This window comes from Alnus glutinosa, chromosome 5, assembly GCF_958979055.1.
Source record: "Alnus glutinosa chromosome 5, dhAlnGlut1.1, whole genome shotgun sequence".
In the NCBI taxonomy this organism is placed as follows: domain Eukaryota; kingdom Viridiplantae; phylum Streptophyta; class Magnoliopsida; order Fagales; family Betulaceae; genus Alnus; species Alnus glutinosa.
Genome location: NC_084890.1, coordinates 14,458,770 through 14,530,858, shown reverse-complemented (window position 1 = coordinate 14,530,858; position 72,089 = coordinate 14,458,770). Strand labels below are relative to the sequence as shown.

The 72,089-nt window shown below is 35.4% G+C and overlaps 5 protein-coding genes, 1 long non-coding RNA gene and 1 pseudogene across 7 annotated transcripts in view; 4 read left to right on the top strand and 3 right to left on the bottom strand.

The window, feature by feature from the left end:
• LOC133868721 (uncharacterized) overlaps nucleotides 1-1,558 on the top strand; it is a 2,220-nt gene extending 662 nt beyond the window's left edge. Inside the window, exons 1-2 of the mRNA XM_062305702.1 lie at nucleotides 1-492; nucleotides 1,150-1,558. The exon at nucleotides 1-492 is cut by the window's left edge and continues 662 nt beyond it. Of these exons, the coding sequence (XP_062161686.1) occupies nucleotides 1-454 (454 nt within the window). The 3' untranslated portion in view covers nucleotides 455-492; nucleotides 1,150-1,558. The remainder of the gene's footprint in view (nucleotides 493-1,149) is intronic.
• Nucleotides 1,559-24,238: 22,680 nt separating this feature from the next.
• Nucleotides 24,239-29,011, bottom strand: LOC133869640 (cysteine-rich receptor-like protein kinase 44). 2 transcript variants are annotated; one of them, XM_062306689.1, is made up of 7 exons: nucleotides 28,096-29,011; nucleotides 27,636-27,755; nucleotides 27,407-27,552; nucleotides 26,039-26,249; nucleotides 25,356-25,593; nucleotides 24,789-24,939; nucleotides 24,239-24,675 (listed from the first exon to the last, which is right to left on the bottom strand). In XM_062306689.1, exons 1-7 carry the CDS (start codon nucleotides 28,913-28,915, stop codon nucleotides 24,343-24,345), a joined length of 2,019 nt encoding a protein of 672 aa, XP_062162673.1. In that variant the 5' UTR covers nucleotides 28,916-29,011; the 3' UTR covers nucleotides 24,239-24,342. The 2 variants fall into 2 exon arrangements, with proteins under 2 accessions (XP_062162673.1, XP_062162674.1); XM_062306690.1 differs by having other exon boundaries at nucleotides 27,407-27,540.
• A 2,804-nt stretch (nucleotides 29,012-31,815) lies between these two features.
• Nucleotides 31,816-38,335, bottom strand: LOC133869641 (peroxisomal 2,4-dienoyl-CoA reductase [(3E)-enoyl-CoA-producing]-like). The gene is made up of 5 exons (XM_062306692.1): nucleotides 38,043-38,335; nucleotides 35,637-35,796; nucleotides 34,704-34,879; nucleotides 34,412-34,631; nucleotides 31,816-32,115 (listed from the first exon to the last, which is right to left on the bottom strand). Exons 1-5 carry the CDS (start codon nucleotides 38,226-38,228, stop codon nucleotides 31,961-31,963), a joined length of 897 nt encoding a protein of 298 aa, XP_062162676.1. The 5' UTR covers nucleotides 38,229-38,335; the 3' UTR covers nucleotides 31,816-31,960.
• Nucleotides 38,336-39,695: 1,360 nt separating this feature from the next.
• On the top strand, nucleotides 39,696-42,574 carry LOC133869639 (receptor-like protein kinase FERONIA). The gene has a single exon (XM_062306688.1). The coding sequence runs from the start codon at nucleotides 39,751-39,753 to the stop codon at nucleotides 42,421-42,423; it is 2,673 nt and encodes an 890-aa protein (XP_062162672.1). The 5' UTR covers nucleotides 39,696-39,750; the 3' UTR covers nucleotides 42,424-42,574.
• A 4,835-nt stretch (nucleotides 42,575-47,409) lies between these two features.
• LOC133869009 (receptor-like protein kinase FERONIA) lies at nucleotides 47,410-47,862 on the top strand. The gene has a single exon (XM_062305992.1). It carries the CDS (start codon nucleotides 47,410-47,412, stop codon nucleotides 47,860-47,862), a length of 453 nt encoding a protein of 150 aa, XP_062161976.1.
• A 7,367-nt stretch (nucleotides 47,863-55,229) lies between these two features.
• LOC133869946 (uncharacterized) lies at nucleotides 55,230-56,192 on the top strand. The gene is made up of 2 exons (XR_009900585.1): nucleotides 55,230-55,320; nucleotides 55,658-56,192. It is a non-coding gene; the product is annotated as an uncharacterized LOC133869946 (long non-coding RNA).
• A 2,106-nt stretch (nucleotides 56,193-58,298) lies between these two features.
• LOC133869865 (probable receptor-like protein kinase At5g24010) lies at nucleotides 58,299-61,063 on the bottom strand (annotated as a pseudogene).
• Between the last annotated feature and the right edge of the window lie 11,026 nt (nucleotides 61,064-72,089).

The window sequence follows — 72,089 nt, the reverse complement described above, 5'->3', positions numbered from 1 at the left end:
GGTCATCTTCTTGCTCTTTCTTGTTGTTCATGTCTATATAACCGCGATGTGGCACTTGGCCAGCGTGGTGTCGGTGCTGGAACCGGTATACGGTTTCGCCGCCATGAAAAAGAGCTACGAGTTGCTCAAGGGAAAGATCCGTTACGCGGGGGTGCTTGTTTTCATATATTTGGCGATTTGTGTGATCATTGGGGGCGTGTTTAGCTCGGTGGTGGTGCACGGAGGGGGCAAGTATGGGGTTTTTGTGAGGATTGTGGTGGGTGGGTTCTTGGTTGGGGTGTTGGTGATCGTTAATTTGGTGGGGTTGTTGGTGCAGAGCGTGTTTTACTATGTTTGCAAGAGCTATCATCATCAGGGGATTGATAAGACCGCGTTGCATGATCATCTTGGCGGATATCTTGGGGAGTACGTGCCACTGAAGAGCAGCATTCAGATGGAGAATTTGGAAATCTGAGATGGGAGAGCTAAGCTGACATAGATGAGAATTTATGTGTAAGTTTATGAGATAGATGAAATTATGTGTAATTTTTTCTCTTTCTGTTCTTGTATGGAATGTGTAAAAATAAAAAATATTAAAAAAAAAAAAAAAAAACCTTTCGAGATGGGCATGTGCAAATTTACATTTAGTTAGTACCTTTATTTTTTTATTCCAACAATTATTTGAGCAAGTCCTAGCTTTTATTTGTTGTGGATTGCTCGGATTTTTACTGTGTTGTGATGGATCTTGGAAATATGTTCTGATATGATGGATCTTGGAAATATGTTCTGATGTATTTTGTACATGAGTAGCACTTATGCATCTGTTGTCATAGGCAGGAAAACTCAAATTAGATGCTTATGTTCTGTTGTATATGTTATTTAAATAAAGTTTGCTCTGTGATGAAGAGAGAAGGATTTGTTTATTGCATTACTATGACGGGCTCTGGCATTGCTCAAAACAAAGTGGATGGTTATAACTGTGGTTTAGTCCTTTTTTGTCTGTTCCTCTTGTTCTAAAATTGTTTTTGATGTTTATTACTTCTTCTGCTGTTCTTTACATGGAGTTAACTTTATTGTGGTTGTCTTGTTATGTTGCCTTCTTGGATCTGTTGCATGTTAAAAGTTTCTATAAGCAGAAGCTGGTTTTCTAATAGGTTTTATTCTTATCAGATAATACATTGATAGCTGGGATCTTTCAAATTCTGTTTATCACATTCCTCTTTGTCTACCAAGAAAAGGAGGGGGGGAGGGGGGTGGCTGTGGATGTGTTCAGATTCCCTGCTGATTGTTGCAGGAAATGCCCTTTTTTTATGGTGATATGTTGACTTAGCTGATTCTTACCTAGTTATATGCAGTCGGATGCATTTTCAGCCTCTGTGTTTACTTTTTTGTAGTTGGCATCTCATCAAAGGATGATCCTTGCGACTGTTTTTAATTTTTTTTCTTCTTTTTTTTTTTTTTTTTTTTTTTTTTTTCTACTGTTTAGGTATACCAATGGAAGTAAACGATCTGATGATTTTATTGATACAGTTAGCCGCAGGTGTATATTATGTTAATTTTGTGTTGTGCTTGTGGAATATATTTATGCTTTTCATTTGGGTCAGTTAACCTGGATATGGAGAAAGTCAATTTTGAAAACCATTAAGAGTCCGATCATTTACGGAGTGATAATATCCTAGACTGAGTTGGATCCAGGGCAAAACGTTATTGTGCCAAACAACCACTTGTTGGGTTCTTTGTTTGCTTGGGCTGTTTTGTGGGTCTTGGGTTTTTTTAGCTCTTGGTTCTTTGTTCTTATTTTCTTTCTTTTGTTTGGTGTCCTTGTGTATACTTCTAGTGTACTTTAGTGTTGAGAACGTGCCTTGAATCAACTCAAGTCGGTGGGTCCTTTTTTTTGTCCCTTTTCTTTTAGGTGTTGGAGAATCCTCCTACGAGTTGGATTTCTTGGAGTTGGTATGTTGTCTGACTACTTTTAGGAGAGGAATTACTTTTACAAGTTGGGCTTGTATTTTGTGGGCAACCGACCTTGTCCTGTTATAAAAGGAGTGTACAAAACAAGGGAAGCAGAACAAGAGCCACACGGTGAAGTGTGGGCTGCTGTGATTGTGTTAGGAGTGAGCAAAAATTGAGAGAAAAAAAAGAAAAGGTGAGAGCTCCATAAAAAAAAGAGGTTTTTTTCTTTTTCTTTTTTGTTATTATTCTCTTTTTGGGTTAAAGTGAGAATTAGGTGTATCGGAATGTTTGAGTGGTTTTCTCGCCTTGTTATTCTCTTGTACTTACCTTTTGATAGTGGATTTTCTCCGGGATTGCCTCCGCCAGTAGACGTACCTCATATTGAGGAAACCACTTAAATTTGGGGTCGTGTGTGATTAATTTCATTTTACTGTCTTCTTATTTTTTCGCATCTCACGGGTCTTGGGAAATAGGATTAATTTCCTAACATTTAGGGGTGCCTTACGCTTTTTATAAATTGCCTTGCTTATCTATAAAAAAAAACGGTTCATATCATTATTTCATTTCTAACGTTTAGTTTTAATGATTTCCTTGTATTGTTTTCTACTTCCTCTTAGATGCCTTTCTTGTATACTTCCTGTGTATTTTATTGCGCTTTGCGCTTTTTTAATGATATTTCTCTTACTTATCAAAAAAAAAAAAAAATCTTTTCATTTCTGTTTTCCTCTGTACATTGATACATACTAGTCACTCATGTTAGTTCCTACTAATGCTGATTGACTGGTGTATTTTTCTGAAATGGAAAGATTCACGCATTTGATAATAATATATCTGATGTTTGTGGAGTTGTTATTTTAATTGATATTTTAAGACCACCAGAAGGGTTTTCTCCTAGGGCTGGGCAAGACCCGTCCAAACCCGAGCTGCCAGGTCGGCTTGGGTCCAGTAACACATATTAGATTTCCGACTGGGTGAGGTTGTAAATCGGTAATCAATCCACAAAAAATAGGGGTAATATATATATAATTTTTTTTTTCCCTGAGAAATCAGAAACCCTAACCTAAAAGAATTTGCCCTTGCTCCCGCTGCCGATCCCATTGCACTCTCTCTCGTTTTTTGCCATTGTTGAATAGCCCAGCCACTGACGATCCATAGCCATTCATCGAGATAAGCTTTCCTCTCTCTATTTATTGTTTTTTCTACTATGTTGTGCACCTATCAGGCAGTGAAACTTTCTGATTTGTGAAAAATTTTCTCTGTATGTATTGTTGGCTGTGTTAGAGCCTGATTATGTTATTTTCCTTTTGGATATATTCAAGGAGATGGCAAGTTTGGGTCTATGCATGTGGTGGTGCTCTTTCTGTATCAGTATCACTATTATAAGTCACTCCCTCAATTTTCTTGTGGGTCTTTTATTATTAAATTTTGTTAGGTTCATTTGGTTGTCGGTAAAGCAAATTTCGTTTTGAATAATATTCAGTTTCTTATTCAAGACTTGAATATTTCTAGTTCCAGGAATTTATGACAGACTACCTGACCCCAAGCCCACCTGAAAATTCTGACACTGCCTGCTAATGACGGAATTCGGCTTGGGCTCTGTAACGGTATTTCCATTTCTGACCCCTTCAGGTTGGACTTCGGAAACAGTGGATTTCCGACCCAAAGGGGTCGGTTTCCACCCCTAGTTTTTCCATGGTCCTTTCTTTAGGATTTGGTTTTCCATTGTCCTAGGCTGCCATAGGACAATGTGATGTTTTTGTTTCTCATTGATTTATGGGTTGGATGAGCAGAAGTATTGTGAGAGGTTATAGTGGAAAAGACTGCATCTAGAATCCTGGGAGTTGCTCAATGGGTCTTACTAGGAATTACTTACACAAACATATGAGGTTGTTGGTTTAAATTTGCTTAATTGACATAAAAAAACAGAATGAGTATGTTGTTTTGTGACCACAACTTTATAATGTTTCTTTTCTATGTTACAGAGGTTGCCTATCTGCTACTGTTATCTGTTCTATTTGTTAAATGACATTTTTTAGTGTGAATTAGGTCAAATTGGAGAGGCCTGGGTATGTTTAATGTTAAGGGAATCTTCAAGAAGCCAAGGTCCTTTGTGCATGTGTTGATGAGTCAGAAAATCACTTGATTCTTAAAAGTCAAGCTGCTTACATGTTTATTGTGAAAGTCAGAATCTCCTTTCAGTCTACATGCTGACTGGTAAAATATGAGGTGAAACAGGATTAGTTGGCTGGCACATGGGGTTATGGTCCTTCCATTAAGTATCTTTACCACTATTCTTGAACCATCACTTTAATAGAGGATTTTATGTCCTTAGGAGAGTTTCATACTCCCTGTTAAATCTTAAGATCAAGCCTGCGTTTTTACTAAAAGAGTTGCCACAACTTTAGATTTGAGATTTTATGGTTGGTGCAAGGTCTCCATAATTGTTGTCTTTGTGTCTGCTTTGCATGTTATATATTTTCCTCTGCCAAAGAATTCTGACCCTTTATATTTGGTTTATTTATATGATTTTATTATATAAAGCCTAATCCTGGAATGGAAAAATAAAATTTTGCATTGGTTATCTTGGTTTTTGATTGTTAACACTTTTGTGGATGGAGAACATAAGAAGTCTTCCATGTTTGATAGGTTGAGTTAGTTTGTTCTGCATATAGTCTTGTATGAGATGAGCAAAATCCCCCTTTTATTGAATTTCATCAACCCTTAATTTAGATGTAGAAATTTTAATCTATGATTACAGGAGACATGAATAAGCCGCAGTATATACTGTTGCATCAATATTAATCCTAGTATGAGTTTCTTAAGATGCTAAAGATGTCTTACAATGCTATGACATTAATTTTAAGCCTGTGTGATACCTTGAGTATGTGTGTAAAAAGGAAAAAAAAGGCTGCAAAAAGTCATGGTGGGGAAGCTGTTAGAGTGTTAGGAGTCAAATTAAAACACCTTAGAATTAATGAAACTTCAAGGCTTTCAAGGGCAGGCAGGCAAGAGCATATATAAAATATTTGAATTTTACTGTTTCGATGACCCGGTCCTTATACATGGGTATTTACTTACTCTAGAGCCCACCCTTTAATTAAGCAGAATCATCCTTCATTTTTATAGGTTTTCATTCTTCACAAATTTTAATCTTCTTCTTTGTAAGGCTAATGCATGATCAAAACAATGGCCTGCAATGGCTTGCTCTTCTGCTTTTCGGTCTTAGTCATGCAATATATATATTTTTTTTATTAAGAGTGACTCGTGTCGTTATTTTATTGGCGATGATGTGGCACACTAACGAAATTATTCAAGTGTTTTGATGGAATTTGACTGTGAGGAGGGATTTTTATTTTTTTTTTGGCATATTTGAAGGACTTTTGAGTTTATTTTGATACTACAAAGAGCTAATTGTAAATTACGTAAACTGCCTTGACTGATTTTGTATATTTTTTTCTTTTAATTGAGATGAACTCTAGGTCTGATAAGCATTTATTAGAATTGTGAATCTTTAATAACTAATAATGAATGAATATTTGTTATTGTTTGAAATTGAGTAAGAAGAGAAAGGTGGCCAATATAATGACTTTTCTTTAATTCGACAATTAGCAAGGTTGTTTTTTAGGGATCAAGATCTCCTGCAATTTCTCTAAATTGTTATGATATCATAATGCTAACGTGACAGTCATAACCAATCCTTAAATCAATCTTTAAATCCATGTCAATATTGTAAGATAGTTGTGGAATAAAAATGCGGTATATATCATTAGCCTTCACGAATATAGGCGCCATCGCTTTCTTTCTGATATCTTTTTCACGGGCTTTATGCATGATGTGGAAGTATTTAAATGTTTTAGTTCCAATGAGTTGGTAATGAAGGGGTTAAAAAAATTAATTTAATTGCTCTGAGCATAAGCGGGGAACACTCAAATTAATTTAATTTAATTTTTGCGTTCATGAATTTAAAACTGCTTAATTGTTTTCCTGCAAAAGACTTTCCCAAGTGTTAAAGACATGAAGAATTAAATTATGTGATGCAAGGAGTTCTAGATGTTCATCATTTGAATTCTACAATTTCCTTGGGTAAAAGAATTTTAATATCTGAGATTTGTAAATGTTGCCAAAACATTCCCATCAGATGTTTGTGTTTATGATTTGTAGCATTTAGACCTACATTACCTCTGATTTTTGTAAGTTTATGACCTGAATTCTAAATTTAACCTTATTGGTTATGCTTGTAGATACCATGCTAATATATAACTTGTCAATTGTTATATGTTGCTTTTGAAACTATTCCATTCTATTTTCTTAGATTTTCAAATTATTAATGTTATTTAGTAGACTATTATTCAGCTGTTATACAATTTGATGACGTGACAGTAAAAAGTAGTTTTTAGATAAATACTTGTAGAAAAAAAAAAAAAATTAAGAACTGATTTTTACTGTTATGGCATCCGAATTGTATGACAGTCATATAGCAGTCTACTAAGTAGCATTACTCTTTTCAAATTAGCTACGTGTGTATATGTAAATTATAATGTTAATTCAGATTAACATGTCATCACTTACATATTCGGTTGTGAATGGATAATTTTTTTGAATCGTTACTTTTTTTTTTTTTTTTAGGGGGGGTGGGGGTTTTAATTTCTAAATCTCAGTTACTTTATAAATGTGTTCTAATGACTCTCTTCCATAAAATCAATTGATGCTTCAACATTGGAAAATCTTGAAATTTTGGACAAACCTTTTGAAGGAAAATACATTTTCCTTTACTTTTCTTTCCCTTTTTTTTCCCCATGTTGCCGTACACTGAGAATCTTATGTGCATGTCTCTTATTCTGGAAGGAAAATATGTCAATGGAACAACATTGGTGGTCGCTGGAGGACAATGGCTGAGCCAACCCCGCTATCTGCCCAAAGAGGCGGTGAAGCAGGTGTCTCGAGCGGTGGAAAGGAAATCCAGAGCTGCCCCAACTGGGGTTCCTAAGAGCAAGTTATAACAGTTCAATTTGATCATAAGTTTCAATATTAATTTCCTAAGAGCAGTGTCATTTCTTTCGGTTCAATTTGAACACTAAAATACTTTTTTTAATTTTTTTTCTTCTTCTAATTAACAATAAAATCATTTTGGTTGCACAAGAGAGAGAAAATCAACCCCTGCTCGGCAACATACAGCAGCTGGTTTTGGATAAATATGTGCTGTAAAATCACATGCACTAGTATATAAATCCCTTTATTTCACCTCCAAATGGTCTTTCCTATGGGTGGGACAAATACATTAATTTCCCAACTGTGCATGGATCTCCCAATTCAAGTTGAAGCCAATCAATCAACTGTTTTAAATTGTTGCCAAAGACAACCGTCCACAAGGACAACTACCTTTAATTTTCCACCCACTTGAGGCTTGAGAGACATCTGTCCAAGTGTACATGGTGATCTCCATCCATTTGAGAGGGTAATACCCAAATATCAGAGTAACTTCTATAAAAATCAGGTCCTTTGTGTCCGCAATAGGAAAGGGACACATCAGCATATTATACCAAATAACATACAGACGAAAACACAAGATCAAAAATCTCATTTTTCCCATTCAATCGGCAACAAGAATCCCCCTTGAGCCACTGCCCAGCCACCGTTGTCTTTCTAGGAAAATTGTTTGGATGTTGGTAAGCAACGATATGTGAGATTTGTCGCTAGCTTGAGAAATGGCGGTGGCTGGGCCATGCTCAGCGGAGGAGACGGTGGTGGCTAGGAAGTGGCTCATTGGGGTAATTGTTGTCAATTGAATGGGGAAATGAAAGTTTTAATCTTGTGTTTTTGTCTTTATGTTATTTGGTGTGATATGTTGATGTGTTCCTTTCTTATTAAAAAGACACAAAAAACTTTATTTATGCCAAGCCTTTATAAAAGTTAATCTCCCCAAATATATAAAATACTGAACAAACAAGAAAACAGAACAAATACCACAACTACCCAACTCTCCTCGGTAAATGAACTAATTAATTTATATATGAATAAGTAGTTGAGATTTGAAATTCATAATCAAGTTAAAATAATACGTCTTTATCATTTACAGAACGCTTAAACTACAAGCAAGCAAATCCAAGAAAGGAAAAAGGACTCAAATTATAACTCATAAACTCCACAATACTACATAACTTGTACAAATATTAACTTACTCACTGTAATTTTTCTGTATCTGAAAATACCCTGAGCTAGGTTCTTCTACTATTCATTCACACATTAAACTCACTGCAAAAAATTATTTAACGGATAAGCAAACGTGTCAATTGTTGAAACTTCCAGAGAGTTGATTGTCACTTTTTAAATATTTGAGGCTAGATCGAAAAATGAGTCCAACTACATAAAGATAAAGTGTATTTTCCTCAATAAAATATAGGATAAATTATTAAAAGTGACAACTCTTTTCTCACAACTAAATCAAAACGACTGTTTAGTATACAAGTATTTTTTTTGTTCTACATGAACTATTCCATCGTTTAGCCTGTCAATGAAGATTTTATTGATTATGCAGGAAAACACAAAAACTCATCTTGAATAATCATCGTTTAGCCTGTCAAATCAAATTGCAAGGACTCTCTACACAGAAACTTGTAGAGTCCTTGCAATTTGATTTGATTACCATTGAAGCTGCCACAAAAAATTTCTCGAAGAATAACAAGATATACTGGTGCATGCAGGTGGATTTGGTGAGGTTTACTAGGAACGAGATTATAATTATATAAGTATTCAATTTTTTATTTTTTATTTTTTATTTTTTTTAAGGATAAGTATTAATTTTATTATTTAAACAAATTTAATGTATGCAAAAAATAATGACGTGCGATTTTTTGAGGTTGTACTACACAACGATTAATTTTTTTCAATTTTAATTGTGATCGATCACATATGTTAAATATTATGAGGCCAGTGTGCACATAAAATGTACGCAAAAATAACATTTTTTACAAAAATATATAATAATTTGATATCGACTATATATTCAAAAGATGAATATATAAATTAAGTATAAAGTAAGAATATATATAACTATGCAATGACTGGAAAATATAGCTGATATATATATATATATATATATATATATATATATATATATAATAAAATTCTTAAATAATAATAAAAATCAAGAAACTGCACGAGGTGAATGCGTCGAAACAAAGATATACAAAATCATACAAAATGAGTTTAATTATTAAAAAAATGATGTACTCGATCAACTCAATGTAGGTGTAAACAATTGATAAGAGCAGAAATTATGACGAAGAGAAGTCATTACAGTTTGAAATTGTTTGGTTCTAAAGAAAGCAAAAGCACAAACTTATTATATATATAAACAAAATTAAGTTTATAAATGCACATGCAGAGGATTCCTTTTTAATTATTATTATTATTATTTAAAGAGTTTGATGGATGATACCTTAAATTCAATCGATTTTCAGTACGTAGTTGGAGGTTTTGTTAAGCTAATTAAGATTTTTGAGATGCAATCGATGATAGTTGATGGAAATCAGTGGCGCTATATATAGCTAGCTCACAGTAGAAAAATTAGACCATTTCAATATTTAAGAAATTAGGATCTAATTATCGTCTTTTAATTAAGTAGCCATAATAGAGACATACGAGTTGGTAATGCAAATTGCAAATATCTTGTAATGCCTGCCTTGCATTGATAGTTAATTACCTAATTTTTTTAAGAGATCACTTTTGAAGTCGTACAATTGAAATGTTTCACTCTAAGAAGATTTAACTTAATTTTATACATTTACTTTTGAAACTGATAACATCACATTTTGATTATCTTTATTAATATATATATATTAGGTGATATAACTTTTTAAAGATCTATATGTAGAAAACTTGATTCTTACTTATGGCAAGCCTAAAAGTGTTGCTGTAGCGACTCAGGGAAAAACATTAGTTACATTTGCACTATCATCCCAAAATGACTAATCAATTTAAAGCTTTCATATAAAATTCATTATAAAACTCAATTTCACCTATTAAGTAGGCAATGCGTGACTTAACACTCGTAACTATCTTTATAAACTACCTACTCTATGGAGACTACTTATCATCTTCATAATATGGAACTGGGGTGTTATAGTTGCTATTGTGTTTCCATACATATCTTTTAAGGTAAGAACTAAGATAAATTCCTTGTATGTTTTCCAACCTTTTCCTCCAAAGAGGGATGGCCAACCTCCCTTCACCATGCGAGGGGCGGTTGACCACCCCTCACCGAGGGGAGGCCCAATTCAATAGATGAGGGGCGATCGGCCTCCCCTAACAAATAAGGTGCAGTCGTTCGCCTCCTGTGACTCTGTGAGGAAAGGTCACCCCTCATCATGGTCCCCTTTTTTTTAAAATTTTTTTTTTTAGTTAATGATAAAATTATAGTTTTACAGTAATTCGAGCCAGTAATCATGTCACGTGTTAATTGGCAATTGGTTGTAAAATATTCACATATGCATTTAATGGTTCTGTTCAACAACTAACTGTAGGAACCATTTTGAACACATAGCTTCTTTTTTGTGCGTGTGTTCATATATATATATATATATATATATATATGGTTAGAACACCCTTGAACTAAATTAGTAATTTTACCCTTCTTTACTGCATTCGTATTCGTGCAAAAAAAAAAAAAAGAAAAAAAAGAAAGAAAGGATTTCACAAGGTTTTATGTATAAATAATTAGCTCAACAAGAGAATTGTCGATGGCTTTTAATTCACCAATTCGACCAATTGGGCTGAAGGATTTAATAACTTTGATTCTTTCAAAAGCTTTTGATGTTGGGACATATATATATCCTAGCCTTGAAGTGAATTGTTGTTACGATTTTTCATTATCAGGGTATGCTTCTAAATGGTCAAGAAATTGCTGTGAAGAGACTATCGCAAAACTCTAATTAAGGTATAAAGGCATTTAAGACTGAGGTTGTTCTAGTTCAACATCGAAACCTCGTGAGACTGTTGGGATTTTGCTTGAAAGGAAAGGTAAAGATACTCATCTACAAAAATTTGTGGCCAACAAAACTCGACTTATTTTTATACAGTATATTTTTTCTAAACATTTGTACGACTTCCTTGTGGTGTAGGAAATTTACTTTGTTATTGCTCAACATATGTTTCTATAAGAAGAAGATTTGTGGAATCTTTTAGAGATAGAGATTTCTTTCAACTATAAAATTGCCATATGTTTTTTGAGTACATATGAGAAATACCTACTTTTTTAATAGCATTAACAGAGTTGGAGAAATTTCTATTAAAAAAACATGTATTTCTCACATGCCAAGCGACTAATGGCATTTTGTAGACATCTTTGGAGGGAATTCTTCCAACCCAATTTGGAGAAAAAATCTATCAATCTTATAGACTATGGAGATTCATTCATTGTCTATACTTTCAACAAGTTTATCAATTATGTTTTTGGAACTTTGGAAGATGCAATTGAGAAAAAGATTGGATTTTCATTTTTGTATCTCTTTTTTATTTGTTTTAATTAATTACTTAATTAAGAATCTCTTGAATTTAATTCCTATATTCTAATTCAAATATTGATTTTGATGAATGAATAGATCATGAAAAACAAAGGCTATTGGATTGGGTGATGCGTTACAAAATTATTAGAGGAATTGCCGGAGGGATACTTGATCTTCATGAAGATTCTCATCTTAAAATCATATATCGTGATCTTATTGCAAGTAACATATTGTTAGATAAGAATATGAAGTCCGAAGATTTCAGACTTTGGCATATCAAAGACCTTTGATGCTGGCCAAACTCAAGGAAACACAAGTAGAGTCGTTGGAACATAGTAAGTTTTTAATTATACTATGAATTATCATTTCATGTTCGAAAAATTATTTTTCAAAAAAGCACCCCATTAATTACATGCGATTTGAAAAGCAATTTTTTGCGTTTTCAAATCGCAATATTTTAAAAAACGCAATTCCCAAACGATTTATTTTCTGCGATTTGGTTTAAAATCGTGCTTTTTGTTTACGAAATCGCAATCCCAAACACACCCTAAGTTTGAAGACATAAATCGCATAGATATTAAGTATATATATATATATAGGTATCAATGTGCCAAAGGGTGTAAATTTGGGCTAAGTGCATTTTCCCCAAACTTGAAATAAACTTCAGGAAAAGGGGCAATTTAGAGATCATGATTCGTCCCAAATAGTCATGTTCAAGTGATCGCGTGATATAATTTTGGTCGAAGTTGATGGAAAATACAGACATAGTGTATTCACCTTAATGGAGTGGTAGTTGGAAATGCCAAATGTCACTTTTTAAAGTTTTAAGATATGAGTATCAAAGAGGTGTAAATTTGGAAGGTTAGGTGTATTCTTCCTTAGTAATTGCATCAATTTTAACGTAACAGTCTCAGTTAACCTTTAAAATTTATTGTAAAAATAAAAAATAAAAAAATAAAGGATTGATTGGTACTACAACGTTAACCTTATTGACGTCGGACATAATAGTGATTATTCTGCAGGCTATTCAATAGGCAGTTTGCAAGAAAGAAAACAGAATAATTATCCCCAAAATAGAGACAAATTCTGAGAAAATATCAATAAACAATCGTCTGTTTAAAAACACCCACAAGCCGGGTTAATATAGCTAAAAATTGCCAAAAATAGCAAAACCCTAATAACCTTAATAAAACGAAATATAGAATAAAATAAGCCGGCTGCCAAAAATTTGTCCCAAATCGGGCTCATAATCACCTCCTAAACAGTAAACGGAAAATTACCATAAATGGAAAAAAAAAATCTAAAATTAGAGTTTTGGAAAGGAAAACAGCAGATTTTGGGGCATGAAATAGGTGCACCGAGCATAGCTCAGTGGCCACGACGTGCGCGCTGAAGAGAGCTTTCCAAATTGGGGTCATATGCACGAATCAGATACTTATAGCCAAAATTATGGCCAAAATACTGCAGCGCATTCGGAAATTGCTCCAATTAGGTCAGATCACGATTTCTTGCCAATCTTGCACTGATCCACCTGCTCCAGGTAATTCAGCACCATCAATGTGCAATCTGACAGCTCAGCATCGTCTGACTCGAATCCCCCTGCATCAGTCACCCCGGGTTGGAAAGAACTCATCCTTGAGTTCACAGTGATGTCATCGGAATCCGTAAAACAAGGGGTCAAGTGCTTCACATTAAAGACATCAGAAGTCTTCAAATGACTGGGGAGACGCAACCTGTAGGCGTTATCATTGATCTTCCGCTCCTTAAGTTTATTGTACTCGTCAATAGGAAACCGATCATGAGTTAAGACTGCCCAAACAAAATCACCCACATCAAAAAGTACCTGACGACAATGATAGTCTGCCCGAGCCTTGTATTTGGAATTGCTCTCCTGAATGGCCAGTTTCACCTGCTCATGGATGCCCTGAAGATGTTCAGCCAGCTCATCTGCCTTAGGATTCAAACGATCTGCATGTGGGACAGGAGCTAAGTCCAATACTCCGGATGGATTCTGACCATAGACAATCTCGAATGGGCTCATTCCTGTGGTCCTGCTCTTTGATCTGTTGTAGGCAAATTCGGCTTGAGGTAGGGCCAAATCCCACTGCTTCGGTTTAGTCCCTGCCAAACAGCGCAAAAGATTGGCCAAACTCCGGTTCACCACTTCTGTCTGACCATTCGTCTGGGGGTGGTAAACACTGCTAAAATTCAACATTGTCCCCAGTTTTCCCCATAGGCTCCTCCAAAAATTACTGATAAATTTGGTATCCCAATCTGAAGTGATGGATCGAAGAACACCATGGAGACGCACAATCTCCCTGAAGTAAAAATGGGCGATCTGGGCAACATCCATGGTCTTCTTGCAAGCTACAAAATGGGCCATCTTGGAAAACCTGTCAACCACAACTAAAATGGAATCACACGCCCGTTGGTTATGGGGCAATCCCAACACAAAGTCCATGCTGACATTGAGCCAAGGAGCTTCAGGAACCAGTAATGGGGTGTACATGCCTGCATTGGTGAGAACACCCTTGGACTTCTGACACACATTACAACACTCCACAAAGTGAGCCACATCACTGGTCAACTTGGGCCAGTAGTAATCAGAAGAGATAAGAGACAACGTTTTATCTTGCCCGAAGTGACCCTCATTATGAAGTTCACTAATAATCTGCTGCCTTAGTGAACAATTTGGGATGCACAATTGTAACCCACGAAACAGATAACCATTATGCTCCTGAATTATCTTCCCAAAGGAATGATCAACTACATACATATCAGTAAAAGTGTCAAACACTGCAACTTTAGTACTCATGGTGGTGAGGAGAAACGTACGATGGCTCAGGGCATCTGCGACATGGTTTAGACTTCCTGCTTGATGCCTTAGTGCAAAGGTGAACTCTTGTAAGTACGCCACCCACTTGGCATGTCGTCTGCTCAGCTTATGTTGACTGTAAGAATAAATTCCTTCTGTACTGGGTAGTGACGCCAATGCTTCAGGGACTGGACGATGGCATAGAACTCCAGGTCATAGGTGGAATAATTCTTCTTTGATCCCTATAGCTTCTCACTAAAAAAAGCTATGGGACGCCCCTCCTGATTGAGAACGCCACCAATGCCAACTCCCAATGCATCACAGTTTACTTCGAACACCTTCTCGAAATTAGGGAGTGCCAAAACAAGTGCCTCTGTCATCTTCTGCTTGACTAGTTGGAAACTAGTCTCTGCCTCCTTAGACCATTGGAACTCACATCCCTTGAGACACTTTGTGAGGGCAGCGATCAGGGTGCTGAAATTCCTGATGAATCGGCAGTAGAAAGACGCCAACCTATGGAAACTCCTGACATCGTGCAAGGTCTTTGGTTGGGGCCACTCTAAGACTGCATCTATCTTTGACTGATCTGCATGAACACCATCAGTAGATACAACAAAACCCAGAAAAGTTACAGAAGTAGTGAAGAAAGAACACTTCTTCTGATTGAAGAATAGGCGCTCCGTCCTCAACACACTGAAAACAGCTCGGAGGTGATCAAAATGTGATTCCCAAGTCGGGCTGTAGATGAGGATATCGTGGAAGTAAACCACAACGAATTTCCCCATAAAAGGCTGCAGAACCTGGTGCATGAACCTCATAAAAGTGCTAGGTGAGTTGGACAACCCAAAAGGCCTCACCATCCACTCGTACAAACCATGCTGCGTCTTGAACGCTGTTTTCCACTCATCTCCAGGCCTTATTCTGATCTGGTGGTAGCCGCTTTTAAGGTCAATTTTTGAGAAGACCTTAGAGCCGGACAACTGATCTAACATATCATCCAGGCGGGGAATTGGGAACCTATATTTTACTGTGATCCGGTTGATTGCTTTGCTATCAACACACATGCGCCACGAACCATCTTTCTTCGGTACTAGCAGGGCAAGAACTGCACATGGGCTCATGCTCTCACGGATGTAGCCTCACTCCAGCAACTCTACCACAACTCTTCCGCTTCCTTGGGCCTGAAGCGATAAGCTGGCCTATTAGGCAAAATCGACCTAGGAATCAGGTCAATCTGATGCTGGATATCTCGCATAGGTGGTAGCTCGGAAGGAAAATCTTCTGGCATTAGGTCAGAAAATTATGCTAGCAGCTGCTGGACCTCTGGTGGCAAATCTGGAGTCTCATCTACTGCACTATTCCCACAAGGCAGTAAAGCATAAGCTCTATCTTCACGCTCAACTTTGACTAAAAACCTAGGCATAGAAAGCAGGTTAGTATTATCGGCTACTGGGGTAGGATTGACTCCGTCCCGACGAGGTGCCAACACAATCTTCTTCCCTTTGATGCTAAGGGAATATGTATTTTTCCTGCAATCATGCACCACACTGCGATCATACTGCCAAGGTTTTGCCTAACAATATAAGACAAGCGTCCATAGATACTACATCACACCAAGCATTATCAAAATACTTCTTGCCAATAGAAAAGAATACTAGGCATCGTCTATCTACTTTTACCTCACTCCCCTTGTCGAGCCACGACAACTTGTATGGCTTGGGATGTCGTTCTGTCTTCAACTGCAATTTTTGGACAGCCTCTTCAGATGCTACGTTCTCACAGCTACCACTGTCAATGATCATTTTGCAGACTTTGTCGGCCACTGTGCAAGTTGTGTGGAAAATATTGGTTCTCAACCAATTGTCTCCAGAGTCGCCCTTGGGGGTTTGTAGACTCTTACGAATGACCAGAGTCTCTTGGCCGTCCCTATACATTACATCTTCATCTCCATCATCGTCATACACTGGATCTTTAATCTCCTCATACGTGTTGTCTACCACGCCTTCCTTAAGTAGGAGGTTCTTGCCCTTCTAGCTGTCAGGTTTCCTGTAATCAGTAGCCCTATGTTCTTGTTCACCACATCTAAAACATTTAATACTAAGGTTAGAATTACCCTGCGTTGGGGGCTGGACAGGACAGGATTCTTAGGGCCGAACCGGGCGATTGCCTTGATCGCTTCTGACCACTGGTCGCATGTTCTGCTGCTTCTCCACGATAAGTGCACGCTGATAGGCCTAAAAAATGGTCCATAGCAAGTGTAGGCTGAGGGCATCTTGTAGGGGTTGTCGCAATCCTCCCAAATACCGCGCCACCATCTGCTCTTCTATCTCAGATAGATAGTTCCGTGCGACCAACTGATAGAACTCCTCTGTGTAGTCATCCACTGATCTCATGCCTTGCCTCAACGAGTGAAGTCGTTGAAACAGGGTTTGAGTGTAGCCGAAAGGAAGGCAGTGACCCTTCATCTTGTTCTTCATCTTCTCCCAATCGGTGATCTTGGATTTGTCTTGCCTCTCTCTTGACTGCTTCAACTGCTCCCACCATGCAGATGCTCTACCCTTTAATTTGATGGTGACCAATTTCACTTTGTCGAGATCGGGGACTTCCTTATACTCGAAAATCCGCCCAAACTCATTCAACCAATCGACGAAACCTTCAGCTTGTAACGTGCCAGAAAACTCGGGCAAGTCTACTTTGAAACTGACAGCTCCATGATGACTTTCCAGACCACGGTGCCCCCGGTTTGAAGTACGATTGTGATACGGGTTGTCGAAGGTGGAATCAAAATCGAAGTTCTCCATCTCACGATTGCCGACTTCCTGTGCCGCTAGGCGCTGGGCTAACTCTGCAAATCCTTAATCATCACATCCTGAACGTTACGATCACGGTGCAGAGCTTCCTCATTCGGAACCTGCCCACGACGACCACCACGACCACCAGCCATCGAAACCGATGAAGAACTCGTCTTAGAAAAGTGTTGATGCTCTAATATCAATTGATGCTGGACAGAATAGTGATTATTCTGCAGGCTATTCAACATGCAGTTTGCAAGGAAGAAAACCGAATAATTATCCCTAAAACAGAGACAAACTCTGAGAAAATATCATTAAACAATCGTCTGTTTAAAAATGCCCACAAGTCGGGCTAATATAACTGAAAATTGACAAAAATAGCAAAACTTTAATAACCTTAATAAAAAGAAATATAGAATAAAATAAGTCAACTACCAAAAATCTGGCTCAAATCGGGCTTAGAATCACCTCCTAAACAGTAAACGGAAAATTACCGAAAATGGAAAAAATATCTACAATTAGGATTTTGGAAAGGAAAATAGCGGATTTTGGGGCTTGAAACGAGGTTGACCAAGCAAAGCTCTATGGCCACAACGTGCACGCCGAAGAGAGCTTTCCGAATTGGGGTCATATGCACAAATCAGATACTCGTAGCCAAATTTATGGCTAAAATACTGCAGCGCACTCGAAAATTGCCCCAATTAGGTCAGATCACGATTTCTTGCCAATTTTGCGCTGATCTGTCTGCTCCAAGTAATTCAGCGTCATCAATGTGCAATCTGACAGCTCAGCATCATCTGGCTCGGATCCCCCTACATCACTTATAAAATAAAAATATAGGATATAACATTAATGAAATGCATCAGTTAGAATAAACTAGAGTACCACGCACTGTATCCGGATCATCCCAATGAAAAAGTGGGATATAGCATCACTCATATAGCATTACTCTAGAGATAAATACATGTATAAAAAAGAGAAAAAGATACATGCTACTCCTCCAATTCTATCCAATTTCAAAGGATTTCATATAAAACAATAGAGCATTTAATATTGGATCCAACAAGCTAATTCATCCATAATTCTCCTTATCTTCCGCATGTCAACTAGAAAAGTGGGCGTGGCTACGTGCAAGTCATATGATGAGCCATGTCTCTTAATTGGTTTAAGAAGGCATGCAATACGCTCATCACCATGGCTCTCCAAAATAGTAATCTCACTTTGATTGGCAAAATGGGATTTAATTATTACTTTTGCTTCTTCTTTAGGTAGAGATGTGTGAGAGGAGGCTCCCCTAGCTACCCGACTAGAGGGTCAACCTGAGGGGCCTTGTCCCATATTTGGGCAAGGAAAGGAGGCCTCCTGTTATAGATCGATCCCATACAATTTCTCTTATCCCTTTTCTTTGGACAAATCTCAATATAAAGAGTATGAAATATAGGAGACAGATTGACTATTTTCTTCTTTGAATTAGAAACAATCAATAAATAAAAAATTGGTATTTTATTTAGAATCCTCTGTATGTAATAAAAATTTCTAAAAGGCGACTCTTTAAGAACTAAATAATTCTTGTCATTTAAAATTGAGTTAAACAACATAATCTAGCTCTTTATAGTGAGAAACACCTCTCTCTCTCTCTCTCTCTCTCTCTCTCTAGCATTTTGAGAACACAAAGTGTTTTGGTTTGGAAATAATTCTTCATCTCTATTAATCTTTGAGAGTTTTATAACAAAGTTTGAGGATTTCAAAAATTCTCTTGATCGAGTAGATCATGAGTTATCCTCATCCTAGGTAGAAGATTAAGTTCTTCCTTGAGTAAGAGATTTGGTTCGTTGATGAAGTTCACTATCCATATCCTTAACAAGCATATATTAAAGGGGATACATCACAATTAACAAATGCATTTATCATTTCACATAACTCTCAATATAGATACTTGTATCAGGTCAAGATTTTTTTTTTTTTTTTTTTTAAATTTTTTTTTAAATTTTTTACAAAAGGTCAAGAATAATTTAATCACACTATTGAGGAACTAGTTCAGTAATAGGTTCTCCATTAATGGACCATTGCATTGAACTGCTTGAAAATTGATTTGGCTCATGCTCCTTTATTGGAGTTTTTTTGGTTTCGTTCTTTTATGAAGAACAAACGTTGGCTCATGACATGATAGAAGAGTCGCAGAGTAACTATTTAGCACAAGAAGTATTGTTGCCATAGTGGGTCTGTCAGCTAGATTTTCCTGAACACATAATAAGCCAATGTGGATACATCTCATAACTTCGTTACTTGAGTAAGAGTCTCTCAAAGATGGATCCAACAACTCCAAAAGTGTTCCATCCTTCCAAAGCCTCCAAGCCTGCATTAATTAGTAAAAAAATTAATTAATTTAGTGTCATCTTCTCTTCCTCTCATTTAAAGGTGATGATTTAGGCATCAACTAAAGTGATGAAATTAACATATTTTTATTATACTCACATTGCTTCTGAGGTCCTTAGGATTGTCTGTTTGATAGAAAGAATTGTTATTTTTGCCACTTAAAATCTCCAAGACTAAGACACCAAAACCATATACATCTAATTTCTCAGAAACCGTCCATATATTGCATATTCTGGAGCCATATAATCACTACAAATCACCAAATAGAACAGAATAATATTCGTGAAGGACAATATAAAACCCTAGAGTTAAATATAATACTTTTATTATTAGTTGCCCTAAGATATGTAATTTGAGATATGAAGGGCTACGTTGTTTAAATATGCTATATATCTACAACTTCTCAAGGCATTTCTTTTGGTAAGGGCTCTACTTTTCCCATTTCTTTATGGTAAATAATGTTTCAAACATGGAGTAACACAAAGAACACAATATAATATAGAACTTATTATGTTCCAATGATTCTACTTGTATTTCCTTGAGTTTGGTCAACTTCAAAGATCTTTGAAATACCGAAATCTACATTTTTGGATTCATATCCACATCCAATAAAATGTTACTAGCTTTAAGATCACAATATATAATTTTAAAATGAGAATCTTCATGAAGATATAGAAGCCCTCAAGAATCCATCCAATAATCTTGTAACGTGTTGCCCAGTCCAATAGTTTTTGCTTTTCAGGGTCTACTCATTCATCAAAATCAACATTGAGTTAGAATAAATAAATTGATGTCAATAGATACTTAAGTAATTAAACTCAACTAAAATTGACAAATACAAAAGGAAATCCAATCTTTTTCTCTGTCACATCTTCAAAAGCTCCACGATACTTGATAATTTTTTTTGAAGTTCCATAAAGTTAATGACTCCTTATTGATTAGTTATAAGATTTCACAAATCTTCAAAAGCTCCATGCATTTTAAGCATGACACAAGGAAGTCATATGAATGTTTAGAAAAACAATACCGTATAGAAAATTGTCAAGGCTTTTGTTGGGTACATATTCGTAGACGAGTATATTTTCTTCTTCTTCCAAGCAAAATCATAATACCCTCACAACGTTTTGGTGTTGAGGCTTGGCAACCAAACTAACTTCATTTTTAAATTCCTCCTTTCCCTGTCCAGACCTTCTTGAAAGTCTCTTCATAGCTACTTCTTGGCCATCTAGAAGTACACTCTGAAATATGAAAGTCTCTTCAAAAGCTCTGGGGTACATTTGAATCATAGTCTTTAAATCCTTCAACCTATTTCGTCGAAGGGGTAGGCAACTAACGCAATATCTTAGCTTTACCGCCAACTCCCCAACTCCAAATCCAGATACCGAATTGAATGAATTTGTCATCATAATCGATCTTTGACTAAAAGAAAATATAACCTTTAATTTATACCTACAATAACTTGGATTAAAAACAAAAACATCTTCCTAAAGTTACCATGACTTCTCCTCATGGTAACTTTTCTTAAATCTGAATAATTTGGAAAAAAAAAAAATTTTGATTATCAGCGTCGACATTTTGTTGTTGCTAAAAGTCCAAATGTTGTATCATTGACGCAAATTCTCCATCCCTAATACTCAATAGTGATGACAAATGTCGACGCTAATAATAATTAGAGTCGACGCTGAAGCATTTAGAACCCAAAATGATATGTCGATGTTGACGCCGATGACCTATTATCAGCATCGACAAGAAAGACTGTAAATGGTATGAAAGTAGTTTGAACCTTGACTATTTAGTTCAGCTCTCACTTGATGAGAGTTTGAGTCTGCACATGAAGGAGAGTATTAAAAATATTAATTAAATAATTAAGTTCATCATTTTTTATCATCTTAAACTTTTGAGATAAATGGTGTTTCAACATTCGTCTATATTGGATTAATTTCTTAACGTCTATGTACATGCATACGTAATCTCTTTTCATAATTGTATTTCTAGACTCATTTTTTACTAATTAAACTCAAGTTTTTCATGATTTTTCATGCATATATCGGTTATGAGGCTTCACTTCATATGGTCATGCATAATTATTTATGTTCTTACATTATGTTAACGTATTCATATTATGAATATTCAATATAATTTTGCACACTTTTTATGTGCACTTGATCTCACTCGTACCATGAGTTTCAATTCCAATTATATTTATATGACAACGGGGTGATCAATAGGAAAGATATTGATTGAGCACGCAATTCCATCAAGTTTGCGGTGCTAGCTGGTTTTAATAACTGCTTTTGCATACATTAATTTGCTATATTTAAATTCATAATATTCTTTAAAACAAAAATAAAAAGAATACTAATTAATCTAACCTTGTAAACCTCGCCAAATCCACCTATACCTAGCTTGTTAATTTTCGAGAACTTCTTTGCGGCCGCTTCAATCAGAGCCAAATCAAATTGCAAAGAGTTTACAAGTTTCTCCACTGTTGTAACATCATTCACAACTGCACAGTCGAACAATAAATGTAATGGATCACACAATTATAAGAGCAAATTAAGCGTGTAGACATGAGGAATAAAACATATTATATAAAATCAATTAACTTGTTCTTTTACCAATTTGATATTGTACAGCAGTTCTCGCTCTTTTTCGCAAACAGAAGCCCACAACCAACAGCACCACCATCGCAGGAAAAATAGTAAGGATGATTCCTAGAGACATGATTTTTTGTTTTCTTGCATAATCAATAAAATCTTCATTGACATGATAAACTAGACACTTGTTATGATTGAATTGTGAGAAAAAAAAGCTATTGACCCGAACTCTGCGACGAACGCAAATGCGAAGGAAGAATTACTGGCATAGGTGTGGTGACGTTGATGCATTAGTCATTTTGTAAAACTAGTACATTCATACTTGATTATACAGCTAGGAAACATAACTCTCGCCCCTTGGTATCCACTACAACATTGCTGCATTAACGTTATCCCTTTCCTGTATACACTTATTGTAATCAGAGCTGGATATGGCAAGCGTGTACTGCTCAAGGGTGTAGATCGAGTATTTGAGACCCACTAAAATTTGCTTCTTTTGTTGCAAACTTCTTGGCTCCAATTCCAACATTTGTAACTTGGCTTACCAAGCCATTCATCGTTGCCATCACTAACTGGTTAAAGTGATCTGGATCAGAAATATTGTTTATACTCAATTGGAAATAGCTAGGCTGTATGTTCATGGTGGAGAAGAAATAGTGGTTTGAGTAGCGTACCATGCCTCCTCGTACCAGATTCCTCTAACGGTGGGTATTGGAACCTACTTCCCTAAATTTGAGTACACAGATCCTTAACATGGCTTCTAAAATTTGGATGGTCTTTTCTGAATGACCATCAATCGTTGGGTGGTAGGCTGTGCTAAACTTTAATTCGTCCAAAACCTCGAAGTGAAGCGAGAATCCTCATTTGAGACAATAGCAGTTGGTGATCCATGAAGCATGACAATGTCTTTAACATACAGATCTACCATTTTTTTTATTTTTTTATTTTTTTTTTCAGTTTGTTTATCACCACCCAAATCGTATTGTTTCTAGTTGGGGTTCTAGTTAATCCTACTATAAAGTCGGTTGCAACTTCCTCCTATTTCCATTCTAGTACTTGGAGTGGTTGGATGGGTCCTGCTAGTTGTTGATGTGTTATACTTTTACTTACCAATAAGTAAAGCATTGTGCAACGAATCATGTGATCGATGTCTTATTTTTATTCTCAAAAGACCTTCTCGATTGTGTTGCAATAATTTGAGAGTTTCTTCATGCGCATAGTCTAGGACCATACCTTCCTCTTTTCCTAAGTACCTTTATTACTAGTTCGTCCAATTATTTCGCTTCACAAACCTAGACCCTTCGAGCCAATATTCCTGACCTAGGCATCCCATATGATATTGAATTCCCTAGATCCTTAATTAGATGTCAAATTTCATATGATGTTGAATTCTGAGGTCTCATAAAATTTCAAAAAGGCGGTTTGTAAGATCCCTTTAAATTTAACAAAGTCTATAATCTTATGTCTCATTTCATACTGGGACTTCAACTGTTATGAACCTTTAAACTACACACACACACAAAAGTAATCACACATTCTAGCCAACATAGTTAAGCTACACACACACACACACACACACACACTGGGACTTCAACATTTATGAACCTTTAAACTACACGCACACACACACAAGTAATCACACATTTTAGTCTACATATTTAAGCTAAGTGGCATACTTGTCTTTTTGCACTACCGTGCAATTTGCAACTTTGAGCAGTTCCTCGATGTCCATAAGCTATCATTCTGCTCTTGCTGAGCCTAAGTTTCGGTCGAATGTTAGGTAAGGATATTTGTTGAATTCTTTGAGAGAACAACCTGTTGTTCTCTTCGAGTGCCTTTTCCCCAAATGCTAGTTACTGTTGTCACCAATCGATTTGCTACTCCTTCAAGCGCCTGGGTAGCATTTAGGAAATTTCTTGTTTCCTTATTCGTCTGAAAAAACCCTTGCTATTGTTACTTTCCTCATTTCCATATCTCAAGAGTATTGACATCCTTTGAATAAAATAGTTGTTAGTTTCAACATCTATGTTGATTTATTCTATGCTTGCTTCAATTTTGGTATTGATAACTATGGTGTTTGGCTTAATTGTTATACAAATTGCTAATTGGTATTGTGTGATAAAATTTAGATATTTTCTCAATTGTTGAAATTGGGATCAATTTGTATTTTCTATAATAAAAAACACTGCATTCTTTCCCTCTCTCTTTAGAATCAAGGGGGGATACATCAAAACAAAATCATTTATCATTTCCATTATATATCATGATGCAAAACAATAACTCTCACAAACAAACACTTGTGTTAGGTCACAGATAATTTAATCGCACTATCGAGGGTCAAGTTCAGTAATAGTTTGTCCGTTAACGGACCATTGCATTGAGTTGCTTGAAGGTTGATTTGGCTCAGGCTCATTTATTGGCATGCTTGGCTCTGCTCTCCTTTTAAGGACAGATGCTGGCTCCTGAGGTACTTGAAGAGTCATAGAGTAACTGTTTAGCATAAGAAGTATTGATGTCATAGTGGGCCTGTCAGCTGGATTTTCCTGAACACAAGATAAGCCAATATGGATACACCTCATGACTTCGTTACTTGAGTAAGAGTCTCCCAAAGATGGATCCAACAACTCCAAAGGTCTTCCATCCTTCCAAAGCTTCCAAGCCTGCATTAATTAATAAAAATTCTTATAATGTTATCTTCTCTCCCTCTCATTCAAAGATGGGAATTTAGGCATTAACTAAAGTGATGAAATTCCAATATTTGTGTCATACTCACATAGCTGTTGAGGTCCTCAGCATTTTCTATTTGATAGAAAGAACTATTCGTCTTCCCACTTAAAATCTCAAAAATTAAGACACCAAAACTATATACATCTGATTTGGCAGAAAACCGTCCATATGTTGCATATTCTGGAGCCATGTAACCACTACAAATCAACAAAAAAACACAACAATATTAGTGAAGGACAATATAGAACTCTAGAATTAAATCTAATGCTTCTATTAGTTACCCTAAGATATGGAATTTGAGATATTTAAATAACCATTTCCCCCCCCCCCCCCCCCCCCCCCCCCCCCCTTTTTTTTTATCTATCGTGAAGTTTTTTGGATGAGAACATTAATGAATTCATAATCTAGATTGTGCAAAGCAAAGAAAACAATGTGTGAGTGTGTGTATATGTGTTTCTTTGTTCAAAAGATGATCTTGTTTACATGTGATATACATCTACCACTTCTCAAGGCATTTCATTAATTACGAACTCTATTTTTTCCTCTTTCTTGATGATAAATAATTATTCCAACATGGAGTAACAGAAAGAACACAATCTAAATTATAACTTACTATGTTCCAATGATTCTACTTGTATTTCCTTGAGTTTGATCAACTTCAAAGATCTTGGAAATGCCGAAATCTGCAATTTTTGGATTCATATCCTCATCTAATAATATGTTACTAGCTTTAAGATCACGATGTATAATTTTCAAACGAGAATCTTCATGAAGATAGAGGATCCCACGAGCAATCCCTCCAATAATATTGTAACGTGTTGCCCAATCCAATAGTCTTTGTTTTTCAGGGTCTACTCATTCATCAAAATCAACATTGAGTTAGAATATATAAATCTAGTAAACATTGAAGTGTAAGGATGTGATTGAAATTGTGATTTCCTAGACAAAAAATGCGACTTTAAACAAAATCGAAGAAAATTGATCGTTTGGGATTGCATTTTAAAAAAAATTGCGATTTGAAAATATAGAAAATCTATGTTTTCAAAAATAAGGTGATTTTTTTTTGCATACGCATAATTTTAAGGGATAAACTGTGATTTTAAATACCAAATGACGATTTTGCCAAACGCTTAACTGTATTTTTAAAAGTCACATTTTCAAATCGTACATTTTTAAATTGCTATTTTTAAATCGCACTTTTTGAAATCGCAAACCCAAACGAACCCTAAATTTAATAGCAACCATATGCATTTTCTATGACACAATGAAGTCAAATGAATGTTTAGAAAACAATACCGCATATAAATTTGTCAAGACTTTTGTTGCGTACAAATTCGTAAACGAGTATCTTTTCTTCTCCTTCGAAGCAAAATCCTAATAGTCGTACAAGGTTTCGGTGTTGAAGCTTGGCCACCAAAACAATTTCATTTTTAAATTCCTCGTTACCTTGTCTAGAGGTTCTTGAAAGTCTCTTGACAGCTATTTCTTCGCCATTTGGAAGTACACCCTGAAATATGCTTTCAATTGCTATTAACACAATTTACTTGATGGGATATATATATATATATATATATATATATATATATATATATATATATATAATCATAACATCAAACAAAAGCTCTGGACATTTGAATCACATTCTTTAAATTGTACAACGTATCTGCTTGCCGTAAGGAGCCGCTCAAAGGGGTAGATAGTTAACGTATAGTACCGACTAAGTCCCTCCAAAAAAAATAAGGACCCTTTATGCTTAATTTGCCCAAAAAAAAAAAAAAAAAAAAACAAATGTGAAAGACCATCATGTGAAAGAGAATGAGAGAAGGAAATGTATGTGAATTAGAGGGTAGAACAACTCAAGAAAAATAAAATAAGAGGACATGAGCACATAGAGAGAGAGAGAGAGAGAGAGAGAGAGAGAGAGAACATGGCATGTTTGAAACCTTAACTAGAACACTTCAAACCAAAGCATGCCTCAACATGTTTTCTTATTCTATTTATTTTTCTCTTCTTTTCTTTCATCACTCCTAATTTTTGGCATTTTGATTCTACCCATAAGTTATCTCACTCTTTACTTCTTCTTTTTCTTTTTTCGTATTCCATATGATTTTATAAAACTATATTTTTTTCCTCATATATATATATTCACATAGTTGCAATCAAATACTGTGATTTTAGTAATTGTTGTTCTCAATTCCAATCTCTTGTCATCATAATGTCAGATCGATTCTATTGTTATAAACTTTAAATATTAATTTATTTTGATTTTAGTACACTCTTAAATATGTTTGATAGAAAATAAGAATCTGGATATGAAAAGTTAAGAAAATGAGAAAAATAGAAAAATTAATTGAATCTCAAAAAGAAGCTCTTGTTAATTTTTTTATTAACAGTTGACAAAATGTTACTCTAATTCAACTGAAAAATTAATAGTCGAATAATTACCACTCTGATTTTTATATTAACAACCAATTTATTGAGAAGAATATATTAATAAGACTCCAATACATAAATTTGATTAATAATTTTGAATCTCTTTTTATTATTTAAATTTAATGCAAATTCTCCCTCTATCATGTCGTGAGTCCTATATTTCCAACATGGGTTCATAAGACGCAGGTGTATTCTTAAAGCAAAAATAAAAAGAATACTAATTAATCTAACCTTGTAAACCTCGCCAAATCCACCTGTACCTAGCTTGTTATCTTCCAAGAAGTTGTTTGTAGCAGCTTCAATCGTAGCCAAATCAAATTGCAAGGAGTCATCAAGTTTCTCCACGGTTGAAACATCATTCGCCGCTGCACATGCAGCTAAACAGTAAATATGAGCAAAGTGTGTAGACATGAGGATTAATAGAACATATTATATAAAATCAATTAACTTCTTCTTTTACCAATTTGATATTGTACAGCAGTTCTCGCTCTCCTTAGCAAATAGAAGCCCATAACCAACAGCACCACCGTAGCAGCAACAATCGAAAGGATGATCCCCAGAGATGAGATTTTGCGTTTTCCTGCATAATCAATATATAAAATCTTTGACATGCTAAACGAAGGAAGAGTTCATGTAGAAAAAAATGTGGCGTCCCATATCTCCCGGGCACGAGAATGAGGATGTGCTTATATGTATATTTGCATCATTCTCGATGCAATGCGTTTTAAAACTGTAATGATCATTAACTTATCAGAATTTCACAGTTCAGCATGTTTATGCTAAAGTAGTATCAGGATAGATAATTTCTTGAAAAGTCGGGTTCAGAGAACAAAAAATAAACAATATTATTTCATTGGGAGTGGTTGCTACAACGAAAAATACACTCATTATGATTTAATCATGAGAAAAGAGCTACTGACCTGAATTCTGTGACGAAGGTGAAGGCGAAGGAGGAAGAATTGCTGGAATAGGCGTTGGAGTCGGTGCAATATTAAGCGTTCGGTAAAACTGGTACATTTCATACCTGATTCTACAGCTAGGTAACATAACCCTTACTCCTTGGAGTCCACCACAACATTTCGACTGTAACGCTATCGCTGTCTGTATACATGTACTGCAATCAGAGCTGGATATGTCAGGCGTGCACTGCTCGAGGGTGTAGAGTATTTGGGACCCAGTAAAACTTGCTGCTTTTGTTGCAAACTTTTTGTCACTGGTTCCATCATTTGCAACCTGGGTTATTAAACCACTCATCGTCTCTGTCAATAGTTGGTTAAAGCGAACTGGATCAGAAATATTGTGTCTATTAGGTTGGTTGATACTAGGAGCGGTGATCATGGTGGAGAAGAAATATCGGTATGAGTAGCGTAACATGCACTCCTCGTAGTAGATTATGGCCTCTTGTGCTACGGGGCAGTACTTCTGAGTCAGATCTTGGGTTGCACTTGCTACGCAAGCTTGGCAGTCTTGAACTGTGAGGTCACCACGGCAGAGGAAGAGGCCGTAGACAGAGTCTGAGGCGTTTCGTCCTACGGTGTTGTTGTAGAACCCATCTTGACGTGTGGAGTTGGAGGAAAGGGAGGAAAAGAGTTGATAGAGATTGGACTGATAGGTGCTGTTGGGAGTGAAAGTAGCGGTGTCTGAACAGAAATGGTAGATATACTCAGTTGCCGCAGCTTCCATGCTCAGGCAGAGCAAGGTAAAGAGCACTAGGGCCACGGAGATGGGGAAGGAAGCCATACTCAAAGCTGCACGTACGTCTTGGCTTTTTTTCTATTTCTGTTTGGTATTGCTCTTGATCACTTTATAGATTCAGCGTACGTATGAACGTCTACTTCGATGTCCTTATTGTTAAAAGCTGTTTCTTAAATAGTGAAAAACTAGTTATGTTATTATTCTTAATTACAACTAGCTTGTTTCAGAAAATAACAGTAGAAGAATCATTTTTATAGGATAATTTTGGAAACCGGACAAAAACCCTTGGTTTTTCTTTGTCTGCATTAGAAGTGGAACAAAGCCGAAGAGATTCCAGGCAAGTTGTCATTGATTGATGGGAGAAGAAACCTACGCGTTTTTCATTTGACTATTATTATGTTCTTACCCAACAACTTCTTACATGCATCTTTCTTTATATATATATATATATATAGAGAGAGAGAGAGAGAGAGAGAGAGAGAGAGAGTTTGTACACAAACAGTTTGGTGTTAACTAAACTAATTATCATGAGACTTACGTACACTTACCCACGTCAACTAGTTGACATGCGTAACATAATGAGAAATTAATATTGAAGAAATAGAATATTGGAAACAACATTAAAAATATTTCTATTTATTTGCAGATTCTTTCCAAATTGGATAGAATTAAGGGATCGAGAATATGTAGCTAGATATATATATATATATATGTACATTGACTGCCTGAAATATCTTTTACCATTCAGCTAATAATATTTATAAATAGAAAAAGAATGTTATGTATTTTTCTTTTCTATACATTTATTTAACTCAAACGTCCAAACAAACGAATAAAACATTATATTCACCCGCATTATCAATTCATTATTTTCTTTAAATTTTATCAATTTATAAAACTCAACACACATGATCGATCAGAATTTCTCAGTATCTTGAAAGGTGCCGTGAACCAAATAACAAGTTGATAATATTTTTATGTATCAGCAATTGGTTTGATGAAAATAATAAATATCAATCAAAAACAGTTGCAGCAAAATTAACATAAACATTTGATAGCCAACTACAATTTTATGCATAAAATCATGGTTGAATGCAAGCTCAAGATATGGCCACTTAGGAAATTTGAGGAAATTATGTTCCGAGTCTGGTGTTTTTTGTACGCGTTGGAACTAAAACAAGAGAAAAATACAGTTTTCTCTCCTCCCAAAAAAATAAATAAATAAATTACACCCTTTTAGCACTTATACGTCCAAACTTTATAAAGCGAATCTCGACCCCCACCAATTACCATTATATTATAAATAATATCTTCTATTAGGTTTTTCCATCAACATTGATGAAAAATGTGTTAGGTAGGCCACACATAAATTTTTTTTTGTTTATACTTTCCACAAATGCCCTTAAACATTATTAAAAAAACAATAAAAAAAGAAAGAAAGAAAACTTGACTAGTGGCGAACCACCTTGACAACTTATGGTGGAGGTTTGGCCACATCCCAACTGGTCAAGGGGGTGACCGACCAACCCCCTCATGGCCAAGGGGTGGTTCAATCCCCTGCCAATCCCACTTTCCATTTTCAGTTGTAGAAAAATCACCCCTACAACCTATTGCAGTGATTTGGTCGTTCTTTCAATTTTTTTGGTTTTTTTATTATTTATTTTTTGAATAGTTTTTAGTGGCAATTTCGGCAAAGTAACTTCAACAAACATGCATTTTGAAGAGTTTTTGTTCAAAAAAGTCACGTGACACATGGTCTGTCTTATTTAGAGGGACATGTTGAAGGAAGGCGTTAACCTAAACTGAGTGGTAATTTGAGAGAGTTGAGTGTCACTTTTTAATGTTTGGTTTTATAAGTGTCAGAAGAGGTTAAGTTTTGGGGGGCTATATATCTTTTTCTTCAGAAAAGAATCATAAAAGTAATAAAAAAAAAATAAGTTAATGTTCTTAGTGGCTCAGAGTACTAACAATTGAGGCGAGGCACGGACGCAAGTTACTTACTGACTATTATATCAAGTTGGGTATCAAGCATGCATTTTCAACCTGAGTTGTACCCTCACATTTTCCAATTTGTCTCTCTCTCAATTAGTAACTAAAGCGATGAAACTTTTACCCCTCTCTTAGAACTTTGGGTGACATAACTTTTTTTCGGCCGACTCTAAGTGGCCAACATTCTTTGAGAGTAATTTTCTCCATTGTGTCTTGTATTATGTGAGGACCCAACAAATGTCTCCTGACAAGTTGTCAGTGACAACCTCATCCCAATACAAAGGAGATCAGCATTTACGCCCATACAACGCTTCATACAAAGTCATCCTAATAGTTTCTTGAAAAATCTTTTATTATAAGCGAACTCGATTAAAGGTAGGTATTGGAGCCCACTTCCCAAAACATGATGGAGTTTGGTGGTGCTCGACAGTGGCTGGGCAGTGGCTCGAGGGTATTCTCGTTGCCAATTGAATGGGAAAAAGGGGATTTTGATCTTGTGTATTATTTTGTATGATATGCTGATGTGTCCCTTTCCTAATAGAGGCACGAAGGACCTGAATTATGCTAAGTGTTTATAGAAGTTACTCTCAGTTTAGGTATTACCCTCTCAAAAGGATGGAGATCCACATGGACACTTGGACAGTTGTCTCTCAAGCCCCAAGTGGGTGGAAAGGTAGTTGTCCTTGTGGACGGTCGTCTTTGGCAAAAATTTAAAACAGTTGATTGATTGGCTTCAACTTGAATTGGGACATCCATGCACAGTTGGGAAATTGATGTATTTGTCTCACCCAAAGGAAAGACCATTTGGAGGTGAAATAAAGGGATTTATATACCAGTGCATCTGATTTTACAGCACATATTTATCCAAAACCAGCTGCGATATGTTGACAAGCCGGGGTTCATTTTCTCTCTTGTGCAACCAAAAATTATTTTAGTGTTAATTAGAAAAAAAAAAATTAAAAATTAAAAGAGTATTTTATTGTTAATTAGATTTTTTTTTTTTTTGAAAAGAAAAAAAGTATTTTAGTGTTCAAATTGAACTGAAAGAAATGACACTGCTCTTAGGAAATTAATATTGAAATTTATGATCAAATTGAACTGTTATAGCTTGCTCTTAGGAACCCCAGTTGGTGTAGCTCTGGACCTCCTTTCCACCGCTCTAGACACCTGCTTCACCGCCTCTTTGGGCAGATAGCGGGGTTGGCTCAGCCATTGTCCTCCATCGACCACCAATGTTGTTCCATTGATATATTTCCCTTACAGAATAAGAGACATGCACATAAGATTCTCAGTGTATGGCAACATGGGAAAAACCAGGGAAAGAAAATGTAAAGGAAAATGTATTTTCCTTCAAAAGGTTTGTCCAAAATTTCAAGATTTTCCAATGTTGAAGCATCAATTGATTTTATGGAATGGAGTCAGTACAGCACATTTATAAAGTAACTGAGATTTAGAAATTAAACCCCCCCGCCCCCTCCCGCCCCCCCCCCCCCGCCCCAAAAAAAAAAAAAAGGTGACAATTCAAAATTATCCATTCCCAATCAAATATGTAAGCGACGCCATGTCTAAACTGATTTAACATTATAATTTACATATACATACGTAGCTAATTTGAAAAGAGTAATGTTATTTAATAGATTGTTATATGACTATCATACAATTACGATATTGTGACAGTAAAAATCAGTTCTTAGTTTTTTTTTTTACAAGTGTTGATCCAAAAACTACTTTTTACTGTCACGCCATCAAATTGTATGACAGTTGAATAATAGTCTACTAAATAACATTACTAATTTGAAAATCTAAGAAAATAGAATGGAGTAGTTTCAAAAGCAACATATAACAATTGACAAGTTATATATTAGCATGGTATCTACAAGCATATATAACCCAATAAGATTAAATTTAGAATTCAGGTCATAAACTTACAAATCAGAGGTAAAGTAAGTCTAAATGCTACAAATCATAAACATAAACATCTGATGGGAATGTTTTGGCAACATTTAGAAATCACAGATATTAAAATTCTTTTACCCAGGGAAATTGTAAAATTCAAATGATGAACATCTACAACTCCTTGCATCACATAATTTAATTCTTCATGTCTTTTAACACTGGGAAAGTCTTTTGCAGGAAAACAAGCAGTTTTAAATTCATGAACGCAAAAATTACTGGAGTGGAAGCACATATTAATGCAGATTGAAAAAGATTATGGCATGTCTAAATTCATTACAAAAAGACTGAATAATACTGATGTATCTATCATCCGCATCACTAATTTTTCTCTCGTGTTCCTGGCTTATGCTCAAAGCAATTTAAATTAATTTTTTTAACCACTTCATTACCAACTCATTGGAACTAAACCTTTTAAATACTTCCACATAATGCATAAAGCCTGTGATAAGGATATCATATAGGAGGCGATGGCACCTATAATTGTGAAGACTAATGCTATATATCGCATTTTTATCTCACAATTATCTTACAATATTGATGTGGCAATCGCAACTAACCCTTAAATATATATTTTAACAATGACCAATTCAATAGTTAGTTGAGACTGTCACGTCAATATTATGAAATAGTTATGAAATAAAAATATAGTTTCTAGTATTACTCATTGGTGAAAATAGGTTCCAACTGGGTTTATCTAGACACCACATACCTCCATAAGGTGTCACAAAGAGATCCATCACAACCAAAACACCTATACCAGGAAATTTCTATAATAACATGAATAGAAAAGCCCATAAGCAAATTCTTATAAGGCATATGTTAGGGTGGAAAATAGCAGAGAAGGGACAAAACGAAAAAGGGAATATATCAAAAGACACATCGTACTTTTACCTCTTTTGAAATTAAGATATAAGTTTTCAATTTTTTTTTATTTTATTTTATTTTTTATTTTACCATCTTGTGCTCAAGCTTTCTTGCAATCTATAAATTGATAACAAAAAACATGTAAAATTACAATTATACTCTTTTTTTAAAAAATAATAATAATAATAATAATAATAATAATAATAATAATAATAATAATAATAATAATAATAATAATAAAGAAAGAAAGCAAAACATTTAAAAATAAAAAATAAAAAAATAACATTTAAAAAATTTAAGCTCCACGGCCCTAGAATTTTTTTTTTCTTTCTCTTTATTGCTTTTGTATATATATTTATCTTTAGGGCGTATTTGTAACTTTATATACTTTTTATTATCAATTTTAAAAATATAAGACAGCTGCCATATATTGCAAAAATCCTTTAAGGTGGTTAAAGATTTTTTTATTTTTTTATTTTTTCTAAAAAAAAAATGACAATTTAGGTCTTAATTTAAAAAAAAATAAAATAAAAAAAATAAAAAAAAAGACTCTAAAAACATGTGGAGGCTTGCTAAACCAGCTTGATGAACAAATCCATCACAACCTATACATAATTTTTATCAAATAACACTCGATGAAGAAGAGTTTGTGGAGTGAATAAACAGTTTAAATAAAGAGTTCAATGAAATAACAATAAGTTAATGAGAAGATTAGTGAATTAGATTACCGACCGGCATCAGATGCAAGATAGAGAGCAGCCATAGCAATATCCCATTTCTCCCCCAGTTTAAATAAAGGCATGTGCTGTCTACTGCTAATTATTTCCTTAGGTGCTAGTTTACTAGCACCAGCAGTGTCTTCAATGGGTCCTGGTGCAACCCCATTGACTCTAATGTTGTAATCTGTTCCCCACTCCAATGCTAAGCTTCTCGTAATGCTATCAACTGCTGCCTGGTAAAAAAGAAAAGGATGTGAAGATATAAGTAAAATTATTATGAAAGTTGAAAACCTCAACTTACAAACCTTGGCAGCAGATACATGAATTTGATACCAAGTAGCTGTATAATGCAAAGTTGCACTTATATTTATGATTGTTCCACCATTAGAGTCAGAGATGTCTTTCCCTGGTCCCCCTTTCTTGAGGTACTTGAGTGCTTCATGGCACATTGTAAAAGTGCCAACAGAATCTATGTCTATTACTGCAGAAACCAAACAAACAAAAGAAAAAAAACTTTGAATTATAACCTCTAAGAACCTTCTATGTGCTGAAAACACTGTAAGACTCCTATAACATTGCGGCACAGGGACTGATTTCATGTGATATAAAAATTTGAATTCTCGCTTCAATTTATAAGAAGAACCATTAGTTGATACAAGCCATGAAAAGGGTGTTGTTCCATAACGTTTAGACAGCAGCTGGTATGACAATTATATGTGTGGAATTTGAAAAAAATCAGTTTCACTGATGCCATAAATCAATTTTATGATTGTATCAAATGGAATTGTTTAGGAGATCATTACTGCGACTTGGCCCCAATTTCTTCAAAGATTTGATTCTGTAGGTTTGTACCCTATCCTATAGGAATGAAACAAGAACCTTTCTATCTTTCTGAACCATCCAAGAAGGACCTCATGAGCATGTTGATCTAGAAAATAGAACTAGTATTCTGTCATACTTGCAAAATTCCCAATGGAAAATCCTTCTTTTGAATGACCAAATGGTTCTTTTAAGTTATTTTTCAGTTTTCTTTGTCAGATACCAAGTTCACAACCTGATATTATACTAGTTGCAACTTAAATCAACTTAAACAACTTAGCTTGACTTCTAAGAAAAAACCAAGGACATAAATATGAAGAGATCTAAAAATCCAATCAAATTCTACAGAATAAATCTTCCAGTACTCTTTATTGAATCAAATGTGAAAATTTTGATCCACACACTTCTGAGGGTACAACCTGTCCGGAAGCCATTAGGAGATAGATCCTCTGCTGCTGCAAGGAAATTTCCAGCTGCAGAATTCACAAGAATGTCAAGCCTGCCAAAATGCTTAATAGTTGATTCCAGAACTCTAACTGCGTCTTCTCTTTTGCGAACATCTCCCTCTAGTCCAATAGCCTGCAACAAAAATGACACATTTTAATTTCAGTTGTGAAGTAATGAAACCAGACATCATCATCCAGCTCAATGGAGTCATAGTAGTAACCGTCCAATTGCTTTCAAACGGCAATCAGGTGTAAGAATTCTACAAGCTATACACAAAAAGATTGTTCCGCCGCAAAATACTTAGCTATCAAGTGGAGAAGAGCAACTATTGGATGGAAACATATCACGCTCCACACCCAACTGATGTGGGATATCTCTATCCTCTTATCTGCAGGCTAAACAAAAACAGACATAGGACCCACCAACCTGCAGTTGGAGTCCAAGGGATACAGAAACCAGGCAGTGGTACTATGATGAGCATCCGAACCAAAATCTTAAACTATTAGATTGAAAGCCAAGCTGTTATACACCTAGTCAATATGGGACTTCTCTAATAACCCCTTTCATGTCCAAGACCAACAATGTATGACAAGCATCACTAGCACTTACAACACCTAGGCCCTCCTTTCACATACAAGCTATATAATTCAACATCCTTCCACATGCAAAACAGAAGACATCAGCAAAGGGGGACCCCAGGATTCAACCTAAGGCCATTTAGTCAAACCAAGCTTTGATATCATATTAAAGTATCCAACTGAGAAATTTAAGCTATCACAAAGTGCCAACAATGTATATTAGGAACACATCACTAACACTAAAATTAACATACTTATTGTAACAACCCACTCCCAATGACACAATATTGTCCGCTTTTGGCTCCCACGATCCAGACTTCCCCCTCTTAAACTCCTGACGTCCTCATCAGAGCCATGTCATACAGCGCTCCAGTACCATATGGCCTGACGTTACTAGGTGGCTCTAATACTATTTATAACGACCCAGAGAAAAGCGCTAGGCACATTTGCCCTATCACTCCAAAAGCACCAGTCAATTTGGAATTTTCCTAGAATTCCTTATGAAGTCCAGTTTCACCTAGTAACTAAACAATGTAGGACTTAGTACCCATAAGTATCTTTGTAAATCACTCACTCTATGTGAGCTACCCATCTTTTTCCAATATGGAACCGAGGTGTTACACTTATCCTCTCTCAACTATGCTTGATTGTCTCTTAGTTTCTTTGTGGACAACTAAAGAGCAACAAAGTTTTATTTGTCTATGGGTACTCAACAAGCTCTTTCTAGGTTCTGGCAGGTTTAGCTGCATTTATAAGCTGCTTATTTAATCTCATCACTTTATTCGCATTAATCTTCTCACACGAGTCTGTGTTATTGTTCGAGACAAATATAGATGGAAATCAGCAAGAACAAGTCACAAGAGTTTGTTTTGAAGCATCTCTTTCAGTTTCTTGATCTATTTCTTTTTGGGCCAAAAGATTAAAGTTTCTTATTTAACCTACCATATGTTTCCTCTTTTTTTTTTTTCTTGGGGAATCCTGGTTCACCTACAGCCGAACAGTACTTCGGGCTAGTCCACAATTGGGCAATTACTGAGCGTAGAGACCCAGTAAAGATTCGCAGACTATCCCTGGTCTCATCCCCAACGCCACTTTAGAAATAGAGCTTTGAAACGCGGGCTATGCCCGGGTGGCTGGCCCCAAAGGGGAGGTAGCACCTGGTGAGTCTCGAACTCGAGACCTCAAGGGATAATATCCCTAGACGCCACAAGCATCAACCAGTAGGCCACCCCCTTGGGAAAGTATTTCCTTTTTTTCTTGCCAAAAGTTTAATTCTCCGATATTGTCTGGAATTGAAGGCTCATTACTCATGGTAATTTACTAATACTGTTGTTGGTATAAAAAGTTTTGTTATTAATGGTAAATCACCACTTAGTACCACCTAATAGGAAATCGTAAATTTAATAATTTAATTAATCAAACTCCTTTTTAACAAATCAAGCCTAACACGTAGAATATTTAATTGAAATGAGGTCTAACAACCAAGACAAAATTCACCTCTTATTAGCTTAATTCGAATCTTGTCTTCATTGATTCATCCCATTTTAAGTAAACATTCCATTCGTTGGCCTTCCTAATTAAATGATTAATAGAACTACAAACAACAGTACTAAGAGCTTACAATTTCCTCCATGTTTCCTATCCTTTATAAAAAAAACCAAACAGGGCCCAACTTTCATCCCAGACTTAAAAGAGAGAGAAACACACAGAAATGAGAGAAACCCAGTAGACAAAAATTCTATAACAGACAAGTGAAATCGCAAAAGAGGACGAGGAAGTGAAAGAAAAGAAGAAAATTACAGGAATTCCATGAGATTGAAGGGAGTCAACGGCAGCTTCAAGGACGTGGCTGCGGCGGCCCATGATGGCAATAGAGGCTCCATGTTTCCCCAGTTGATGCGATATCTCATACCCGATTCCTGACGCTCCCCCTGTCAACAGCGCCACCTTCCCCTTCAGTATGTCAGCCTTGAAGGGAGACTCCATTGCCGTCTGTCTCTCTGCCTTTCTTCGCTTACTTCACAACACGAGCATATAAAGTTTAGTTTAGCGTTGGGCGCCTGAACGAAGACGACAAAGCAAACGGCCAACTTCTCTTGCGGTCTCTTTCTTGTTCGGGTAAAATATCTGTGACTAAACAATGTTTTTTTATTTGTTTTAATTAAAGCTATATATTTTAGAATTTTTTTTTTTTTTTTTTTCCATCTCTTTGTGTTCATTTCGTACTTAGAAGTTCATAATAAATTTAGATTTTTTTTTTTAATAATGTTATTTAGTAAATTGTTGCACCATAAAACTTAATGAAATGATAGTAAAAATCAATAATTGAATTAACCCTTGAAAAAAAAAAAAAAAAAAAACACAATGGTTAATTTCACTTCAGCATCATTCTCGAAGTGTAACAGTCGTACAACAGTTTACTAAATAGCATTATTCTTTTCTTTCCTTTTTTTTTATTTATTTTTTTTTATTTTGAGAACTTGAGATAATGGGGAAGGGGAATAAATCCACGTAGCCAGGTTGAGAGAGCAAAAGGTTTTCAGACAAGTTTACAAACTTAATCTGACACATTTCACCAAAAGGGCCTTTCTTTCTTTTTCTTTTTTTTGTAAGTAATGTTAAGAACTACATCTTATCCTATAATACTGACGAGTTACAACCAACCCTCGAATCTTAGCATTGTGTGATTATTGTGGAATATATATATATATATATATAGCATTTTTTTTTTTTTAACAATGTCCAATTTAATAGTTAGTTGAAAATACTACATTAACATTGTAGAATAATTATAAAATAAAAATATAATTTGTAGCGTTATTATCAAATATACTTCCTTGAATTTAAGGTCTCAATTATTAAATTTGAAAGTAATTATAAAAATAAAATAATATAAGAAATTTATAATGATAAATGGGAGTTATAAGTATCAAATTGTCCTTTGTGTTCTGCATTTGATTTAATCATGGTGTTTTCATTAGTCCATGCTAGATTTTCACGACTTTTCTGTTTGTAGCTTCGGCCACATATAATTATATTTTCTTTTTATATTCTTTTATTCATTAAATTCTTCTTGGTGTTGGGTGTTGTCGTGACTCGTGAGAGTGATTTGAATTCCTAAAGTCAACATTATTTGGTTTGGTATTGGAGTTTTCAGCAGCCTAATCTATGGTATACTCAAATGGAAAATGTTAGTCTTCTCACCCTCGTCCCACCAACCTTAAGTAATTTTATTTTTATTAAAACCTTAAGTAATTTTATTTTTTTATTTAATAAATTTATTTTCGGACTTTTGCACTTAAGGTTGATGGAATATAGGTGGGATGCTGGGACACTAGTATTTCCCTACTCAAATTTGTACAAACCCCTCATATGTACCTTTTTTATTTTTTTATATGTGCCCCTCTTACGTCTTTAACATTAAAATGTAGATTCTCCTTTTTAATCTATCACTTCCACCTCTCTCTCTCTCTCTCTCTCTCTCTCTCTCTCTCTCCCTCTCTCTCCAATGTGGAACGGAAGCAGAATACGTCTGTGGACCACCCTCTTACCATGTCTTGCACCTCTCTACCTAGCGTTCTCGCTGTATCACCTGACCTGCACCGTCGCCGGTGGCATGCCGTCTACTTACACACCGGTCGATATTATTCTCCTCAACTGTGGCTCTTCTCGCAATTCAACTTCATCAGACGGTCGGACCTGGATGGGAGACGTGGATTCAAACAAATTCTCCCCCGTTGAACAATCACAAAACCAGGCATCTATACCCGTCAGCCCAGTTCAACAATCCTCCTCCACCGAGGAAGTACCCTATGCCAATGCCCGGCTTTCTCTCTCCGCATTCACCTACATGTTTCCGGTCACTGCCGGCCAAAAATTCATTCGACTGTACTTCTATCCGGCTTCGTATCACAACTTTGATCGCTTTAACGCCCTATTCTCTGTCAAAGCTGGTCGTTTTACTCTTCTTAGCAACTTCAGCGCTTCACTTACGGCAGATGCCGATGGTGGTTCCGGGGATACCATACTCAGAGAATACTGTGTCAACATCGAGGAGGATCGGAGGTTGAACTTAACCTTCACGCCCAGCGTTGCTAATTCATATGCTTTTATCAACGGAATTGAAATCTTGTCGATGCCTCTCAATCTCTATTACACTCCGTCTGACGATAAAGGGTTTTCTTTTCTCGGCCGGCCGAGCCTGTATCGCATCGAGAACAGCACTGCTCTCGAGATGGTATACAGACTTAATGTTGGAGGCCCACACATCTCACCCACTAAAGACACTGGCATGTTCCGGGTCTGGAATCAGGACGACAACTACTTGAAAATATTTGAACAACTTGTTCTACCTGCTAACAATACTATTGAACTAAAGTTTACCAAGGTACCCGCGTACACTGCACCAGAAGACGTCTATAGGACTGCCCGGTCTATGGGGACGAACAACAAGAGCTTCAATCTCACCTGGGAATTCCCCGTAGACTCTGGGTTTGATTACCTTGTTAGGCTACACTTCTGCGAATTTCAATCAGAGATTACTCAGGAACAGGACAGAGTGTTCCTTATTTTCATAGCAAATCAAACCGCTGAGAAAGCAGCCGACGTGATGGTATGGAGTGGTGGAAAAGGTTTCCCGGTTTATAGAGAGTACGCCGTTTCGATGATTGGCAAAGAAGGCGAGAAGAAAATGAACCTCCCTGTCGCATTAGGAGCAAGCCCGCAAGATTACAACGACGCAATCTTGAACGGTGTCGAAATTTTTAAAGTAAGCACCTATAATGGCAATCTCGCCGGATCCAATCCAGACCCACTTCCATTTACCCCTCCAATTGTTGAGACGCCAACACCACGGACGAAGTCGAAAAATAATAGAACAACAATATTTGCCGTCGTTGGTGGTGGAGTTTCCGGCTTTGTTGTGCTGTCGATTCTCGGGTTCTTGATTTTCCGGCAGCGCAAGAGAGTCAAGGACTCTGGCTTCAGTAATGGGACGACTTGGTGGGGTCCATTTTCTTTCTCTACGACCAAGTCAACAAAGACTCACAGGTCATCTCTACCATCTGCTCTGTGTCGTAACTTTTCATTGGCCGAGATTAGAGCAGCCACCAACAACTTCGATGGTGTTTTTATTATTGGTGTTGGGGGGTTCGGTGACGTGTACAAAGGGCACATTGATGGTGGGGCCAATCCAGTGGCGATCAAGAGGTTGAAACCCGGCTCCCAACAAGGGGCCCACGAGTTCGAGACCGAAATCGAGATGCTCTCCCAGCTTCGCCACCTCCATCTCGTTTCTTTAATTGGATATTGTAACGAGGGCTATGAAATGATCCTCGTTTATGATTATATGGCCAATGGGACCCTCCGTGATCATCTGTACAATACCCACAATCCTCCTCTTTCGTGGAAGCAGCGGCTCGAGATTTGTATCAGTGCAGCACGTGGGTTGAACTATCTTCATACAGGCGCAAAGCACACAATCATTCATCGTGATGTGAAGACAACAAATATCCTTTTGGATGAGAAATGGGAGGCCAAGGTTTCGGACTTTGGATTGTCCAAAATGGGCCCTACTAGCGCGTCGAAGACACACGTCAGCACAGTGGTGAAGGGAAGTTTCGGGTATCTGGACCCAGAGTATTTCAGACGTCAACAATTGACTGAGAAGTCTGACGTGTACTCATTCGGTGTGGTTTTGTGTGAAGTGTTGTGTGCAAGGGCGCCTATAATGCGCAGTGCAGACAAGAAGCAAGTGAGCCTGGCGGAGTGGGCCCGGCAGAGCCATCGCAATGGAAAGATGGATCAGATTGTTGATCCAACCTTAAAGGGTGAAATAGCACCCGAGTGTTTGAACAAATATTGTGAGATAGCGGTGAATTGTTTGCTTGACAACGGAATCGAACGGCCATCGATGAATGACGTGGTGTGGGGCCTTGAGTTCGCATTGCAACTGCAAGAGAGCGACAACAAAGACGTCGGGCTTGATGGGGAACTTGAAATTGAGAAGAAGAATGATGAGAAAACTCTGTTGCCCAAATCCAAGATTGATGATAGTAATGATAGCATTGACACGTTTAGTAGCAGCGGTGTACAAATGTCAACTATAAACAGCAACCGCAACAGCAGCGGAGAGAAAAGTTCTGGTAGACTAGTAGTAGCAATCGGGATTCGAGCAGACTGATGTCCTCCGGGGCAGTGCTCCCTGAGATTATGAATCCTTTAGCTCGATAAAAGAAGAGTGGCTGAACTTTTGGTATCCTTTTCTCTGGTGATCATTGTTAAGCTCAATTTCTAGAATATATGTTTTATTTAGTTTGGGTGTTGAATCCGAATATTATTCGAATACACTGCGCGAATTACGAGGTTTGACTTTGTGAGATAAAATTTGAAAAAATTTGAAAAGTTAAATAAAATATGATTTATTTTTGAAAAAAGTAAAATATTATTCAACTTTATTCAACTTTTTATACGAACCAAACACACCTGATTGCGGGAAGCCGAAAACAATTCACTTTATTTCACAAGTCATGCAAGATGATACTGGTAATGTACGCATTTGATATAATGGCTTTTATAGATGGTACGTAGAATATATTTTGGATACTTATATTATCTTATTAGAATATAATTGTGCCGTTACGTTGAGATTAGTTGTCGTTCATGCATTGTATTAGATACTGGTTTATTTTTTTTATATTATTTTATAATTTCTAGTATTGATTTATTTTTGTGTATAATTTTATAATATTTAGTATTAATTTTTTTTATTGAATTTTCTATTTTAACCAACCTTGTCCTAAAATAAATAGGCCTATTTTGTGATGTAGCAAAAGCGATGTATAGTCATGATTGAAAAGCTGTCTTTTTCAATACACAAATCAACACACACGTCGTTGTGTGTTTGTCCGTTGCACTGACTGTGTGTGTGTTGTTTTAGTGGATTCGGCCAGTTGAGTGGTTTTGAACCCATATTGTGTTTTTTATGGGTACTTTGATCGGCAATGGGTGGTTTTGATTGTGTGGTTGTGATTTGGGAGGTGATTATTGCACTACAGGTGCACAACATGTGCACTCACCCCGCTCACATGAAGGTAGGGCCCACACACTGGGCCCCACCTTCATGTGAGGGGGGTGAGTGCCCAAGTTGTACACCTATAGTTTTTTTAACATTTCCCTTGTGATTTTGGGTAGAACCGTATATTTTGAAGTTTAAGGTGTTCTTATTTTGTAGGTTTTAATCAGTTATGAGTGTGTGATAGCTCGGCTAGGCTGTGTTTGAGTTATGGCTTCTGATATTGGCAGTAGGTTTTCCTTTTGATTTTATTTAGCCGAGAGTCTTTCCCCTTGTGTTTAGGGTAGCCTTGACAAAAAATGAGTTTTGCTATTAATTGTTTTTGTGACGACCCTTTCTTTTTTTCTTTTTTTTTTTTGGAAAACACACATAAATGGATCTTCATAGTGGCACAACTACTTGTCGTTCAGCCAACATAACGTACACGTTCCATAACATGTATCTGATATTCAAAGTTACATCTAACACAACGAAATATAAATATCAATGTGCAGTGGAACACATATTAAAAGCAGAAATACATCTAATACATAACAGTTATCAACAACAATAGTCATTTACATGTCTAACTAATTAAAGCTTATAAAACATTTTACTATAATTACATACCAAAATACAAGCTCAACAAATATGTATGCCACATAGGACACGAGCCATAAATAAAATATTCATAATACGGACTACCCATGAGTCTGTGACTTATGACTGTCGCGATGTGCTCTAATCATAGCATCTCATATGCTAAGTGGACGAGTCAGTATCTATATCCACAGAACCTGCAACCAAAGCATCAATGTCTGCACGGTTGCGGGGGTTGCCGCATCCGCACAGGTGCAATTATTAGCCCACCGTTTTAGGATAAATAAATACACTAAGACCTCAGAGGTATACTATTCACTGAGTTTTCGCAAAGATCCAACTTTTCTTTTATAGTCTTGCGAGCACTATAACAGCTACTAATTTTATAAACTTTTGTTTGAAAAATCCCCAATAACTGATATAGCAAACACCGACTAATAGAAAACATTTAAAGCATACTATGCAGCTGTGAACGTATATAGAAGTTCCAGTCATCTCACCTTGGAAGCTTCTACATATTGACTCATCTACAATATATTACTTTTGATCGGTTACTCAGTCATACATGTATGCTTACTCTCAAGCATACAAACACGTCTAAGCTGTACTAAGACATCCACATTCCCTGAATTAAGAAACACTAAATCTAATCTCGTACACTCATTGCCCTTTGCAGAACAACTCGCACGGTATTACATAGACATTAGCATCCCATAACACCATGCCTAATCCCGTACACTTATTGCCTTTGCAGGACAACTCGTGTGGTATTGCATAGACAATGGCATCTCTAACTCTAGGCAATGCAATCATCTACGCACTTTCAAACTCAATGCATTTAAATCATGCAAAAAATACTTTTGGCAAAACGACAATGTATAAGATATGCAGCACACTCCATCACATCACAATATATATATATATATATATATATATATATATATATATATATGTGCACATGCCTGTATCTGTTATGGTATATTATAGGGGTTAATAGGGAAATTGGTAAGGAATATTATATAGGGGTAAATAGGGGAATTAGCTAGGGAGAATTAGTTAGGATATTACTTCTAGAATATGCTTTTAGAGTCTATAAAAGGAAACCAAGTTTGTAAAGAAAGGCATGAAATGAATATTACAGAAATTGATTCCCTTAGGAGAATTGATGTTCTCAAATCAGCTTGGAGACTTGGGCATCTCCAATAGCCCATTATCTTGTTCTTATTTCCTCATCTTCAATCTCTAATTCTATCATTCCAATCTCATTTCTATACAAAAATCCAAAAATATACACAAATCCAAAAAAAGGTACATAACAAGTGGTATCAGAGCCATTCCTTCCTCACCCACGGCTTCTACCGTCTCTGTCTCCCTCACAATTTTTTTTCCCCCCATTTCCCCCCCCCCCCCCCCCTCTCTCATTTCTACATTTCACAATTTCTTCCATGGCAACTCTGTTGCACCATCACGATACCCTTCTTATTCGACCAAATCGATATGCAGGTATAAGCCAAAATCTACTCACGCATAAGTTGTTGGAGTCATTAGATCAGCTCCAAAACACCCTGACGCAATCAAGGGAAAACGCACGCCATTTTGGGCGTAAGTTGGACACTCTTCGTGAGATGGTGCACGAACTCGAGGAAGACGACGACGCACACATCGAGCAATTCAAATCGGCAGCACCGACTCTCATTTCGTATGCCTCAGAAATTCAGGGCATAAGTTACCTCCACCATTGTGGAGCTCTGTCCATGAAGATGCAAACAAGGAGTATCATGAGCCGAGGCTCGGGTGACATAGAGTCGAAACTCACATTAACATAGAATCATCGCTTCCATTAACATAGAGTCATCACTCACATTATCATAGAGTCGGAGCTCACATTAACATAGAGTCATCACTTACATTAACATAGAGTCATAACTCAAGGTTGTGTCGTTAAGCACGCAATACATCATGTTCCCAATTTTATAACTCACTCTAAAATCACATTCATTTACTATGCAATCATAGTCTACAAAATTCACAACTACATCATACAGTCACACAATTCATTCCAACTCCATATATCATATTCATATTTTCAAACATCATCATAATTTCAAGATATTCAAAAGTACTCAAAACAACCAAAACAGTTATAATCAACATACAGTTGGTTCGAATTTTGTAAAACAATATATATTTAGAAATTCTATATTATATGAAAATAAGTTTTTCAGTGAGTAGAATACTCACATTAGTTGTGCGAATATTAAGTACTAGGTTTCCTAGATATCACTATGCAATGCATCACTGTAAAAACAATACATTGCATATTATTGACAACTTCTACTATTGAACTCACATTTAGCTCTTAAATTGCTCAAGAGCTAACCCATGAAAAACTCATAATATTTTAAGGGTTCCAAACGCCTACCCATAAATCCTAAACACTAACTAAAACTCAAACAATACTAACCTAAAGTATTTACTAAGAGTTAGATATTAAAATTACTATTTAATTATTTACTCATAATATTAATTACTAACCCATAATTATTTTCCACTAACCCATAAAATTATTTTCATTAACATTTTCTCAATATCATTAACCCTAAAATTATTTTCACTAATCTTTTACAATAATTACTAACTTATTAACATAATTTAACAATCTAGATTTTAATCACTTAAAAACCCCCAAATTAATTTAACCCAATAATTTAGGGTTTCTAAACTTAAAGCATAATTTATTTTACCAACCCATAACATAATATTGCTATTTAAACACTAATAACACTAACCCATAAGGTTTACTTAGGGTTAGGCACAATAAATCGCAATTAAAATATATAACCTAAAAGTTAGGGTTTGAGGAAACTCACCAAAAATTCACCAAACCAAAACCCATGGTTTGGGTAGTTTCAAACAAGTTCCAAGTAACTCATTACTTAAGGGAAACACTAGATTAAACTCACATTTCAAGATTTTAACTCAAAATCTCAAGAACACGAATTTAGCGTTTTACCTCAAAATGATCAGTGAAAACGTAGATCCGAGTACAAGGATCACGTTTTCAAAGACGGTCGAAGATCGGATCGTTAGATCTTTTTAGATCAAGGATTTTTGTAGAGAAGAAATGAAAAACCCTCTCTTTTTTTTTTTCTTTTTTTTTTTGGGCAAAAGGCATTCTGTCTCATACGAATATAAGGTACCCTGCGCCCTTATATATATTTTTTCTTTTTCATTGGGAAGGCCCATCTGGCCCTTCATCCTTTTTCTTTTTCTTTTTCTTCGTGCACCCTGTTTTGGGGCGCACGTGATGTGAGGCGCACATCACATATATATATATATTTCTTTTATTTCTTTTCTTAATCCTATTCCTTTGACTTTTTCTCACCTAACTCCACCTTGTTCTCATCACATATATATATATATATATATTTCAGACGTCAACAGTTGACTGAGAAGTCTAATGTGTACTCATTCAGTGTGGTTTTGTGTGAAGTGTTATGTGCAAGGGCGGCCATAATGCGCAGTGCAGACAAGAAGCAAGTGAGCTTGGCGAAGTGGGCCAGACAGAGCCATCGCAATGGAAAGATGGATCAGATTGTTGATCCAACCTTAAAGGGTGAAATAGCGCCAGAGTGTTTGAAGAAATATTGTGAGATAGTAGTGAATTGTTTGCTTGACAACGAAATCGAACGGCCATCGATGAATGACGTGGTGTGGGGCCTTGAATTCGCATTGCAACTGCAAGAGAGTGACAACAATGATGTCGGGCTTGATGGGGAGCTTGAAATTGAGAAGAAGAGTGATGAGAAAACTCTGTTGCCCAAATCCAAGATTGATGATAGTAATGATAGCATTGACTGGTTTAGCAGCAGCGGTATACAAGTGTCAACTATAAACAGTAACTGCAGCAGCAGCGGAGAGCAAAGTTCTCGTAGACTGGTAGTAGCAGTCGAGATTCAAGCAGACTGATGTCCTCCAAGGCAGTGTTCTCTGAGATTATGAATCTTTTAGCTCGATAAAAGAAGAGTAGCTAAACTTTTGGTATGCTCTTCTCTGATGATCTTTGTTGAGCTCAATTTCTAGAATATATGTTTTATTTAGAGTCATTGCGGAAAGCCGGAAACAATTTTCACTTTATTTCACAAGCCGTGCAAGATGATATTGGTAATGCACGTATTTGATATAATGGCTTTTATAGATGGTACGTAGAATATATTTTGGATACTTATATTATCTTATTAGAATATAATTGTGCCGCTACGTTGATATTAGTTGTCATTCATGCATTGTTTTAGATACTAGTTTATTTTTTGATATTATTTTATAATTTCTAGTATTGATTTATTTTTGCATATAATTTTATAATATTTAGTATTAATTTTTTTATTGAATTTTCTATTTTAACCGACCTTGTGCTAAAATACATAGGCCTATTTGGTGACGTAGCAAAAGCGATATATAGTCGTGATTGAAAAGCTGTCTTTTTCAATACACAAATCAACACACACGTCGTTGTGTGTTTGTCCGTTGTACTGATGACTGTCTGTGTGTTGTTTTAGTGGATTCGGCCATGGGTGGTTTTGATTGTGTACGTGGTTGTGATTTTAGGTACAACTGTGTATTTTGAAGTTTAAGGTGTTCATGTTTTGTGGGTTTTAATCAATAATGAGTGTGTGATAGCTTGGCTAGGTTGTGTTTGAGTTGTGGCTTCTGATATTGGCAGTAGGTTTTCCATTTGATTTTATTTAGCCGATTGAGTCTTTCCCCTTGTGTTTAGGGTAGCCTTGACCAAAATTGAGTTTTGCTATTGATTGTTTTGTTAGCATATTTTATTATAAGGAATTATTATGATTTTAAAGAAAAAGGATTTTGGGTATTAAAATAAATGTGAATGATGTTATGAATAAGATAATAATTATTTCTATGTATTTATATATAAATAATTAAGATTCATGTTTAGGTGTGACTTTGATGAGTGATGATAATAACAGAATTCTATGTACATGTATCTAATTGTCGTAGATGATGAATTAAGAGATAACAGAAAGAACTGTGAGTATTTCTTACTTACTGAGGACGATACGTGGTGGTCTTTAGTATTGTAACGATTTCTGTTTTATTTAATTGTATGAGAGTTATTTGGCATTTTAAATGTTTGTTTGGAATTATACCTATTTTATTGTTATGAGAAATGAACATGTTAATAAAAGACTGGAGGTTTAGGTACCAATGCATCAGTGGATTGATTAGATCAATGGTTAAACTAAGGTTTAAATATCAAGGCGTCAAGAAATTGACTAGACCAATGGTTAAACCAAAAGTTTAAGTACCAAGGCGTCAATACAATGATAAGACTGACGGATAAATCGAAGGTTCAAAGGGTAATAACATAGGCTCATAATAAGGGAAGCATAGGCTTCAAGTTCATGGAGTAGAGGCTCGTAATAAGTGAACAGAGGCTTCGAATAAATCAACATAAGTTCTTATTAAGTTAATGCAAGAAGTAAACAAGATTGTGCATATGTATATATAATTGTTATCATTTGGTTGCATTGTATACTTTTAAGTAAATCAGTATGTCATGATATTATTGAAGGCTGTTGACTCACTTGACCACTGTATAGGATTGTGGTATTAACCACAATCACATGCAAGATTTTACAAGAAGAACGGAATTACTAGGATTATTATGCTAGTATTTATGCTTAAGGATGAGACTTTTATATATCTCTTTGAGATGTAATATTTTAGATGTTGATTTGTATTAGTTTAAATCAGTGATTACATATTATTATATTATTAAATGCAGTATGTGACACATAAGTTATTGCTTTCAGTGTATTTATTATATTAGAACACATGGTTCATATTTTTCTGTAATGAGGTACTTCAGTTAGCTCTGAAGTGTTATTTTCCCAGTTAAGAAAAAAATATATTTCGCTGTCAATTTCTTAATTCTGATGATGTCGTAATGTCACGTAAAAATCGAAACTTTCACTTATGCATTTTTGTAAAATGCAGGGTGTTACACACCGACTAAGCAATCCCTTCAGCACTGAGAGGTTTGGTAGTAAAAGCCTTCTCACTTACAATCCAACAATAAATCCTTGCTTACTATCGACCCCAATGGCAATACAATTTTAAGTTGATAAGTATACATATATAAGTGATAGAAATGCATAATAGGCTTCAAGTTCATTTAGTAGTATAATTAGATATTTAGCGTATTTGTTTATGTGTTATAAAGTACCTAAGTGTATTGGATTTATGCTTAACTTAAAAAGCATTCTATATACACATGTATATAGACCGAATACAGTTAGCTAGTTTAAATAAATAAACAAATATAAGAGTTATAGTTAATAACAATAATAGATAAACTAATGAATATAGTAAATACACATTTATATTAATAAACAAGGATATCATAAGAACCCAACCTAAATGATAACCTAATAATAGTTTAGGATACTTAACTAGACTTAGACATGGATAACACAACATGTGAGCATATTGATAGTTTAAGTGTCATAAAATGAGTTTCATAGCATAGTCTAACGTTAAAAGTATTTACAGTATCGTGTCATAATTGGACACTTCGATTGGTTCTTTAATATTGAGTCCAAGTGACTAGAATCCAAGTGGATGTTCAAGTGAAGAGTCCAATGCAGCCAAGGTGATATTTTACTCACTGAAAAACTGTTATTTTTATATATTATAGAATTGCAAAATATATATGTTGTTTTATAAATCCGAACCAACTGTATGTTGAATATATCTGTTATGGTTGATTTGAGTACTTTAGAGTATGTTCAAATATATCAATGATAGTTTCTGAATCTAGTATTGTGTGTTTCATGATTTGGATGAAGTATGAAATTGTTTAGCAAAATATGATTTAACAGTATGATACAGTAATGAAATACTTACTAGTCAAGCATAGAGCATAGAGCATGTAGCATAGAGCATACAACATACAGTAATCCAGCAACAGCCCAGCAGCATGCATAGTATATATATAGCATGATTTATATTGTATGTAATTTTCATAATTACTATGTGTAGTTTACTAGACATATTAGTATTCTTAAGAGTTTTAATGGCAAAGAGCTTATATATACTGCTATTGTCTAGTTGCATGATTTAAGAACATTGAGTTTGGAGGTACAAGGGTATTTTCATTGTTCAAGTATGAGTAATACAGTGTCTTGGGAGTAGGTAGATTGATTGTCATAAACATGAAGTTGTAATGCCCTAAGATTTGGTTTTACCCATATTTGGGGGATGATAGTATGCTCGTACTAAAAAGCAAAATGACATGTTTTAAGCTTAGTGTACTTAGATGTGACGCTACTGGTTGGGATATTAGTGTGTTTTGGGAGTAGGTAGATGGATTGTCATGGTATATCAGTGAGAAGTATTTGGATATTTTAGTCTTACTCTAATAACCGCATGAACAACTATGCGCCATAGACATGAAGTTCCTGAGGCACGGTAATATCACAGTTGGTAACATTAGATCTCTGTGCATTTGAGCTACCAACATAAAAGTATTATTGTAGATGGGTCGATCTGTAGAAGCTTCTAAGGTGGGATGACTAGAACTTCTATATATGTTCACAGCTACATAGTATGCTTTAAAATGTTTCTAATAGTCGGTGTTTGCTATATCAGCTACAAAAGTTTAAAAAACTGGTAGCTGTTATAGTGCTCGTAAAACTATAAAGGAAAAGTTGGTTCATTGTGAAAACTCAATTAGTTTAATATTACTGAAGTCTTTGTATCATGTACTGAGATGGTGAACTCACTCTTTCACCTATATGGATGTGGCAAACCCCTACAATCGTATAGATGATATTCCTTTAGCTACAGGTAGTCTGGTCGTAGTTGATGGTATTGTAGATGTGCATTTGGATATTATGACTGAAGCTCACCACAACAGTCGTAATTGCAGGCCATGGGCGTCCTCTGTTTTATAGGTTTTGTTTATGACTTGTGACACTTGTTATTGTATAAAGTCATCTCTGTTATGTAATTATATGAGGAAAAACTTAAACAGATAGATGTTAAATGGCTATTGTTGTAATTAATTTATGATAGATGTTTAAGATGTGATTTCTGCTATTAGGTTTATATTTCCCGTTGCATATTTAAATAAATGTCACTCTGATTATCAAGTAAATATTATGAGGTATGTACCATATATTGGCTTTGCGACACATTGTTGTGCCACTATGAGGATCCATTTGTATTTTAAGAGATTAATGATTAAGCAAATGATTTGTGTGTGTGTGTGTGTGTGTGTGTATATATATATATATATATATATATATATATATATATATAAATAAAAAATAAAAAGGTCGTCACTCACTCTCTCTCTCTCTCTCTCTCTCTCTCTCTCTCTCTCTCTCTCTCTCTCTCTCTCTCTCTCTCTCTCTCTCTCTCTCTCTCTCTCTCTCTCTCTCCTATAGGGTTGTTGGTGTAAAGAAATGACAAAATAGTATTTTTTTTTTTTTTTTTTTCTAAGGATAAGGATAAGGATGACTTTATATGAGCTTTTGTTAGCAAAATGGCTAAGGTGGCTAAAAGATAAAGTTGTTTTTAGGCAGTATCAACTGTTTGGGTAAGGAAAGCCTCGATTGTTCGAGTGTGACGTCGAACGTTCAAAATAATGGTAAAAATGTCAAAGGTGTTTAGGGGAAATTCAACCCATAACATTTTCATATGTCTTAAGAAAATAAGGGTTTGATTTTAAATTTATAATTATCGTGAAATTAATTATTTTAAATTTTTTGGGTATTAAAAAATTAAAACCTCATAACCATACAATCTTTATATTTAGGGTTAAATACCTTACTCGTACCTGTAGTTAGGCCTTGAATCCAATCGCCTTCTCGGTTTCAAAAAGTGTTACAGATGGTACCTCCCATTAATGAAAAAACTCAGTTGGTACTTCCGTCAGTCCTCCATTCATTTTTTTAACGGACCTCCACATCACCCACCTTAAAATGTTGACACATGTCCATCCTTCCACGTGGGATGAGAAAATTAAAAAAAAAAAATACCTTAATTTTTTCTTTTGAAAAAAAAAGAAAAAAAGAAAAAAAGAAAAACCAAATTAAAGAAAAAATATTGGGGGTGGCCGGCCACCCCCATTTTGTCCAAGGGGTGGCCCAAGCCACCTCCTATAGCCAATCAAGGGGTGGTCAAACCACCCCCAAGGCCAAAATGGGGGTGGCCAAAACCACCCACAAGTGGTCTGGGGATGGGTGGTCGAGCAAACTCCATGTCCATTGGGGGTGGTTCGACTACCACCAAGGGCCAACCCTCACATTTATTTATTTTTCCCTTTAGCCTTTTAGGGGTGGCTGAACCACTCCTAATGGCCATAGGGTGAGTTAGGCCACCACAGACCAACCAATCTCAGGTGGTCTGAAAAATAAAGATGACTCCTAAAGTGTTCAACCACAAATAAACATACAACCAAAATATAAAAGCGAAAAAGCAATAGACACATATTTTGGTTACGTAGTGAAAACCCTTTCCACCAAAGAAAAAAATCACTCCGAGGTAGCTAAACCCAGAAAATCTACTGACATAAGAAATAGCTAGTTACAAGATAGTAATACTCACAATACCCTTGTAGTAGTCGTACCTTGAACTCTAACAAATACATATACTTGAACGCCTCTCAACTATACCTCCTGTCTAAAGAGTTCTTTAATAGTGAAAAATAAAGACAACTTCTAATTTACCAAGTGTGTGATAGTGTACAATAAAATATTTAAATTACAGAATTTAAATGACACAAATATTTTGTTGACGAAGTGGAAACTCAATTAAGAGAAAAACAACTCTGAGACAGTCAAACCCAGGATATCCACTATTCAGAAAACAAAGTTAGTTAAAAAGCAGTAGCACTCACATAACATTATGCAGTGCTCGTATCTTGAACTCTGACATGTAACCCAACACAAACGCCTCCCAACCAAGTCACCTACTTGAAAAGGTCTTAAATAGAATTCTTTATCTTAGGGCTTCTCCCTAAGATAGACTTTACACGAACATAGTAATGGCACTTGGCAACAGTTAAAGAGTAGGCAGATTAGCACAATAACTCCTAAAATATTTTCTCTAAGCACTATGGAATTCACTACTGAATTCTTACAAATTATATGTCTAGAGGCCTCTATTTATAGGCTATAGAAGACCTAAATCGCATCTAATTTGGTTTTCTCTAGGCGGCGTCCGGACGGACAATTGTGCAACCGGCTTTCCAAATTCTCTGATATTCTTTCTTGAATAAGGCTGCATCCGGACGGTATTGCCCTAGCTTCCAAACGGTTGCACTTCTGCTGCACGCTATTTCCATATAAAGGCCTAAGCGTCCGGACAGAGGCGTCTGACGTCCGGGACGGTTGGACGTCTTTTGCACGACTTGCCTTATCAAGGATAGCATCCGGACGGGAACACTACATCGTCCGGACAGTTGCAACTGTCCTCCCATATATGTGTTTTGGAAATAAATCATTTTACTTGTCGAACATTGAAGACGTCTGGACGTGTTGCTGAGACGTTCGGATGGATGCAACCTGGAACAGTTCGAAGCTTCTGGACACAAATGGGAGGTCCAGAGGGAAAGTTCTCATTGTCCGAATGGATGATGCTTGACAGCTGAGCGTCTAGACGGAATACCATGTCGTCCGAACGGATGCAAGGGAGCTGAACTAACTGTTTTGAATTCTGCACAGAGTCTTCTTAAAGCTAATAACTGAAGTGTAAACTCTGAACAAAATAGCATCCCTATATAATAAGTATCATTACATAGAAATGATTTTGTCTAACAGAATGCAGTCAATCTCAAACTAACAAACTCTTCATTTGGCCATTCTGAGACAAAAATCGCTTGACTAGTTAAAAATACAATCCCGATTCAAATCAAAAAAATACTCTCCCTCAATGTCTCAGCAAGTGTAAAGGGTAAAACAGAGTATGAGAAAAACCATAAAATAATTACTCCCTCTCAATGTCTCAGCAGAACAAGAGTAAACAAAGTCACGGGTCCTACTATTGACTCACACGTTAAACAACATTATTGGCTCTACAGCCCCACCGAAAAGTCATTTGCCCTGATGCAGAATTATTGTAAGCAGGCCGACAGCTTTGTTAAACCTGGACCACAGCGCATGGCTACAGTTGACAGCACTTCTACCTGCCACCGTATCCTCACATGCTGATCCACAGTGTTATTCTGTTTGTAATTTACTTTTTTACCCCTTGTAATTGGCCTATAATAAGAACCAAACCTTCGAGGTAAGGCAAAATCTTTTAGACAGAGAAAAACCTTCCCTGATCTTGCTCTTCTGCCTATCTATCTCCTGCTTTTGTGTGCTCTCCTACTTGTAATCTTTCCTGTTAATTTCTGTAAGTATTTTCAAGTTTTGAAATAAAAACTCGTGTTTATTAATCTTGTTTTAATTTTATCATTTGCATTCCTGCAAGACTGGTTCTACTGCCTGATTACCCTATTCCCTACGTCATATTTACTACTTCCAATATTTCATTATTTTCATCTTCACCCACACACGCTCTCCTTCCACCCCCATTTGATATATATATAACAAAAGATATTAAAGAGCATGGAAGAATATATATATATATATATATATATATATATATATATATATATATATATATATATATATATATATATATATATATTCTTCCATGCTCTTTAATATCTTTTGCATCTACTGCGCAGGGAAACGAGGAGGAAGGTGCACCCAAAGTATATATATATATATATATATTCTTCCATGCTCTTTAATATCTTTTGTATCTACTGAGCAGGGAAACGAGGAGGAAGGTGCACCCGGCCCTACTTTGATTGACTAACCGGTCTTTAATATCTTTTGCATCTACTGAGAAGGGAAACGAGGAGGAAGGTGCACCCGGCCCTACTTTGATTGACTGACCGGCGAGTGAAAGGAGAAGGAGAAGAGTAGGATTTGTTCACGGGTTTGTAACTGTCCAAAGAGTAGGAATTGTTCAAAATTAGGTGGCCTCTTTCTCAGGTCGTTTCATGGTACGTACATACATATTGGATTTTATAAATTTACTAGTATATATATATTTTTCACATCATTTGAAATCGATTTTAAATGATGTGATAGTATGTACTTAGTTAATCAAACTGAACCAAATTTGAACTGTAAAATAGCCTTTCTACGAGGATCTATTCCGATTGAGTTCAAGCCTTCATAGTCAATGAAAGTATTTCTGCTTGGAAGTTTTCAGTATTGTTTTATCAGACTCTGTTGAGAATAATTCAAGATGAATTGGAATAGTAGTCTCAGTTCGAATCTAATAAAGACTCTTTAAAAAATCTGATCAACAAATTCAAGGCACTCATAGTTTAAGTGGAAGTAAAAAACTTAATTTAAATTTGACTCTACATTTTTGTCTATAAATAAGCTCATACCCCATGTATAAATGACAGACTAAATATTTTATGCATAAAGCATAATTTTCTCTCAAAAGCTAATTTAGACATCGAAGCGAGACCCTTGAAAGGGTCTCTTAATTTTAATTGTTTTACAGTAATCGTGAAAGCGTGAAGAACATAATAATAAAAATAAAAACAAAAACGTGCCATACAGACCAGAAACTATTTCTCAACAGCAAAATGCTTGTTGATGTACAATGAACCAAATATTTTTACTAACTTTGCAATTCGCAGCAAGCGCTTACGGCTCCTTGTAGCTCTGCTCTATGCTACACTTCAAGATTCTCAAACAAAAGTACCGATAGAGCTATTTGTCCAAACTTGGCGGCTACTTAGTACAGATGCATTAGCAAACACAAAAATATTTTATATATATATATATAATAGTTGAATCCCTCGAGATGCCAACAAGTGTCCTTTAATTTTTTTTTTTAATGAATAAGTGTCGTTCTAAATTAAGGACAAGTGTCATTATAATAATTTTATTGTACTTTGTTGGAAAGATCACATATTTGAATCTTCGTGGAACCAGAATAAGAATTTTCATTTTTTTTTTTTAGCATTTTTATAAACGAAAAAAGTTGCATAAAAAATCCTAGGAATCACTGCATAGCCATCGGCCATGTTGATATTGTACAGTTCTCCAAGATTTTATTTCAAAAAATTTTATTGAGCGACTAGATTTAAATTTAATATAAGATAATTAGGATCTAACAATTTACAATTACTCTCCAAAACTATAGAAGAAAATTAAAAGTTTGAAAACATACTACATTAACTATTCATAATCAGCCATATAACATTGCATGTATTAATTCTACAAAAAAAATAAAAAAATTATGTTCTTATGCATATACACATCATCAAGAGTTCGAATCACTTTCCAACCATTAGATTTGCCACCTAAACACGTTATTATCATGAGAGAGGTTATGCAAAATTCAAAAACTCTGTAGAAAGGTTATACCCTACATGCCATGGTAGCTAGAATGGCCTCCATTTTTTTTTTATTATTTTTTTTTTCTAATTCCACCTCAACATCTCAACCTTTGGACGTAAAAGGAGACGAGACAAAACAACCCTAGCCTATTTTCTCACCACCCCTAGCCTACTCTCCTTTTCCCTCTTTTTTTTTTTTATTTCTAAGAAATGACCATAATGACAACTTCAACAACTTAATTCTAAAATGAATAATGTTACACATCATCCCCTTATCCTCCTTTTATCCTCCCAAATTTGATGTGACTTTTAAAATCACCGTTAAATTTATAATAGATCATTATTGAATTTTGATCCAATGGTGATTTTAAGAGCCACATCAATTTTGAGAGGATAAAATGAGGACAAGAGGATGATGTGTAGCATTACTCTTCTAAAATTCATAGGAAAAAAAAAAGTCTCCAAAAACAACAATTTAGCAATCCTCCAACGTGGTGTGCTAGAAGGACCCTGATTTGCTATAATATCTAAAAAAAATTGTTAGTAAGATTTAATGAGTCATCTCAACAAGTAGAATTGAATAATCTAGGAGTGAGTTCGAGCAATGTATACTTACCCCATTCTTTCCTCGAATTAAAACAATTCAAAAAATAATTGATGCAACAGAAATTAAAATAAATAGAAAATTATAAAATAAAATATTTGTTAATTTGGAGTCTCATCAAATTAACAATCCCTAAACAAATGAGAGTCTCACTAGCTTTGATAGAGTCTCATCACCAAAAAAACATAAACATAACACCTTGAAGAAACAACATATTTTTTTATTTCATCATAATCTCTCTTATTACTAGAGAACATTATGCTTAAATAGACACTCTAATCCTAACCTTAATGTGATTGACTTTGGGTCAAGGGCGTAGCCCACTTTTAAAATGATAAATAACTTAAACTTAAATGAATAAATGTGAGCCAAATCTATTATTGAATTATATACAAACAAAAACTAATAATTTAATTACAACTTGTCTCGTCCTGCATCAATAACCTAAAGTAAAAAATAACAGTAATCTTAACAGCAAATCTCGCAGTTGAGACTATCTGGCACCATCAATCCTCATCTGAGAGAACACTTCACTATCTCTTGCCTCCGAACCATCATCCCCTGTTATTGGGCACATGATCATCTTCCCAATATGGGACGCTATCAGAAGGCAAAGGCAATTCTAAATAAGCATTTGTTGCAGTGTCTTCACTGTGCAATGCAGTTTGTTGAAGCTGCAGTGCATATTCCAAGTCCCACTGCACATCAAGCATGGAAGGCCGGTCAACTCCATCATCCTTCAAACACTTCTCAGCTATTTCACCATATTTTCTCAATGAATCAGGGTTAATTTCTCCCACTAACAACGGATCGATAATTCTTTCAAGTTGCCCTTTCTTTTGCCAAAACATCCCCCATTCGGCCAGGTTCACCTCCTCCCTCTTGGGGGAGTCAATTATAGCTGGTCTGGCACAAAGCACCTCAAGAAGTACAACACCAAAGGAGTAGACATCAGATTTGTCTGTGAACTCAAAGGTTCTAAAATATTCAGGATCCATATAACCAAAGCTACCCTTTATGCCAACAGTACTGATCATGAGATGGTTTGGATCGATAGGCCCTGATCTTGAAAGACCAAAGTCAGCAACTTTAGCCACGTACTGTTCATTCAGCAAGATATTTGTTGACTTAACATCACGGTGAATGATTCCCCCAGGTGAAGAGGTGTGAAGGTAATGAAGGCCCTTTGCTGAACCAATACAAATTTCAAGCCGTTGCTTCCAAGACAATTTGGACCTTTTAGATGACCTCTCAGGCTTCTCCTTCAAATCGTAGAGAAGATCTCTCAGAGTGCCCTTTTCTATAAATTCATACACTAGTATCATCTCAGACCCTTCTTCGCAATACCCTTTCAAGGAAACAAGATGGCGATGGCGAATTTTGGATAAGATCAAGATTTCTGTTACGAATTCCGGAAGGCCTTGCCCATGTTTCGGATCACTTCGTTTCACAGCCACTTTCGTACCATCCGGAAGAGTTCCCTTGTAAACTTTTCCAAACCCACCCTCACCTATTAAGAGTTTGGTGTCAAAGTTATGAGTTGCAACCTGTATTTCAAGAAGATGCATCTTCAAATTTAGGTTAACATTATGAACAGGGAAGACATTCGCTGTTCTTTTACGGTAAGGACTTCCTTTTCCGTGAAGCACTCGCAATGAACCCCAAAAAAAGAGCACTACCAAAATGAAGACAAAGACCGCGCCACAAGCGGTTGCAACTATAACAACAACACGTTTCTTTGGCTTGCCGTGAATAGGAACAACATCTGATTCCTTTGTAAACTCCATAATCTCCAGCCCATTAAGATAGGCATTTTTATTTGTCGAATCCTGCCTAGGCCCTACACTAATATTCATAACTCCCGAATCATCTGAATCAACCACAAAATCATAGTAAAATGCAGCTGCCAACTGCGCAGTACCTTTTACATTGTCAGGATAGATCATTTGATTGAAGTTGCTATAAATATAGAGATTGAACCTGGCAATATCATCCCATGTGCTAACAATATCACAGAAGTGCAGCCTCACCAGGTGTCTCGCGTTCTTGTTTAAATCAAAACGCCAAGTTATGTTGGACGAATTTGAATTTAATTCTTTGCAAGTTCTGTATACAACATCTGTGGCACTATAGTCAGTTACACCAAGACCAAGAACATTATAAATAAGCGTACCGCTATAAGAGGGGCAGTTTTTTGCAGATCTTCGGGAAAGTAGATAATCATCATCCGGTATCCAAGTTCTCCACAGTGTGTCATTGGTCTGTGGACCTCCAACATTGACCCTGTGAATTGTACGTAAAACCTGAGATCTTACGCCAATGTAAGTTTCATTGCTCCCAATAGAAGTAACTAGAGGAAAATCATCCATGACGAAGTATTTATCTGGGATTAGAAAGACTTCTATGGCGCTCACGAAAGCAAAAGATTTTCTGTGAGGAGTAAAGTGGATGCTGAACTTGCTTCCGTTGATAGTGAGTAAGAACTCCTCAATCACAGGTGAAGTACTATTCTCTTTAATACCAAAGTTTGACAACAGCGAAAAATTATAAGTTGAAACATCGAATTGGGCCTTAGTCAGATTAGTCTTTCCGGACATCAATGGAAAGAAATGGAGACGAACATAATAAATGCCATGATTGATGATATCAAACTCAAATGAAGATTGGTGTTTGAAAATTCTTGCTGTTTGATAGAGAGACGTATCAGTTGCTGAGTTGGTGTCACTGACATCAGAGCTTTTTCCGACAGAGAAGGAGCCAGAATTCAAGTCACCAACGAAGTTCCGGCCGCCGACGGTAATGTTGGACTTTGACCCACAATTGATGAAATACTCAGTTGGTAGAGTGTAAGTAGCTGATGAGAGAAGCAAAAGAGAAAGGAAATGGAGAAGAAAGAAAGGCAAGAGAACCGTGGGGAGATGAAGCTTTTCCATGGGAAATTGGTAGCAGTTGCTAGCTTTTCTTTTCTCTTGTGGGAGACTGAAAGATAACCTTATCAGTTAAAAATGGAGGAAGCAATCTTGTGGATGACAATAATTTGTCACGAGTAAATGTAGAAGAAAGTCTGTTCTTGACTTCGATGTATGAAAAGTAAGCGTCAAAGTTAATATTTCCAATTTCCAAAGAAGAAGAGTCTTCCGTGTTCTTTAATAGCTTTTGCATCTACCGAGCGGGGAAAAGAGGAGGAACATGCACTCGTACCTACTTTGATTGACTGACCGCTGGCGCCGAGAGTACTAGACCACAGAAAGGAAAAGGAGAAGAGTCATCGGCATATACGAAGCTCGTTTGTTCCCGGCCGGATTTGTAACTGTACAAAGAGTAAGAATTTTTCAAAATTAGGTGGCCTCTTCTCAGGTCATTTCATGGTACATACATATTAGATTTTATAAATTTTGTAGAATGTATACATTTTCACGTCATTTAAAATCGATTTTATACTTGGTTAATCAAGCGGAACCAAATTGAACAGTAAATTAAAATAGCCTTTCTATTAAGCGCTACGCGGCTCCATCCGTTAAAATAGACTTCAAGATTCTCAAACAAGCGTTAATAGAGTTATTTGTTCAAATTAGGGGGCTAATTTGTATTGGAAAATAACTTTTATAAAGTTCTAGACATAAATTAAGTTTTTTTGTACCCTCTAATGATAAGTTGACACATTAGTTTGGAACAACAAATAGCTTTATTGTGAAAACACTATATATAAAGACCAAAAAAAATAAATATGACAATTAGCAATTAATAAATTATATTTATAAATAAATAATATTAATAATTATATTTTAAGTGATAATATTTATTATTGTAATAAAATAAGTCTAAAATGAAATAAGAGAATTATAGTAATAATAATAATGGGTTATAATGAAATAATTAAATAATTAATTGTATTGATAAAATATAATTAGATTAAATATAAAGTTATATATATTAGTTATTAAAAGATAGAATTTTAATATTGTGGGATGTTAGTATAATAAGTAGAAGTGTGAGCATTTAAATAAAAATAAAATGTTATCCTCCTTCGTGTCACCACCTGAATGACTAAGAGAAGATTACACCAACTTCTCCCTGTCACTGACATCGAACTAAATGTTCCACCTCATCTCTTCTCTTCCTTTTCCTTCTCTCTATCTCTTTTCTCCCTTTTTGGACCGCACGAACCACTTCTCTCCCCCTCTTCTTCTTTTCTTCTCCCTTCTTCCTCCCTTTCTCTCCCAGTTCTGTCACGCAGCAGCAACCCCTTCCTTTTCCTTTCTTCTCTTAACTCTACCGTGAGATGGCTATTTGGATTAGAATCTGCAAACCAAGTTTGATCATCAGGTTCCACTTGTGTGTGAGCAACCATAACCGCTAACTGAGTAGGAGGATGTCTCCCTTGATAGGAGTAATCCATCCTATGAAAGCAATCTGGAGCCTAGTGACTGAATTTGCCACATAATATTTGACAATAGGGTCTATAAGATGGATAGTTGGGAGCAATAATAGATGTACCAGCAAATTGGTGATATGTCTTCTGTAACGTGGAATAGTAAATGGCTGGCGATTGTTGAAAATATGATTTGGAAATCTTGATTTGAACTGAAACTTGGAGTTGTAGTATGACCCAGTAGTAGGTGTGTTGCGATTTGAAGTTGCGTTGCGTTTGATACGTTGTGGTATGACCCAGTATTGCGATGTGGACCAGACTGTGTGGTCTTTGTAGAAAAAAGAGCAAACGTGTTGGACTCAGGCTGAACAGAGGGATGACGTGCAGCAATTAGAGTTTCAAAGTTCAACAACTCGGCTTGAAACTCTTCAAAAGTCAGAGATTTAGCATGAGTAGCAAACGAAAATGAGGTAATAAATGGAGTAAAAGAATCATGAAGACCACCAACAATGAAAAAAATAAGATCATCATCCTTTGCTGTCTTACCAACTACTGCCAGTTGATCAGCAAATGATTTTGCTAACTAAATATACTCCACTCAAGAATCTGATCTTTATTGAATGTTCTGGAGTTGCCTCTTAAGAAGAGCAATCCGGGAATGATTCTCAGAAGCAAAGCGATTTTTCAGAAATTCCCATACCTAACGACATGTATTCATACCATACACAGTAGCAAGAATATGATTGGTGAGAGGCATTACTCCAACTCAACAAAAATTAGTCTTTTGTGTTCCATAACGTAAAAGATTGGTTAAAAGTTTGGGTAATTTTCCCTTGGTCATCAATAAGAAATTTGGTTGTGTGTTTCCACGCGCTGCACGCATCCCACGCTCGCCAACCTGGTCATTCCGGTTAGTGACCCACTACAGCGGGATTCAGGTCAAACCGAACCAGTTCACCCGGTTTCATGCATTTTCGAGTCCAACTGAACCGGTTCACCCGATTTCATACATTTTCTGAACCGGCTCCAAAAGCTCTCAGCCAGTTCTGTGCTTTCCAGTCCGGTTCAGGCCTCTTCTCAGCCGATTCAGGTCATTCTAGTCTGGTTCAGGCCTTATTCAGTCCAGTTCAGTCCTTATCAGGTCAGTTCAGACCAGTTCAAGTTATTATCAATCCAGTGCAGGCACGTTTCAGTTCAATTTAGGCCCCTTTCAATTCGATTCCATCTATTTCAGACCTTTTTCATTCCAATTACAACCGATTCATGCCTCTTTCAGTTTGGTTCCATCCGATTTAGGCCTCTTTCAGTTTGGCTACATTCGCTTCAAGCATTTTTCAGTCTGGTTTAACTAGTTCAACATGGTTTCAAGTTTCCACCCAAGCTCAGCCGGAGAAGACAGCCTGGTCCATTATCAAATCGGTCCATAAAGATCTACCGAATAGGCTATCCCGTCAACCCATTCCATCGAGTTAGACTCGGCTCCTTGGCCCAGTTGTCCAAGCCAGCCAAAATAGGCCAAACACAGCCCAATCCTTCAACCTAACTCAGCCAAACATGCCAACTGGGGCAACCATGCACTTGGGCCTACCAATTTAGCCTAGCAAGTTCGAAGAGGCTCACAATGGCCAATTCCACCGTCTCCGGCGATCTTACAAGATCAATTTCCTTTCTTTTTTCCCAAGCTCAAGCTTACACCTTAAGTTTGTGTTTATTTCCTACCTTATTAAGGTTAGGGTTTCTTGCTTATCACACATAACCTCTCTATAAATTGAGGCTTCTATAATGTTATCATCATATACTTCAATAATAAAGATGTGGCTCATACACCTCTTTAGTCTTTACGCTTATGCTCTCTCTTTTCTCTTTCATTTATTTTTCTAATATATTTAACACTAACAATTTGGACTTGCTTTATTGATAAAACATGGGCTGGGAATTGAAATCCTATGTGGCGTGTTGGTGAGAAAATTTAGGCTAGGGATAAAACCCTAGCCCATGCATTTTTCTAAGAGAAAACATGGGCTTAGGTTTTCCCTATCCCTAGGTACTTAAAAGGGATGAAGTTTTATTCCTCCCCTTAGCTGTATAACATTGTGGTTATTCTCCCCATGGCCATCTCCTACTTGGAGTAGGAGATTGGGTTATCCAACTCTCTAAGGAACCTAAGTCTATAAGTAAGATGTAACGCCCCCAAACTGTTAGGGTTAGGTTCGTCCATTTTCTTATACAAAGTCGCAAAGAATCATAAGGTCTGCGAGATAATCTAGCTAATATGCTGAATTATTAAAATACTAGAAAATAGTTTTAAATTCAGAACTTCAATAAATGCGGAAACAAATATCTCTAAATAACATTTATGTTTGGTAGAATAATTAAAACCCAAAGTAAAACTTAAATTCTTATGTTAGTGCACTTATTAGGGTAAATGTCATGCAATGCTCTTATCGCTAGCCTAAATCCCCCATTAAAAGAGGAAATTTATTTATAAGCAAATATTTATGTGATTTATGTAAAATGATGGACTTGTATTTTCTATTTTTCCGAGATTTGAAGAGTACGAGTTTTACAAGCACAGTTTTAAGTAAATGAATTTAAATTAACCGTTTTGTGATTGCGGATTACCTTATTGAGCATTTATCGCTCACCCTTACTTAGCCCTAACGGTTTGGGGCGTTACATAAGATGTCCCTAAGATGCATAAACATAACTCATACAATTGATAGAATTAATTCTCAAGAGTCTATGGACTCACAGATACAAAATAGTACTATGTTAAGAGTTGACACATATACATAAGAGTAATATTAGCTATGTTAAGAGTTAACACATAATATGATTATAGTTTTCTAAAGAATTGAGAAACAGTTTAAGAGCCCATTCTTTCGGTCATCTTCGGTCATTGAGGAAAAGATTTAAAGGTTCTACGGTCTCTATAGCAGCTGTGATTTACTAGCATGGAAGAAGTGTAGATAAATCAAGTAGCCGTAAAAGCCAATTAGTGGCTAAATTACCTTGTAAGTGCACTCCTCTTGTGCAATTTTTTCATGCATGATTTACTATGTTTGACTTTTTAGGTGTTTGATTTTTGAAAACAAAATTCAATTCTTATTTGATGTGAGAATCTCGAGGTTTGAGTTTTAAAAAAAAAAAAAAATGAATAAAATATTATTTATATTTGAAAAAATTGAATAAAATATGATTTGTTTTTGAAAAAAACAAAATTAGAATCATATTTATTTTTAAAAATTCGTTTGTCAAACGCGCCATTAGCCTTGTTTTTTTGGAATTATGTTAATCCTGAGATTATTCCTCTGGGTATATGCACTAGATCCCAACATTACTCTCTTTAAGTTGACTCTATGACGAAAATTGAATTTTAAATATTAATTTTTTATTTATTTTGGAGAATTTGTATGATAATTTTGATTAGCCGAGGGTTAGGCCTTGTGAATAAACCTAATGTGATTTTCAAGTAGGTTGTTGCAAATAATAGATACTGGTCCTATTTTACTGAAGATTTAATATTTCCTTTGTTTCGCTTTAGGGTGCGTTTGGGATTGCGATTTCATAGACAATAAGTACGATTTTAAAGCAAATCGCAGAACATAAATCGTTTAGGAACTGCGTTTTTAAAAATTGCGATTTGAAAACGCAGAAAATCTGCGTTTTCAAATCGCAGGTAAAATGGTGCTTTTTTGAAAACGCAGAATTTTAAAGGCTAATTTGCGATTTTAAATGTTAAACTGCGATTTTGCCAAACGCTTAACTGTGTTTTTAAAAATCACTTTTTCCAAATCACACATTTTAAAATCGTGATTTTAAATCGCACTTTTTGAAATCGCAAACCCAAACGGACCCTTAGTCATAAAAAGAGAAACTTCAAAAAAATAAAAATAAAAATACACTACATTGGTATATAAATGGCCCTATAAGGGCTCTGCCTAGTCCATTGAAAACTAATGGGCTTATAGCCTTGCAAGCCCAGTGGAGTTAGATCTTGCTAAGCCACACCATGAAGTGTTAGAGAGCAAAAATGTCTTGACACAACTCAGTTAAGACCTAATCCCAATAAGTTGGGATCAATTTCGTAAATCTTTTGTCAACCAATCACGATCGCCACTTTTATCCTTTAAATTAAGGCCCAAAGAAATTTATTGACCCAAAAATAAAAGGCTTGGGCCCAAAACCCAAAAAGGACTTAAGTCCAAATTGGCAAGTTTGCTTGCATTTTTGGTTCGAGTAGTATGAAAACATGAGTATAAGACTATATAGACAAACCCTAATCCATCAAATGTAATTAAACGAATTAGACCCTTCAACCCTAACCCATTAATTTCGTGTTAAATTTATAGGTCGTATAAAAAATTGTCGGTCCTTATGTCGCATGTTAGGTTCAGGTCATGTAAAAACATGTGTGTATAGATTCATCCTAACTTGACTTATTTAATTAATCGAGTCAGACCCCTTAATCCTAACTTGCTAATTTCGTATTAGATTCGACAATCATGTCAAAAATTACTAACCCTAAATATAAGTAACGATACAAATACAACGGTTTTTACAACATACTAACAAATGTTGGAATGTAATTAGAGTCACGTCAATTGCGAAAAAAAATAAGATAAAATTAATCGCTCTAAACACATGTTGACACGTTTAATCGCCCCTACCATGTTTCTAAAGATATTAACTAACTACCGATTACGTAGGAATTTAGACGAGTCTCATCAGAATCGCAAGTGAAAGTATATATATAATGAAATTAAGATTGGATCCTGCAGACTACATGCCCAAAAAGAAAGAAAAGAAAAGATCCTAATTAATTAATATTAAACACTTAATTCTGCTTTTTTCCTTTTAATCTAAGTTGATATCTTAGTCGAAGCTGTCACACATGTCTGACATGGATGTGAAATCATCAGCCCCACATGCATGATCGCAAGTCTTATATGCTTATGGCATATTCGAACAAAGTGTACGTACGTGTTCAAAGTCTCAAACCTCCATGGACGACACATCGATGCTATGGTGTGTTTGGTTGTCTTTATTTAATACTCATTAAATCTTTGAATATTCATTCCCCTCTTAACTTTCTCCACTAGTGAATCTTATACTAAGGATTAGGAACCTAACCAATAATTTTATAAATTTTCTTAATAACTAAATGTGAAGTGTTTTAAGTGACTAACACGTGAAGCACGTAGCAAAGGTGATAAGCACCTCCACACGAAAATGAACTGGTTTACGTACATTAAATATTTTTCAAAATGATATAATCGGGTAAAAATCACATGGACTAATTTTATATTTTTTTTTTTTGCAATAAATAAACATATGATATATAATCCAACTAATGTATGAATTGGCCCGCCCTAATGGCTACATGCATTGAGAAGTGAGTAAAATGACAACTTTTTCCTTGTCAAAATATAATCAATTAATCTTCAGTTACATCACATTTATTGGGTGGCATCACTTGACAACAATGATAATGTGAACGAGAAATAGTTAGGTAGCCAGAGGAGGGTGCTTGCCTACTCTTCAATTAATTACTTAATTAATTAATTTTTGTTTTATGTACAAAGTAAATGTCATAATTGTTTGATTTCTTTTTTATTTAAATTTATATTAATTATTTAATTATTGTTGAGATTTATTATTTGAATAATTAGATAAATTAACTCAAATCTTAAATAATCTAATCTTAAGTTTATATATGTATATACATTCATTACACACAAATAAACTCACTCATATACACATAAATACACACAAATCAGTGTAAATATAGACAATTTGTGACCGATATAAAAGTGGTTCTCTCTATTCGGCGGAGTCGGCAAATTAGCCATATCCAAAGAGTTAGTGGCAAATTACACGGCCCATGGTCTTGTTAAGGCAGCAGTAAAACAAAATATGGATAGAGTATAGATTGAAGAAATTCCTGAGGGCATCCGTGATGTTGTAATTTTAGAGCAATATGCTCTTGTTTAATAGAGTGTTAGGCTCTTATTCATTTCTAGAGGTTTCGTTCTAGCTTTTCCGATTGGGGTTGAATAAAGATCAAAGATATAATTCAAAAAAAAAAAAAAAAACACATATGCCTATAGAGTAATTCTAAATACTCAACTCTCATCCAATTCTCATCTCACTAGGCTGATGTGGCAGTACCCATCAACCCTTAAATTTTTTTTTTTCTTTTTTAATAGAGGCTGATCCAATTATATGATAATTCAAGATATATCTAATACATTACGAAGAAAATTCTTTTTTATCTTTTAAAATACTTAGCATGTTCTTGTTACAAAATTAAAATCATATTATAAAATAATAAAAATGAAACTATACAAGCTTATACAAATCGAGCTAAATTTATACGAGTTCGGCTCGTTCAATAAACGAACCTAAATATATGTTCGATCAAACTCTATTCGTTTAATAACAGAACCAATCTAAAACTAAACTAATCCAAACCGAATCCATAATTAACAATAATATTAATTATAACATGTGAATCAATGATAAGGGCACAACCTTTCTTCCACATGCACATGATAAAAGAAACTCTAATTACATCCATCTAAACCACCTACCTACTAATAAAATAAAATTACACTTCGGATCCCTTGTTGTTTCTAGAAACACAAAAATAGCTAACATAAAAGAAAAGAGAATTAAATAAATAAACAAATTTAAAAGATTTTGTTTAATTTGTCGCACAGACACGTGTTAAACCTGTTATAAATCTACCTGGATTATTTGTCTTCACTTCCACATGGTCTTTCCAAAGTTAGTTATGGCCTAACAACTTATTTGACATATTTCTTAATTATTAATCACACTTGCAATTTAGCATGTATGGAAACCCCACCCATGCACTATAACAAAAAAAAAATTAAAAAATTAAAAAAAAAAAAAAAATAGTGTTGATTGAATGGTGTCGTTTTTTAGCAATAAAAATGACGTTATTCATTCAGTGTCGCTCGAATTGTTTCACTTTTGAAGCGTTGCTAAACATATAGTTGAGACTTCATATTAGAGTCGCTTTATTGTTCAAGCGATGCTAATTAGAGTCGTTTTTGTTCAAAAGATACTAAACAGTTAATGTTGCTTAAACCCCTAAACGATTCTAACTTCAATTAAAAAAAAATAGGATCCTCCTCCTCAGAGGCTCTGCGTTCCTGCACTGGAGTCCTCTGTGAAGGAATCTGTGAAAAAATTACAGAAAAAGCTTGGGGGAAAATCCTATAAACAAATAAAAAAAAAATGCAGAACTCAGAAGTGGATTAATAAGGCTGTGGAAAGTTATATACCAAGCATATCAGAAAAGGTTTCGCCAGTTCTGATAACGGAGCCATAATTAAGGAAAGTAATTCAATTTTGCTAAGGAGATGAGGAAATTGTTGTAAATAAATAGAAATAATTTAAATTTAGTGTTGTTTAAACAGTAAACAGCACTATAATCACGTTTTTTTTTTTTTTTTGGTAGTGATGCATGCATGGTTCAACATCAAATGAATATGTACCATGATAATATTACTGAATTAATTATAAATATAAACCTCAGTCAAACTCTTGGCGCTAATACCTAATATTACGATAATTATTTATTAGGCATGACTCACGGGATACATTATTAGTACATCCAGAGCGTAAATAATATTATTGACAAAATATATATATATATATATATATATATATATATATATATATATATATATATATATATATATATATATATATATATATATGATGGTGCTAATTTTGTCAACGACATGTTTATACATGGACGTGATACACGCACGACGGAATAGGTAGTAAAAAATAAAATAAAATATAAAGACGAAAATTAAAGGTGCCACAGTGTATACGACGCATTTTTTATTATTATTATTATTATTATTATTGCATTATGAAGTAGGAAATGGGGAAAACATTTCTTTTTGGCATGATTAATTGGTGGCATCATAGTGAAAGTTGTTTCAAGATCAGAAGATTTAGTGTCAATACAGGGTAGTTTTCCTCTTTCTATTCATATTAATTGGTGATTTTGATAAACCTAAATAAAAAGTATATATGTTTAATTAAATTAAATTACCAGTAGTTATATGGTGGAATATTGTTTGGTTCTCATCCACAATCCCAATATATATATATATATATATATATATATACACACTTTGGTTGGCAATAAAGAATAGAAGACTTGGTGCTCAAGTTAGGATGCTGAAATGAGGATATACATGAGATCCTAATTATATTGAGATTTGAGAGTAGATATATATCATATCACCTCTATTTTGAATGTGGATTTACTAAAATACAGTGGAGGCTAGGGAAGTAATAAGAAAATGTATGTGCATATATGGGGTGCTCTTCAAAACTGAGTGGGGAAAAATTATGGATTGGGGATTGAAGAAGCTAAAAGAAAAGGGATTAAGGACAATAATATTGAAGCTGAAGGAAGCATAATGAAGGCCATTTTATATATGGGATGTAAAAAATAGATTGTCTTCTAAAAAGGGTTTTAAGAATTTTGTGTTGAATAGGGTTCTTTGTTTTGTTGTGTGAAGGAAATTATCCTAGCTATCTATTTTGATTGTCAGATTTTATCTTCCTTTCTCATATATATATATATATATATATATATATGATACACGGTTTGGTAATTTAATTGTATTAAATTACCCAATAAAATCAAATCAAATTAATTGTCAATAACATTAATTTGCAAGATGATATCAAATCAATTTAATTAATTAATTATTCTTTTGATGGGAGGAACAATTACGGTGCATATCATTTTGATCGTTCTTGACTTAGCCTATGAATAAAGAGTGTGTATATTTCATCAGTACGGCATTCAGTAAGCATAAGTCAGAAGATATATACCTCTTGTTATTTTAGTTTCAAAAGTTATTTAAAACGCTTGAGCAAAGATGGCCGGAGGTAACCATAAATTTTTTATTTTACTTTTCGCTTCGTATTTTGTTAGCATAATAATTGTATTGTTTATGCTTACATTAATGAGTAGTGTGATGTAATTTTTTAATTATTACTATTATTTTTTTTTTTTTGAATTGTAAAGTTGTTGAATGAGTGGTGTGGTTAGGAGCGTGAAGCTGTTTGTTGTGCATTGAACATTATTGTTTAATGTAATGACCTATTCATAAAATATATATATTAGAAATGGGAATTAAATAATTTAAATATTCAAATATTATCAACTTATTATCTTTGGATTATTGGTGATGTAATAGTATATACTTATACTTGGCTCCTATTGAAACACGATTTTGGGTCCACACATTGTATAGTGACGATGAAAAAAAGCTTCATATGGCCTACCAAATGCATGTATATCTTTTGGTGGAATATATGATAAACAAAACCTCATTTTGGGCCAAAAATGTCCATATCTAGTGATTAGAAAAGCTTCTTTGCTTATATCATCTTATAACTAACTTACTCCTTCAAGATTTTTCTTAAAATGCCAAATTAAATGAAGATGCGTAGGCCGGGTTTGCAATTTTTAACATAACCCGCAAATTCGACACGAAATCAGTGGTTAAGGTTAAGGGGTTTGACCATTTTAATTAGGTTAACTTATATAGTCTTATACACATACCTCGATATGATCCGAACTCGACACGAGGTATAAGGACTAGCCATTTTTTATAGAACCCGCAAACCCAAAATACGAAATTAAATAAGTCGAGTTATAATTGACCTATATAGCTTTCTATCGATACTTCGACACAACTCAAATCCAA

Bases quoted from the DNA above. Each gene is read 5' to 3' on its own strand.
- LOC133869640 (XM_062306689.1), bottom strand. From the start codon at position 28,915: ATGGCTTCCTTCCCCATCTCCGTGGCCCTAGTGCTCTTTACCTTGCTC. The intron at 25,594-26,038 runs GTATTGTTTTCT...ATGAATGAGTAG, and splicing joins TCTTGACAAATTTATATGCG to ACCCTGAAAAACAAAGACTA. The intron at 24,940-25,355 runs GTAAGTTATAAT...GTTGATTTGTAG, and splicing joins AGTAGAATCATTGGAACATA to TGGTTACATGGCTCCAGAAT.
- LOC133869641 (XM_062306692.1), bottom strand. From the start codon at position 38,228: ATGGAGTCTCCCTTCAAGGCTGACATACTGAAGGGGAAGGTGGCGCTG. The intron at 34,632-34,703 runs GTTTGTAAGTTG...CTTTTTTACCAG, and splicing joins TTCATGTATCTGCTGCCAAG to GCAGCAGTTGATAGCATTAC. The intron at 32,116-34,411 runs GTCGGTAATCTA...TTATTCTGTAAG, and splicing joins CTATCTTGCATCTGATGCCG to GGAAATATATCAATGGAACA.
- LOC133869639 (XM_062306688.1), top strand. From the start codon at position 39,751: ATGTGGAACGGAAGCAGAATACGTCTGTGGACCACCCTCTTACCATGT.
- LOC133869009 (XM_062305992.1), top strand. From the start codon at position 47,410: ATGCGCAGTGCAGACAAGAAGCAAGTGAGCTTGGCGAAGTGGGCCAGA.